The sequence below is a fragment of the Carettochelys insculpta genome, chromosome 9, assembly GCF_033958435.1.
Source record: "Carettochelys insculpta isolate YL-2023 chromosome 9, ASM3395843v1, whole genome shotgun sequence".
Lineage (NCBI taxonomy): Eukaryota > Metazoa > Chordata > Testudines > Carettochelyidae > Carettochelys > Carettochelys insculpta.
This window is the reverse complement of record NC_134145.1, coordinates 17,621,855-17,686,536: the sequence shown is the minus strand read 5'-3', so window position 1 is coordinate 17,686,536 and position 64,682 is coordinate 17,621,855. Positions and strand designations below refer to the sequence as shown.

The 64,682-nt window shown below is 43.6% G+C and overlaps 2 protein-coding genes across 2 annotated transcripts; both read right to left on the bottom strand.

The window, feature by feature from the left end:
- Nucleotides 1–4,420: 4,420 nt before the first annotated feature.
- ALG6 (ALG6 alpha-1,3-glucosyltransferase) lies at nt 4,421–38,144 on the bottom strand. Its single transcript, XM_075002466.1, has 14 exons — nt 37,333–38,144; nt 31,682–31,766; nt 28,197–28,286; nt 25,982–26,070; nt 20,847–20,929; nt 19,981–20,045; nt 17,142–17,327; nt 15,424–15,559; nt 13,155–13,240; nt 12,376–12,460; nt 11,001–11,071; nt 9,595–9,663; nt 9,251–9,449; nt 4,421–4,634 (listed from the first exon to the last, which is right to left on the bottom strand). The coding sequence occupies exons 1-14, from the start codon at nt 37,412–37,414 to the stop codon at nt 4,437–4,439; spliced, it is 1,524 nt and encodes a 507-aa protein (XP_074858567.1). The 5' UTR covers nt 37,415–38,144; the 3' UTR covers nt 4,421–4,436.
- Nucleotides 38,145–60,155: 22,011 nt separating this feature from the next.
- On the bottom strand, nt 60,156–62,597 carry FOXD3 (forkhead box D3). The gene has a single exon (XM_075002618.1). The coding sequence runs from the start codon at nt 61,993–61,995 to the stop codon at nt 60,790–60,792; it is 1,206 nt and encodes a 401-aa protein (XP_074858719.1). The 5' UTR covers nt 61,996–62,597; the 3' UTR covers nt 60,156–60,789.
- Nucleotides 62,598–64,682: the final 2,085 nt, after the last annotated feature.

Below are 64,682 nucleotides of genomic sequence, written 5' to 3'. Positions count from 1 at the left end.
CCTTCAGAGAGACTGAAAATTTTACACTAATTATATGTTCCAGATTAGGAATGGGTGCCAATCTTACCATGAGCATCAGTGACTGGGTGCCAATTTGTAGGGATTTGTTTATGTAATTCTTCAGCCCACCCAAAAGTTAGTGAGATACTCTTTAAGACAAGTTGCAGCAGTGCCATGACATTTTCAGCAAATGCTGACATACAGTAAACTGCCGAAATGTGCGATTTTGTGTTGTACTTAACTTGACAACTCAGCTCCCCCAGCAGCAGCATGGCTTTTCCCCCGTTCCTCCAGCTGGGGGAAGCTGGGGAGAAGCCGCACCTGGCTCCCAGAGTGGCAGGGAGCAGACATGTTCCTACCTGCTCACTTTACTGTGGGAGCCAGGAAACGGACCAGCACTGGTCAGTTTCCTGTCTCCTGTTTACTGTGGGAGCTGGAGCCTGGCTTGCAGGCTCTCCGCTACTCAAAGGAGACAGGAAACTGTCTCCAGTGAGCTGTGGGAGCTGGAACCTGGCTCCCAGCTCCCCCTTTACAGGAGACTGGAAACTGACCAGCACTGCTACACTGGTCAGTTTCATGGCTCTCAAATGCCATGAAAATTCAACTTATGTGGAGGTTGCCAAAAACACAACCGCCGCATAAGTCGGCGGTCTACTGTACTCCAAACTAGGTGTTTGCAAAACATTTTTTGATCGTGATCAAATAAGTTGGGAAATGGCATTATGGTCACAGTTAATTCTGTGGCCTCTACAAAGTCCAATTTGTTTTCAGATAGGTTGCAGCATTCCCCTAAACCAGGCCCAATATTTATACTGCACAAGTGGATTCTGTTGACTTCAGAGTGTTTGTCGAATAAGGCGTTACTGAACATTAGTGAAGGCACCCAAGGCAAGCCCTCACTGTTTTGTGCATGTACTAAGAGAATGATTAAGTGTAGCTACTTGGTAATATAAGGGAACAGGTGGTGTAAAAATGGGTTTGCTATTGTTTTAACCATCCTTTGCATATTTTTGATTGACCTGAAAACTTTCCACTTTCGGCAGACTTCCAAAATTCATAAAGGCAGCTGTGGCGTCTCGTGTACTGGGTCACAAGTACAGGAGATGTACAAAAAAAAAAAGGTGCAGGAGTCTGAATATTATTCCTTGCCACCATTGTAGACTAGTGCTTCTCAACCCAGAAGACAACTAGCATTTTACAATTGAAGTTCTGAGATGGACATAGCTTAAATGAGTCATGTGGAGATGTTGCCAGCTGTATATATGCTACAACTACTCCGTAAATGGAGATATTCTTGACATAGCAGAATCATCCCTTTTTCACTTTCCTAATGAGCTAAAGTCTGGTGCAAAACGGCATGTGTCGTACAAGGAGAACACAGATAAGGGACAGTCAGCAACTAATGTCAAATTAGTAAATGATTTTTACCTTGACCTTATACGGTCAGAACAACAAAAAATAGCAATTTAAGGAAAACAGAAAATGCAGAGTTATACATTTGAAGATCTTGCTCCAGATATTACTATTAACTATGAGTACCTTAATGCTATTAAAACAGTTACTGATTCTTTGACCCCTTGGTATACTAAGCTTTTGCCTTTCAGAAACAGCTGGGTCCTCTAAGAGCCATTTCTCAATTCTACACAAGGTAGATCAAATGATTCTCGCTTTATCACCCTTGGAGGCCATCTGAAGGACAAAAGAAAGAGAGATACACAAAACTAATGTTTTTATATGGTGGGAAACACTTGGCCCTAATCTTATGATGAATACAAGACACGAGATTGACTGACTGAAATGTGGAAACCATTCCACTTTCTGCTGTCTTAGGTAGCTGTTCTACATATTCTTTTATTGAAAGTAGAGGTTCATCACACTGCTTTAACTTCTGGCAGTGTTTCACTAAGTTTATTTGTGCAGAAGTCTGTGGGTGTCATTTCTCAGTCACTGTGGACAATGATTCCTCTTTCTATGCCTTGTAACAGAGAGAGAGAGCCATGCCTTGATACACATTCCATGCCTTCTTAGAAGAAAGAAAATACTTGTGTATGGAAATTTTACATACCTTATACATGGATAATTATGGTAACACTCTCTCAGAAGAATGTTAAATGCTCATGGAAAGATTACAGTTACCCAGCTTGGAATAAACTGTCATATGCTCGGTCAAGTGTTGTCTGTCTGTTTACATATATAATTGCAGTTCAGTAATGCCTTATATGTTAAGTGGGATGTTCTACCTTGCACAAAATAGAATGTCTTGGTAATTGCATGTTGAAAAGATTCAGACAAGCTGTTTCACCAAAAACATCAATGGTCTTTTTTAATTAAAGAACTGTAAACTCATTGGTAGATGCTGAACAGACCTCATTTCATGCATGTGGAAGTAAGCTTATAGAACAAAACACATACATACATGTCTTATGCTACACACTAGAGACAGCTCTAGAATATTTTAATTTCAGTGACAGTTTGGGATTTTGCTCAGAATAATCAGGTTAATATGGAAGCGCCTTAACCAAGGATGGCTTTTGAGTGTGCCCAGTCCAATTTCAGCTTCCAGGCTATAACTATCTCAGGCTCCTTTTGCCTATTCATCCCACTTATACTGGTTTTCAGCTTCTGTACCATCACTGACATTAATTAGTTTGTATACTCTCAGGTGCTACTGTACTACGCAGCGTTACATTGACAAAAAAAAAAGTTAAACTAGTAGCTCAGGCTGGAAATTTTTCCACTTCAACAGGACTTGCTGCAGAATCCTCTCAGCCCTGGCTTCAGAAGTATGCTGTATCATCTCAGCTTGCATTTCAGTTAAATTTCTGCTTATATGAAATTTTTAAAATCCTACAAGTATTGATCGCATGAACAGAAACTTAGTTGACAATTAACAGTGTAAACTTAGGCAGTGTTGTCTTCCTGCATCTGCTGATAGTCTGTAATATTAACTCAGAAGTAAACAAGCTCAGTTTATCTCGGTAGAATATTAAATCTGAAACCTAATAGAATAATCTCAAAATTAGCTTTCACTGTTAAACACTGTAATAAATTGTCAGTTAATGTGGTTATCCAGTACTGCTGGATGCAGTTGTGGCTATTCATCAGGGAGTAAGTGCAGTAGCTGCTGCTGAGAACAGGAAGTCACGTCTGCTTCAGTTCATCAGGGAAAGATGAAAACTGTCAACCTGAGCCCACTGTCTAAAACAGTTGCCCCTCAACTTCTACATTGTACTGAAAATTGTAGAAATGCAAAGTCCTGTGGCTCAGCATGAAGGGACAGCTTAAACGATGCAAGGATTACTATGCTGATTCATCAGTTTCATATTAATTTCAGCAAAAATCTACACTTGAGCTGAAACTACTACAGTACTTCTAGCCTGCTGCATAAGTAGACATTTGTGCAGATACAAAAGTGGTATCTGCATCTGTAGCCCCAAAAATGGGCCATGAATATCCACATCTGTGGATGCAGGTAGCTGCAAATTTGCAAGGTTCTAGATAAAACATTTATATCTGCATCCATATCTGTAGAAACGAGCTACAGCTATCTGCAGCCACATCTATAGATGCAAATGGGGCTCTGCAAAATTTGAGTTCAGTTTATGGCACATGAAACAGGACTGTGGCCTACAAAATACTTTCAACAGTCTAGATTAAAAAAAAACCAACAGATTTTAATTTAAAAATTGACCATTCCATGAAGGTCATAAACTTGACCATTCTCTACAGAGATGTATACTTTGTAAGCTGTATTACCCATTCGAAAAAAAGATAGGTAGGAAAACCAATGAACACAACCACAGCACCCTGTAATTCTTAAAATAAAAATGGATTTTAGCTGGTAAAGAGGCTAATGTCAGAATAAAATAGTCATGGATATTCGTGTAGTGGCCTTGATGATTTTAAGCATATGACAACAGAGTGCAAGGCAGTTTAATTTATATAATCAAAAGAGAACTCCAAGAACCACCACTTAGAAGCACCAGGCAAGAGTGACTGCTTAACCAACCTCATCTTGTCCACATTTCATGATGAAGAATGTATGACTTGTCCCTAGCAAATTATATTTGTGTCTTTGTTGAATTAAACTGGCACTGCTAGTTAAGGGTCCAGACTGCCTGTACTGAATTATTTACCATTTACAAATAGCCCTTTCATCTTTAATACTTCTGATATTGTTCGTAAATTCTTGAGAATATAACAAGCTGTAATAAATTTCAAATATTCTTTGGTAATAGCTACTCTTCTTAAAATAAAAGTCTAACTTATTGTGTTTGAATGTATTGTGTTTGAATTTTGTTTCACAGTTTTCATTAAATCACAGGAAATCTCTCAAATAAGACAGTGATTTAGAGCTGCCTATTGTAATTGATATTTTAATTGAAAACATTCTGGCTCTACAGTTTAGTCTTGCATCTTCACTGTTTAGGATTTATCTAACTGATTTTCTTCTGATTTCTCCCATTTCTGGAGTCCCACAGTACAACAGCATTAAAATACAACAAGAAGAATAAGAAGTGTAAACAGGAAACAACAGACACAGAAATAGGAAATAAATGTGGTAGCCTCTGTGGAGGAGTCAGCGTGGCACTCATTAAAGTGAGGATGCCCATAAGAATTATTGAGACAATAAACTGTAAGATAAAAAAAATGATAAATTAGTTAACAGATTTGCAGTGTCAAATGGATAAGAAGTTACTTTGATTGCTTAGGTGCTTTATGTTTTTCATCTTCTATCAGGGATGTGCAAAGTGGGGGGTGGGCCCCACGGGGGTGGGGACAAGAAATTTTACAAGGGATGGGGTGCAACACAATCAGCTACTGGGTCTCAGGCTCAACCCATCTTATTAAAAATGTTGAAAGATGTTACTGTTTTTACATCTGTGTATTCACGTTTATATACCAGTAAATAATGTTTTTAGATTCCACAGACTTATTTTCTTATGTGTGCCAAAGGGGATTTTTTTCATATGAACATCATGAAAATTTCCATCAGTTTGGATTACGTTAGACAGGTGTGGGGAGAGGGGCCTACTAATTGCAGGGATGAAAAGTGAGGACCAATGTAGAAAGTTTGCTCACCCCTGCTCTATGTGGATGACCCCTTAGAAAATACTTGGTGTATCTTTACTGACCTTTTGTGTGCCAAATACTGGACTGATATAAATACAATCAAGCTAATTACCTCAACAAGCCTTGGAAATGAAACAGTTTCCTATTATATTTTCAAGACATTAAAAAGTATTTTGGAATGGGATCCTTTAACATTTTACTGCCAAATAAGAGTGATCTTATTATAATTAAACCCTAATAGCATATCCAACTCTATGAGGGAAGTGTGAAGATAGTGCCAGCCCCCAAGGCTTGACACTAAAAGCTCCAACAATACTCTCATTAAAGGAGGAGAGGAAGGACCTAGCTGGGATTTCTCACTCTTCTCCTTTAGTCCTAATTTACCTTTGTCAACACAACCAACTTTTGTCATCAAACACTGCCTTTTAGCCACAAAACAGTCAATGTGTACACACTGTGAAGCAATCCACTTGCCCCTCCCCCTTGCAAGCCCCAGGAATTTTGAATGCCATTTCCATAGAGAGCTCAATTCCTGCTGGTCAGCTGCAGCTGGGACTACAGACTTCTTTCACTATATAGCAGTCAGATCCAACAACTCCACCATGGTCTAAGCAGGAGAGTATCTGGCACACTGGCTTGGCATGGGGAAGGGGTCTCACTGTGTTTTTGCAGGTGACCATGGCTGGCTAGTGTACCAAATACTCTCCCACTTAGACCATGGTGGAGTTATTGGATCTGACTGGTATATAGTGAAAGAAGTCTGAAGTCCCAGCTGCAGCTGAACTGTGAGAATTAAGATCTCTATGGTCACATTTCCTCCAGGCTTGCCTGAAAAGGTCTATAAGTAGGACATACTGCAGTGCAAATCGCAGATCAAGGAGCTAAGGCGGGCATACCACAAGGCAAGGGCGGCAAATAGTCATGCTGGTGCTGCACCTAAGACCTCCCATTTTTATAAGTAGCTGGCGAATATCCTCACTGATGACCTCACCTCCACCACCCAGAGTCCTGTGAGTACTGTGGAGGGCACAGAGGCAGTGGAAAGAGGACCAAATCTGGAGGATGACGTTACTGATAAAGATGTGGAACTAGATGAGGAAGTGGAGCTCACAGTAGGGTTGCCAATGGTGCAGACAGCCACAAACTCTTTCCCACTCCTGAGGTGCCTAGCCAGTCTCACCAGTTGCTCTTCAGGGAGTAGGAGGAAGGACATGAGATGTGGGTCAAATGGCTATGGCTTGTATATTGCAGACGTGGAATTAAACTACAGAAAAGTAGGAGACTGGCTGTGTTTCTTGAGCTGGACATTTCCCTGTGTAGCTAAGTGGTAGGGTGGAATAGGATGTTAATGCAATCCTGAAATCTCATGATGGGACTCCTCCAGAGAGATCTCCAGGCAAGTTTCCAGGAGTTACTTGTTAATCCTCTTCTGCACGTTGCATGGCAGTGCCTCTTCGTTCCTTCCCCACTGTAGGATGCTGTGTCATACCATTCTGCAATCATTTGTGCAGGAACAAAAGTGCCATAGGTGAGCTGCATGTTCACCACAGCAGAAACCACAAGCAATGCAGTGGATATATCCTGTTTTCCATCAGCAGTGGGATGTCTGTTAGAATGTTCCCTGCCTATGGGAAAGCGTGGGGTAATTTTAGAATTAGTTCCCTCTAAAGCTTCTCTGCAACGCCTGCAAAACTGTATGTTCTTTTGTTCAGGTGCAGCCACCTCCCCTCCAGCCAACACTCATCATGCTTCAGGTGTTTGCAGAGATGTGTGCCTAGCAAGAGTCAATGAGAAAGTGAGTGCTGGAAAGCAGGACAGAAAAGAGAAACTAGTGTTTGCTAGAGATGCAACTAATTAGAGGATAAAGGTAATGGAGGGACAAATGGAGATGCTCTAGTTTTTAACAGTGCTACAGAGTAAGCAGATCTGGGCTCGACCTCCACTGCAACACATGCACAATCCTTTACCACTACCCCACTCCCACTTGCATGTTCATTTCCACTTCCTGGGATTTCTTCACTCCACCCCCTGGTACAACTTTCATAATGATAGCTGAAAGTACACATAGTTGTGAGGGTCCATCCTTTTCCAGAAAGCATCTACGTTTTGGTGAGTGTCACTGTACTTTTTCTTGCTCAGTAAAGGCAAAGTTCTGTAAAGGTAAGTCAGCTTTATTTTGTTTTCCAAAAATTCACAGTGCAATCACTAAGTACACCTACAAACCTTTTAATCGTTTTCTTACTGGGATATGTGATCCAAATGTCAAAATAACTTGGGAAACATGTCTTAGGGAAAAAAAACCCTGGAATGCACAATGGAAGCCACTTTGGAAAAGACACGTTGTACTGCTTCTCTCGTCAAAGTGACTCCGCACAGCCTCCCTGATTTCAATTGCCACCCTATGGACTCCTCTGGTCAAAGCTTCTCAAACTCAGAAGCCAAGCAATCTGCTTCAGCACTCCAGATCTGAACAAACACTTCACCCTTAGATTCACAGAGACCGCACAAAGTACAGCATGCGATTATGACCATGAAAATATTATCATTAAGGTCTAACCTGCCACATAGGTAATGCTAGTGCACTTTTAATCTGCCAAAGGCATAGTCAACTGTTACCCAGAACATACTCAGCCTGTCACTTCTTACTGCTGTCCAATGTCCAGTGTACGGTTTCATGAGCCAAACCTATAAGGGGTAAGATGGGTCTCCCAGGATCACTATATTCATTTCTATATCCCTACTATAATCTTGTGTTCTGGAAAGAAAGTTTCTGCTTCCAGCTCTCTGTACAGGCCTGTGCCCCTGAAGATGCATGGATCTTTACAGACCACTCCATTTTGATGTATGTGAAACATGCACAGTGATCCACAAGTTTCTGCAACACCATGGATGTACTCTGCTGCAACATCTCTCCAGTGGATGTACTCTGCTGCAAAACAGTCTGGTGCTAAAATACGCCATCTCCCTTCCACAGTTGGAAAAACCCATCTCTGCAAAGCCATCCACTGTTCCATGCACATTTCCCAGAGTCTTGGTCTTTCATAGCAGGATGCAATTTAGTGACCTACACACTTGCATTAATGCAGTACCAACAGTCAACTTCCCCACTGTAAATTGATTTGCAACCGACAGATAGCCATTTGGAGTCACCAGCTTCCAGGCAGTGATTGCTACACTTTCTCTACTGAGAACGGGGTTCTCCTACTGGTGTCCTTGTGCTGTAGGTTTGGGGCCAAATTTAGCACACAATTCCAGGAAGGTGGCTTTACATTTCTGAGAGTTCCGTAGCCACTGCTCTTCATCCCAGGCTTGTATGATTACGTGATCCCAGTGCTGGTTTCCCTAGCCCAAAAGTGCTGATCCACCTTATGCAGCTGCTCTGTGACTGCCAAAACTGATGTAAAGCTGCTGCTATCCACATCATGCAGGATGTCAGGTGCTTGCAAGTCATCTTCTGTTAGTAACTTTACCATTAACTGCACTGTCACGTGCAATGTCCTCATGGCACTTAACAGAATGTAGGAGAGAAATGCATGATCCATCCTTCTCACTACAGATGCAGGGGTGCACAACAATGAATAGCAGTTGAAAAAATGGTGTGAAAGAAAGCGAGAAGCCAGTGGAAATCAGGTACACAAGAAATGTATAATGTGACACTCAGCACAGTCCCCAGGTACACCACAATCCACCCTACTTCCCACCACCTACCCAGAGTGCATTGCTCACACTGTCAATGATTGTGCCCCCAATGCGGATGTGATCTGTTGCCAGATGGGGCTAGTGTGACCAAACCTTTCTGATTTTTATTAAGTCATTTTTTGGGTGTTGATAGTAGTTTAGTTGACAAAAATTGGTAGTATAGACAAAGCCTTACTCATTCTGGGCTTTTAGGAGGAATTTGAATGTGGAGATGGAAGGCTCACATTGGAACTGGGAAAGCATTACATATAGAGAGGCTGTGGAAAAAGACAAATGGGTATTACCATGTTGTTTTCAACATGAAAAGGTGTTCACATGAAACTTCTATTAAGAACAAATGTATAAACGGATATATTCCATAAATAGCGTATAAATCCTCTGGCCAAACAAGTATACATAATTGTGAACATGAAGTTTGATTATCATGTTAAAAAAATAAAAATAAAACACACACTATGAATAGTTAAAAGTTTCTTACCAGACACTTAATAACCTTTGGGAATGCCTTAAATGAAGGAATGTAACCCCTAATACAAAGGGAAAGTGATTTCAGCTGTAGGTCTTCTTCTGAAGTCTTTTCAAATATTGAAAAAAAAGTCACACACACTGTAAGAAATGCCAGTGTTGTCACTACATAGGCCAGAAGCAGGCCATCCTTTAACAGAAGAGGCAGCAAGCTGTCAAAACAGAAGTACATTACTCTATATTCCAACACATTTACATTCTAAGTAATATATTAAAGGATGAAAAAAGCAAGTGCTTAGAAGTACTTGAATCAAGACAAGAAGAATAGTATATTGAAATTAATAGTGTCTGACTCACCTGAAGGTTGAGACCAGCAAAAACCACGTAGACATAAAAGGAATTTCATTTATAATTAAGCAGACTGGTCTATGATAAAAAAGAAAAATAGGTGTACAAACATTTTTATTATACACAAGTATTGCTTATTCTGGGTCAGAGATTGTTGTGATCTGGCTTTTCTTTTGTCATCTGAGCCAGACATCAGCTGCAAATAGTTCTGGAACTCCCTCCCAGGGCAAGAGTGCCAAACAAACTGGGCCCAGTACCTGCCACCCTCTCACTCAGCATAAGAGGCATGGCACAATTCCACTCTGCCCGTTCTCCACTGCCAAAGGATGCATTAGGAATATACCAGGACAAAATACCTCCTGTACAAGAGCTATTATTGATGTGACATCCGGTTATAGCTGCTTTGATTCTTGAGGTCAACCCCTCACTGCCTGAGGACATGTGTACATCAACACATAGTGCACAACAAGCTGAGGTGTATATCTACAGTGCCTTCACATGCCATGCACAAACTGCCCATACGGATTAGTGTGCACTGACACACTGCTGATTAAAACTGTAGCGTGTCCATATGCTCTCAGGATCTAGTTCACAGCAGTAGGTATGCTACAGGTTGGAGCACAGTAAATGTATGCAGCAGGTGCATGCATTGTTTTTGTAGAAAGGCCCGACGGCAGCTATGGGCTGACCCCAAGAACCAAAGAAACTGACCACACCAAGCAGAACTCTGGTGCATAACATATTCTGCCATGTGTTTTGATTTGCTGCACGTGCAAAGGAACAGTTGCAGTTTATGAGCATCTGTGTCTAGTCACATTAGTAAGAATGGTAAAGTTGCATGTTCAGCCAGAAAGCTAGAAACAACAGTTTAGTACATGGGTGGAGAACCCCCAGCCTGTGGTTCAATCTGGACCCCAAGGCTTGGGACTCCCCTCCATGGTATTCAGCCTGCTGCAGGATGGAGGGTGCAGAGCCCTGAGCCTGACAGGCCAACCAGGCAAGCTGCAGTCTAGATCCAGACTGGGGGCTCTGCTGAGGCGGGGTGGGGCCAGGAACCGACTCTAGGCTCCACTACCACGTGCTGCTGTTCTACCAGCCAGGAGGGGCAGCATAGGCCTGGGCAGAGGCTTCCTAATGCTGCTCTGATTGGCCAGAATTCCAACCAATCAGAGCAGTGGAGGGTGGTGCCTGGAAGTAGCAGGGAGGGAGCACAAAGCTGTATGTGTCCAGAGATACTGAAAACGTAAGCTGTACGCCCATCGCCCAGACCCCACTCCCCTAGACAGCTCCCCCAGACAGCTTTTAAAAGTCTGTTTTAACAGATACATTGTTTCTAACTGAGAAAGATGGCTGGTATCAGGCAAATTGGGGAAAAGGGTATCAAAATAGTTTCTGTGTAAAAATAAATTACTTACACTGATGCTAGAAGAATGGATTTTTCATGTACTTGGAAGGAGAACAGGAAAAATGACAGTGCACAACTAGCCTTAAAAGATTCAAGTGGAACGGGGTTAGTATGTATGTTCCCAATGCAAAGTGTAGGTTTCAGTTTTTCAGTTGGCTTAATTTTATGTAAAGTCTGGCATCAGTGTGAAGTATCTGACATCATTAAAGTATCTAACCTGAATTAAATATATTCAACTCCCGGGCAATGTACATGTACATGTTTCACTATAGTTAGAGGGTCAAATACATGTATCTGCACCTGTAACAAATTGTGGCTGCAAAAATGAGCCTCTTCTAAGTTTGACCCAGAGTACTTAGAACATGTCTCATGTGATAAGACCCCTATTTTTTAAACACTTATGCAAGTGCTTAGTTATACTCACAAGTACTTCCATCAAAGTAAATTTAATTACTCACATGTATAAATGACTGCAGCATTTGGGCCCTACTTTATAAAGTCAGAACTACCCCACCTGCGATGGGATGTATTATGCTGAGTCAACTGTACTTGTGAACAACCATCACAGAAGTAACAGCAAAGGGTCTCATTCTTTTTATTGAAGTAAGAATATATTAGTCAGGAATTAAACAACATGAGAATTCTCAGAAAGGATTAATGCTAGTTTTAGGTACAAATTCAAGTAATACTCACTATTACAAATTCAAGTAATACTTATATGTTAATTTCTTTGTAAACCATGTATATTCACTAATGTTTAAATTTTAGTGATATTTGTCTCGGTATAAAATTGTTTTTATTCTAAAAGGAATATTTTACATTCACATTGTGTTAGTATGCCTAAATTTATGTTCAACAACATTAGACTACAGAGAGAAAGCAAACATTTGTAAAAACAAAAACAAACAAAAAGGGTATCATTCTCTTCTCAAACCAGTAATATGTCAGCAAAGACTACTGTGGGAATTTTTATTGAATTTGGCTGCTAGTGCATTTAAAAAAATCACTTTGGAAACAAAAACAAAATAGAAAGGAAATCTCAAAGTCATACAAAGCTTTATTGTGTGGAGAATCTTCCAATGGTTTTTTTAGAGGAAAATAAAATACAGAATTAAGTAAAGAAAATTGAGAGTAAGAGAAACAAAGAAGCATACTCAAGGGGAAAGCCTGAAATTTAAAAGACACTAGTTAGGTCCTCTGATACAACTTTGATATTCTATTCTATTGTTCAAATGCTTTTTAAACAGTCTCTTCAGCAGATAGCAAATGACATTTAACTGTATACATAACTCCACTCAGTGGGACAATTTTAAAGAGAACTGTTGGCCATACTCCAGTGCTCACTGATAGATTTAAAATAAAACACAATTAAAAAATATACTTACCAGAGCAAATTTAAATCTTCGGAGAGAGGGCTGAAGGGTTAGTTTTATACAAGCCGGAAGTAGGCTCAGAAATGTAAAAGCAAAGCTAAAATATTATATGAAAAAAAAAAAAAGATTAAGTTTATCCTTTCGTAACTAAACGACCACTTTGATGTTTTCAAATATTTTCAAATACAATTAGGTGACTTAGGAACTCATGTCCCACTTTTAGAAGCATAAATCACACATTAGCCTATGTCTGTATGTTGTACATTCATAATTGGCCTAAGTATTTTTGAAAATTTTACTCTTCAGTAATTTTTTATCCGTTTGCCACACTGAAAGAGCCTCATCTCAGACAATTTGCTTATATGAAATATTTTGGATTATACAAACTTTTAACATTTAGAATAAAAGTCAAATGCATGTGTTTGTTATTTGTATCTAGTGTCTTAATTTTAATTCAATTATTAGGCTCAAATCAACACACAACACTCATACACAAAAATTTCATAAAATTCTAAACGTTTTAAACACAAACAATCCTGAGGAAAATCTTTATGCTTTCTTTGAATAACTTGTAACTAAATACACTATAAACAAAAGTCTTTTTAAGAACTCTCAAAATTGCATCTGTCAATTCTTCCTAAAAATTAATGGATGAGTTTTCAAAAACATCTTTGTGACTTAGGAGCACAAGTTCTTTTGACTTTCAATAGGATTCATGCTCAGAAATCAGTTGTGTTTGTGAAAAATCTCTGACAATGTGAATAAAAGTTACCTAAAAGCCTTCATCTTACCTGAGTTTAAGCTGGCTTTGAGGTGACAGCACATTCTTTATCTTTATAAGGACACTCAGACTACACCAAATATTAGCTACTTTATCCTGAAAAGAGATATTTTGTGAGTTTTATCAGTTAGTTTGCTGATCATATAATAAGAGGATTATTTAATATTTCACTGAAAAAGACATTTTGATACACAAATGCCATGTGCCATAATGAAAGGCAATACTGGATCAGCATGACCTTGGTTCAAATGTAGAAAATAAAAATCCGAAAGAAACTTAATTAAAACATGTATTGAAATAGTTGAGAAATACTTTCTGGAACACAAGAGACCATCCATCTTAAGTCAAGACCACATACTTTGTGAAAATAAAGCTCTGATACCATTCATCTCAAGGAAAGTTTACAACCAAAGTATAGCACCTGCAAAGTTTTTTTCAAATGTGAAGGCATTCCATATATTGTTACATTTTATTACATACTTGAATGTATTTAGCTCTGTTTACTAGCAATGACAGAGTTAACTGCTAATAAACCAAGAAGTCTAAAGACATTAGCAGTTGTGCTAGGATCACTTTCAAAATTACATTTGTAACCACAGCTATCATGCTCATGAAACTCATCCCTAAACAGCTGCTAGAATCACAGCTGTGTAGACATAACAGCAAGAAAGCTACAAGCTCCAACCCAACTAAGCCATCTTCCTTGTATGCTTACTAGCAACACAGAATATGCTCTTCAAATCTGCTGAGGACTACAAGAGAAGAGAGGGTTTGGCAGCACCAGCAAGCACATAAGATGCCTACTTCATAGCCAATAAGATTTTACAACCATCAGCATTTGTTGCTGTTTCTGTAAATGGGAATCAATTCAAAGAACCTGTTACAGGCAACAGAGTATAAACTTACTGTGCATTGCTTACGTGGACAATTTCTCAGTTTATCCAGATTAGTATCCAAGTTAGTCACAGTATGAAAATATTTGGTCTAAAATTAGACTAAAATCCTTGGGTTCTTTGGGATGCTTTGTTTGCTGGCATTTACAGCTTTTATTTTTAAACTTAGAAAAGGATAAAAAATGCAAAGTGACAAAAGGTATTTTGGTCTGTAAATATCTTCATCTCCCAAGCTTCCATTGTTTTTTAATAAGATGCTGCAGATATTTTCTGAAAATACTCCTATGGCTACATGCAAATTAAATGCCTCCCTCAGGGTCTCCAGAACATTAGTTTTTTAGGACAGATATCACAGGTTGTGGTATCATTTGTACATACTAGAGAACTGCTAACAGAAGCCACATTTAGTAACAAGTATCAGAGAGGTAGATGTGTTAGTCTGTATCTTCGAGAACAAAAAGAAGTCCTGTGGCACCTGATAGACTAACAGATATTTTGGAGCATAAGTTTTCGTGGCCAAAGACCCGCTGTGTCAGATGTAACAAGTTATTTAGGCTCACATTCAGCAAAGCATATAGGTATGTGCTAACGTCCCACTGAAGCAGTATTGAATCAAGCTCATTGTTGGTACTTTGGGGAAGTGTAAGGTTAAGAACTTGCTTTTAAACATGTACAATAAGGGTTCAATCAGTCCCAGAACTATGCACTCTGATCTCTTCTAGTGAAGTGCCTTTTTAAGCGTGTCTATAGTAGACTCCCTTGGCATTAATGAGACTACTTGTGTGCTTCAAGTTAAGGCATGCTTAACTATTTTGCTAGATTGGGGCAACATTGTTCAGCATCTTGCAGGATCGAGCTCCAAGAGCACTGTGGTGAATCAAACTAGTTTAGGAATAGTAAAAGCACAACTGGTCTAAATACTATTCTGTAGAAAGTTGTGGCTGAAAATATCAGCTCGGACACAAAGCCAGCCTTAGGTTACACCAGAAACACTACAACCATTACTAGTTGTATAAATAATTCTTTTCAATAAATCTGAGGATTATGCTAACCAAAGAAGAGACTGAAGCTGTTAACTGCACATTTAAATCTTCTAACACTGTCAATTACTATGGAATCTATGTCAATGGAAAAATGTATGACTGAAGTATGAGCCTGATGATAGGATAAGTGTTGTCTACTCATATAATATCCTGGAAGATGCCAGCTGAGCTAGGGGTTAAACACTGGATTAAATAACTGGCAAGAAATGACTGCCGCAGAAGGCAGCTCAGATTACTAGTTCTGTGGTGTATCTTCCACATGAAATCCCTAAAGGTCATGATGAAGGTTTCTCAAGGGATCTAAGAGTACAGAACATTTTCACAAACATAATAACTCACATACCTCAAACAAGCCTCGATCAATGGGAAAGAGTCTTCTGAGTACTTGCAGGATTTGTTCCACTTCTGTGCAGAACGGGAACCAGCAAATCACAAAAGAAGCAACCACTGTAAATGCTATTTTAGTTAACAACACTAGCCTGTAATAAATAGGAGAGTTGAAGTCAAGATTTACAGAAGCAAAAACTTAGTTGTTTATATAAAAAATATCAAACTCTTACGGTTAAGGTAAGACATAAGGTCTATTTACAGTATACAACTAAATGTGCGTAAGATCACCAAGGCCGTGTCTACACTAGCCAAAAACTTCAAAATGGCCATGCAAATGGCCATTTCGAAGTTTACTAATAAAGCGCTGAAATTCATATTCAGCGCTTCATTAGCATGCGGGCAGCTGCGGCACTTCAAAATTGATGCGGCTCATCCAGATGGGGCTCCTTTTCGAAAGGACCCCACCTACTTCGAAGTCCCCTTATTCCTATGAGCAGATGGGAATAAGGGGACTTCGAAGTAGCCGGGGTCCTTTCGAGAAGGAGCCCCATCGGGACGAGCCATGCTACAGCGAGCCACGTCAATTTCGAAGTGCCGCAGCGGCCCGCATGCTAATGAAGCGCTGAATATGTATTTCAGCGCTTCATTAGTAAACTTCGAAATGGCCATTTGCATGGCCATTTCGAAGTTTTTGGCTAGTGTAGACGTAGCCCAAATGTGACAAAGTTGAGCACAGAGTTATCAGCAGAAAAGGAATGTCATCCTCTCTAGATCAGTCACAGGAAATCCACTAGGACTGTGTTACATCTACTAGAATTGTCTCATTAATCTGAATACCTACTTTTGGCCCATATTTAACTTTGATTCCCTCACGATGAAGGTGTTCTGAAAAAGTATGGTTAATGATAGCTTTATGAATAACAGTGTTTTCAGTTCACTGGCAGTTACAAAAGAATTGTAAAACACTTTCAGGTTAAATTAAAAATTAAATATTTCAAAATCTCTAAAGAGACAGTTGTTTTGAACCAAATAACTGAAATGTTACATTTTGAAAAAGTCAAAACAATTTTTTGCTTTTTATTAGTATTTTTAAAGTTTTTGGGGCGTCCCCTCTTCCCAAAACACAAAATCAGCAATTTGGGAAAACAGACAAATTCGTTAAACATTTCAGTGTCCTCACTGCTGCATTTTTTGCTGAACACCAATTCCGCCTAAAATTTCAACCCGCTCTAAGTTTTAATATATTTTGCTATAGTTTCTACACCCTGAGGCTATGTCTACACTAGAAAGTTTTGTTGACAAACCTCAGGTTTTGTCAACAAAACGTGCAGAGCAAGCAAAATGCATTTTTTCAACAGAAACTGTTGACAAAAAAGCCAGGTAGACGATCCGCAAGGCTCTTTCATCATCAGAGTGGATCAAAAGATAGATCCACTTTTATGTGGAGACACAATCTGTCTACAGATATTTTGTCAGAACATCTCTTCTGACAGTAACTTCTGTATACAGATGCTTCTAGTGTAGACATAGCCTTAGAGATTTAGTGTATTATTTAATGGATAGAAAGAGACTTCTTGTATGAGAACAGAGAAAATTATGATGAGTGCCTTCCCTTGGAGCATAATAGAGAAACAATGGAAATACAAATAGGATGAAACAAATTCCCATGGCAAAGCTGCCTAAGTGCATTCTTGAGCTAGTGTTTGGAGTGTGAGTTTCAAAGATACTCACCCCTTTCCTGTAAGGCCTTTTTGGAAGCATTTTCCAAGTAGATAGCAAAAGAATGGCAGTGAATGGTAGAGTTCCATTTGTTTATAATTTATGGCCAAGCAAAATGCCAGTGATCCTAAAAGATCCCAGTCATAAGAGAGAAAAAGTACACCCCACAAAGCAAAGCCCAGGCTCACACAGTTATATATGTTTTTTATGTTAAGGACATGATATGCAGGACAGGGACCATACTGAACACTGTGGCAAGTTAGCAATGAACTAATCCCACAGGTGCAAAATATATTTAAAACAGAAGTTTTATACTTTAGTCTTACTTAAAAAAATCTAGTGCCAAATAAGCGACCATTTTGTTCACATGCAGAAATATTTTAAATTCTGTTTAAATAGGTTAGCCAACTATAACTTTGTGTTTGAGGACCTGATCAAAAGTCCACAAAGTCAAAAGGAAAGACTTCTTAAAGAAAGTTCTGTGGTTGTACAGACTGTTATTACACTTGTATAGTACCTTCACTTCACCAAGATTAATAAAAAATTACACTGACAAAGCACTCAGCAGGATACAACTACAGACAATTTCACATTTTCTTGTGGTTATTTTTTCTCACGTTATAGATATAGCTTTCAAAAGCCTGGAATCTTTTTTGCAGTACAGAGTAGTACAGGCTAAACTTCTCTAATCCAGTACCCTCAGGACCCGACTGGTGCTGGACGAGAAAATTTGCCAGCTATGGGTTGTCGATACTGTCTAGCAAAATTATCCATTCTTCCACTGCTTGCTTGGCTCTTAGAAGGTATTAAGAGGTAAAGTACAGCTAAATAACAGCACTGAACATGGGGAGCCAGGACTGGTGATTGTAAATAAACGTTATGGGACTGTGGGAAACTTGGCCACACCCAAGATAAGTGGTCGTCCAGCTAACTAAAATCGTGCTGGATTATGGATGTTGCTGGATGAGTGTGTTCTGGATTAGAGAGGTTCAACCTGTACAGAAAATGTAAAGATTCTCATACTTAGACTGGACTCTCTTCTTGTTATGTGTCTGTACAATACCAGGCACAAAGAGAGCCCAATCCAAGATTAGGACCCTTAGACACGACTGCAAAACTAATAAGAGTTACAATCAGAAAAAAAAAATCTGTTATCTACTTTTGACACATCAGGCTTGAGCTCTTCATTGACTTCCATGAGCTATAGTTCAGGCCGTAAAAGGATCAAAAGCAGCAATTAAAGTGTAATAAAAGAAACTGAATGAGAGAGATGACACTGATATCCTAAAAAATATTGAAACAATGTAAGTTTCTCTCCCTGCGCTCCATCTTTGCCAGTACAAATTGCTACATGACAATATGTGTTTTATAAATCATTTCTCAACCTATTTATTCTCTAATCAAAATTCATAATCATAGGTGTCACACTGTCACTTTCCAGCAACCATTATGATGCCAAAAGGCCATGATCCTACAAAAACTTACACAAGCAGTTAACTTTCTGTATGGTAAGTAGGTCCTATGACTTAAATTGAACTAGTCACAATCTATAAAGTTATGCACATGCATAAATCTTTGTAAAATCAATGCCAAAGTTATACCTTCAGAATAAATTGAAGCAGTAAAATATAGCTAAAATCTTTTATGAAAGTAGAGTCTGTTTCTTAGACATTTGGTTTCTAGTGCTGCTTCTCTGAATCTTCATTTGAATTTTCTACCCAAATGTTTTAGGTCCTGCCCCTTTTACCCATAATGTAATCTATCCATGCCCCTCCTCCAGGAACAGGGGTTAGGAGCCTGGGCTGGAAGCCAGGCTGCTGTCAGGAGCCTGGGTCTAAGGCCAGGGTTAAAGGTGAGGCCAGGAGCAGAGCTGGGGCCTGAGAGCAGCAAGCTGGGCTGTAGTTGGGGGCTTGAGCCACAGCCAGGGCCGGATGCTGAGGTCATGGATGTTACTGGGGAAAGTTAGGGTGTTGTTAGAGATGGATTAACAAAATTTGATTTTTCATGTGCCTAGTGTTGACCCAAAACATATTTAAAGTGTCTGCATTACCACAGCCCAAAGACTTCCTCATATCTCTGTGACTAAACAACTACTGCATTTTCTTATGGATATGCACAAATAGCTAATTTTCTAATACAAACTGCAAGCAAGACCTAAATATGTATATTTATTTTTAAACTAATGCTAAAAGAGTGCACATACCTCATGAATTCAAAGGCTCCTATAAACAGGGGACTCAGTGGTTCAAAGACTATCAGAGGACACAAGAAACAGAGTCTACTCTAATTTACTATGATGTTGTATAGCGAGTCAAGTGTACAGATATATCTCATTGTGAAGCCTCACGGCTGCTAGAAAATGGGCAGAATCATCTCAGACACTCAATAAATGTTAATGATCTCCTCCCATTCGCTGCAGCCAGCTAGCAGTGGCAAAAGCTAGTGACAAGGTCACGTTTTATAAAACTGAACAGCATGGTTGTGTCTGACATGCCTCTCTACCTCCCAACAAGAGCGACAATGGTTCTCTCATCCAGGCAGAAATCACAGGAGTAGCCATTCTTTTCAAAGCCAGACTGTCACCACCATTTACTCTAATAAGGTAGAGTAGCATAAAGGTGGAGCTGGGATACAAAGAAAAGCTATTCCACGTTTAATTGATTTGCCCCATAGCAATCTTTTGCTCCAAGTCCGTTTGAGGGTTACTGTTTCCTTTCAAAAGTTTTGCAGACGTCGGGGGCTTGGAGAGGCCCTCAACGTTCAGTTAACAAATCCAACTTCTCCCCAGTAAAAGTGATGTTACTACAGGAGGAACTGAAATTCTTTCCTTTTAGAGAAAATAGAAGGATACTGAAAGTGTCCATAGTCAATGAGGATGAGGCCTGGATAAAGCAGTATACACAGAACACTGGCAATCTGGGAGAAAGAGAGAGAGAGAAAGAAAATCTTTAAAACACAGAACAATAAGACACTTCATAGCAATTCATGCCCCCATCTTCCATCAGAACCAAAACGTGATTTGTTCTCTTTTAGCAAGCCTGGCCCAGTCAAGCTCCTATGGATCTTTTTACTCATTCTTTTGAGGAACACTCTTCTCCTTCAGTTATTCCTCCTACAGTGAAAGCTTGGGGTGTGGGGTGGAACGAAGGGAGCCCCAGTGGGAAAGAATATTAAAAGTAGAATCAGAGTGTCTTCTGCCAGCCAGCTCACAAAAATGACTGCGCTCAGTTTAATCCTGGGAACGGTGCCATGACTTGACAGACCACAGATGCTTGAGAACAGTGAGCACTAAAATCTTTGAGAATGGTGCACTTTCCCAGTGCATTTCAGTTCTGCTATCTAAGAAGTCTGTAAAACCCTCGGCTGTTCATAGATTCACCCATGTCACAGCACAAATTTTGTTTTACTACAAAAGCAATACAACTGACAAGAAGTGAAACTCGGCAGTTTGTGATCACAAAGCCCCAGTGGAACCTGTTATTGTTATTGAAAGGCATTAAAATAATTGCAGTAAAATAATTTTAGTTTTTCCTACTGAAAAGTCTTAAATGAAAGATATATTATCATCCCAGTTATGTAAATAGACAGCATTGTATGGCTTTGTAACATTAATTAACTTTGTTTTCAACCCTTTATATTTACATTTCAGTTAACAGTTATTTATAGTTTTTCTCTCTCTCTCTCTCTCTCACACACACCCCCTATACATATACTTGCCTTTTTCTTAGTTGATGTTTCTTTTAAATAACAACAATACAAGACAACTGCAGGTATGTAAACCAGCAAATCAGCAATCAGAACTGAAAAACAGAAGAATTAACTATGCATAAGAATCTCCTCAAACAAGCATAGCTCATCACAATCAAATGAAATTGCCTATTTGAATTTATACTTTGTCTCTGGAGTGTCAGCATGTGAGTTTACTCTCCATTTGTCCTTCCCAGCGTACATGGCTTACCCCAGTGTTTTGTGGAACCATTTAAGAAAAGGAAGGATTATGACTTACATGAGCCTGCAAAGCACATTGTTTAGCCCACACAGGCTGAGTCAAATTTGAGGATTTTGGGCTGACGGTTCCACGTTGACAAGGATTAGACTTCACCAAGCCACCCCTCTCTCACTCAATCCATGGGGTTTCTGTCACGTCTACTAGGTACAGGCCAAACCTCTCTTGTCCAGCACACTTGGGACCTGACCAGTGCTGGACGAGGAAATTTGCTGGACCACAGGAAATCAATCTTGTCTAGCAGCATTACCAACACTTCCATTGCTTACTGGGCACTTAGAAGACATTTAGGGATAAATAACAGCTAAATAACAGCACAGAACCTGAGAGCCAGGACTGGTGGCTGAAAACAAACTTTATGGGACTACAGGAAACTTGGCCACACCCATGATAAGTGGCTGTCTCGCTGACTAAAATCATGCTGGATTATGGAGTTTGCTGTGTGAGAGTGTGCCGGACTAGAGAGGTTCAAATTGTATTGCAATGTCCTCCACAGCTCCAACATTTGATTATAGAGAGGGCTCAGCTTTAAAAAAGAAATCACATCGTATGTACAGTGTTCCCTCTAATTTTTCCCACCGTCGAGTGGAATGAATTTTATGTGCACCAATGGGGAAGTGATGTGTGACACGGTGGCAATATGCGGCATCACTTTCATATTGGTGCACATAACCAAATTCACATGGCAGCAGCTGGGTCAAGGGGTTCTGGGTGTGGGAAGGGGCTCAGGCCTAGGGCATGGTGTTGAAGTACAGGGGTGAGAGGGCAATGGCTGGGGGTGTGGGCTCTGAGGTGGGGCTGAGGATAAGCATTTAGGGTACAGGAGAGGGCTCCAGGTTGGGGTATGGGGTTAATAGATTTGGAATACAGGAATAGGCTTCAGACTGAAGCAGGGTGTTAGGATGCAGAAGGGAGTGAGGGCTTGGGAGCGACCCACGAGAGGGGGTTGGGATGCAAGAGGAGGCTCCAGGTGTGGGGAGAGGCTTAGCTGGGGATTGGTGCAAGAGAGAGTACAGGCTCTGGCCTGGAGGTGTAGGCCTGGGATGAGGGATTTGGGGTGCAGGAGGTGGCTGCAGGCTTGGAGGGTGGGTTGAGGGTCAGTGGCATTATACCATATTGCCTGGTGTCTTCCTATTCTGGGGCATCATTCTGCACCCCTGTACGTCAGGTTCCTGGGGCAGGGGGAACATGAGGCTCTGTGGCGCATAGAGCCCCACGGTCCCCCCACCTAGGAGTAAGTGAGAATGAGCCAAACACCAACAAAAAAACCTTTTGTTAAATGTAGATTCACCCTTGTTGAGTCAACTCCGGTTTCACCAAATGAAGATGTTCATCCCGAAGATGAACATGAGCTCCCACTTGAGGTAGTTAATATGTCGCAAAGCCTTTTTGGTGTGCCAATTGAGAAGACATACCAGATTGATGAGAACCTTGCAACAACTGAAGAGGTCACAGACTGGTCACAGCCTGCTACAAAACTCCTAGAAAATTTCAAACTATGTGATGACTCACAGAGTGACACAAAAACTAATGATGATGATGGAAAGGATAGCAATGGTGCCTCTGAACTCCCAGGAAGAATCATTTACGTGCCTGAAGCCAAGAATATGATTAAAGACACAAAAGCATTTGCTGATCTAAAGGGTAACAACTGACTTTTTGAGATGTTCAACCATGCAGAAGTAGTAGTGAATATGCTTCTGTTACCTCAGAGGCAGACAAGAATAAGTGACTTTTTCAAATAAATACAGACTACTACAGATTGAAACCAGGAGTTTTTGATAACACAGGTACTGCTAACCATAAAAAATATATTTTGTCTTAAGTCTAGGAAAATAAGTATTAGTATACTGGATTTCCTCTTTTGAGTAACACAAATACTGTAATGCTGTATTAATAAAGCCACCATGAGAGTTTTAAATACAGTATTCTATTGTATGTAATTTTCATTTAAAAGTCAATTAAAATAAAACTTAAAATGCTGGCAATAACAGTAGCCTTTCTGTACATCATTAAAGTGCCCATTTTACAGCAAACCTTTGAAGAGAGACCACCTCCTACAAGCAACAGGAGTGGACCCTCTTGGCAGTTTTTATTGTATCTCTTCCAAAATGAAACATGCTCCTCACATTGCTCTATGCTATTTACAGATAGTATAATATCATAAGCGAAAAAGTTTTAAACATACATCAGAATTTAATTTGTTTGGCATGAAATCCATAGGCACATACACATTGTGATGTGAACAGTAGCCTAAAATAGCAATGCTACAGACAAATGGAGGAGACACAGCCTGTGCAAATCGGCTGTACTAAGTCATAAAGCATTCAAAACTTGAAAGTACAGGTAAGTGCTACCACCTGTAAGTCAGCTCAAACTCCGCATAGATGGGGAAAGGTTGGTGCTTTTGGAAGCACTTATTTATGATTACAACATCTGTAATGTATGATTAAAATGTCTCACTATTTCTTCTCTAATTATGGATACTACTTATTATCACAAAACCTTTCTAAGTCTTTTGTTTTGTAGCCCTATATACAGTTAGATATATTTCTAAAAGTGGCTCATTCTTGAAAATTTTCACATCCCAAAATTTATTTTCATATACATAAGGGAAAATTTACAAATAGTCTAGTGATATCTTGTGTGAGCATTCACCTTACTGATGAGAGGAGGTGATATACAAAGGAAATAAAGATTTAAGAAAAATCCTGACTTTGAAAGGTGGCTTTCATTATTGTAAGGAAAGGCAGTTGTGAGACCAGCAGAAAGAAGATCTCAGTTTTGTGACTTATTTGTTAATAACATGTTAAGGGCTGTTATAAAGGATGGTGGTCAAGTGTTCATTGAAAGTAAGAGGAGGGCTTAATCTGCAACAAGGGACATTTAGGTTAGATAGTAGAGAAAACTTTCTACCTGAAAAGTAGTTAAATTAGGAAACAGGCTTCCAACAGAGGTTGTGGAAACTCATCATGGACTGTTTTAAGAACAGGCTGTACATATCCATTATGAATGGCATAGGTTTGTTTGGTCCTGCCTCAGTACAGGGGGCTGTACTAGACCATCTTTCAAGGTCTCTTTCTGCCCATATTTCTGTGATTCTGTTATTAAAGTAATGGGATTTCAAATTTCAAATACTGGATCTAAAATTTAAAAATTCATTAGTGATTTGGGGTGGTAAATTAGAGAGAATTTGAAGGGATCTAATTTTCCAAGTGCACATCTCAGTACTTTCTGCCAATCATGCCCTTTTTCAGGTATCTCCAGCTGGTACCAAGAAGCTGCAATAACCAAAATAAGTGGTTACTTTTGAAAATCTTGGTCTGTTTGTCACCAAAAACAGAATGACATTGCTGCATTATTTTCAATCTAGAATGAATAAAGGACTGATCCAGCAAAGTGTTTAAATTCGATGGGATTAATCATGTTTAGAGGTTACGAATCTTATAGATGCTTTGCTAGATCAGGGGTCTAGTGCTCAGCACCCTGAAGGAGCAAATCCCTAATAAACAAGTCCACAGAACTCACACACTCTATGAAACAGTATCAATTTGTTGCTTCTTGAAGAAAATATTTTTGAGCGTACATGTTTTAAATTGAAAACAAAAGTATAACACCGATTGTCAAAACTCAACAGAAATGAATTTTGTAATCCTGATGCACTAGCATAATAGTTTTTCTTAAGAACCATCCTTCAATTTTCTTAGTCTGTATATCAGTGCTTTGTCAAAGACGGTGATCTGAACGTTAATACAGACCATTTCAAGGGTAATTTCATCCTAGTGATTTTTTTCTAAATATAATCAATTACTAGAAATCACACTGAAAGGTTTGTGAGCAACACAAGGAAGTGCTATTGATGAGCTTCAGATTCTGCTCAATATAATCAGCAAAATAAGGATGTGCACCCCGCATTGCCATTTTATATGATTCTGTACTGTAATCTGAAGCAAAAGATATAACTATACTTTCAAAAATAATGCGGTGATTTGGCTGTCTTTATGGCTACTGTCACATCACTACTCTTGGTTTTCTTCACTAGCTACAAGCCACTGGCCACATCAGCAGCTGTTCCACTATTATAAAATTAAAATTAAAATTATTTGCTATGTTAATGGAGTCCAAATGTATTGCATTACGTTTTCATTATACAGGCTGTTTGAAGTGCTGATATGATCAGAAAAGTGATCTTGAGATTTTTAATCACACCGTTTAAAACACTTTGATTTTACATGTTTTTGTTAGTATTTTTTTAAAATTCCAGTGGCTGATGAACATTTTGCTAAAAGTTGTCTTTGTTCTAAAGATTAAATACTCACCACTCCAATTAAGGTATGGAAACTCAGAGTAAATATCCCTGAAACCCCTAAGAGTTCCCTCTCCAAATTCAATAAAAGCCAATTTTGATACACCTGATACTTTCAGAATAAAAATCAAGCAAAACATAAAACATAAAAAATAAAAAAAATAAACCTTCAGGCCTTCTTTAGCCATTAAAAAGATGAGAAAGTTGTACATCCGTTCTTAAAAATCCTTTGTGGTCACCTTTAACATTTAAATGTGAGGCCCAAACTAGTAGAAATATCCTTTTAAGGTTGCTACTAAAACGAGTTCTTAAAGATTCTGCCCTGGATTTAACACTATCTGCCACTTTCACAAATAAGAATGGAACTGAAAAGTCATGTAAGATGCTTAGTTAACAATGCCACAGCTGCAATAGTGAACTGTCAAAATCCGTCAGTTTTGCAGGGGAAATTGAACGAAAAAAAAAAGCCAAATTAAACATGCTAAATTAGTGAGCCAGAAAAACGCATAAAATCATGAAAAGGAAATGCAAATTTTCTACCTGTTGCACGCATGAATAACTTATGTGACTGACTCTCATACCCATGGGAAGTGTGGAGAGCAATCCAATCGGGATTTATTAACTTTGCACTGTAAAAAAAAGTATAGATGCATCACAATGTGGACAGTTTTCATTTCCCTTTACATCCTCTTCAGCAGTAAAGATGATATGCACAGGGGCATATTCAGAGGGCTAAGATGAATAATGCAAACTTTATCGAAAAGCAATAGTGACTAGGGAAGAGATTGCCTCAGCACTACATCAGTTTACTTTATCATCAAAACAAAAAATGCACTAGCACGGCTTTCTCTCTATTATTTTATAATGTTTAGCTGCTAATCAGCAATACAAAAAAAATGTAAAATAACGATTTTATGCTGATAAAGATTTACTTCTATTACTACGTTGCACCTACTGTCATTTGGCATTTCTCAAACTGAAAGCTAACATGACTTTTAAGCCGCATCCACACGTGCACGCTACTTCGAAGTAGCGGCGCCAACTTCGAAATAGCGCCCGTCATGGCTACACGTGTTGGGCGCTATTTCGAAGTTAACTTCAACGTGAGGTGGTGAGACGTCGAAGTCGCTAACCCATGAGGGGAGGGGAATAGCGCCCTACTTCGACGTTCAACGTCGAAGTAGGGAACGTGTAGACGATCCGCGTCCCGCAACATCGAAATAGCGGGGTCCTCCATGGCGGCCATCGGCTGAGGGGTTGAGAGACGCTCTCTCTCCAGCCCCTGCGGGGCTCTATGGTCACCGTGTGCAGCAGCCCTTAGCCCAGGGCTTCTGGCTGCTGCTGCTGCAGCTGGGGATCCATGCGGCATGCACAGGGTCTGCAACCAGTTGTCGGCTCTGTGGATCTTGTGCTGTTTAGTGCAAGTGTGTCTGGGAGGGGCCCTTTAAGGGAGCGGCTTGCTGTTGAGTCCGCCCTGTGATCCTGTCTGCAGCTGTTCCTGGCACCCTTATTTTGATGTGTGCTACTTTGGCGTGTAGACGTTCCCTCGCAGCGCCTATTTTGATGTCGTGCTGCCCAACGTCGACGTTGAACATCGATGTTGCCAGCCCTGAAGGATGTGTAGATGCTACTCATCGAAATAGCTTATTTCAATGTCGCTACATCGAAATAAGCTATTTCGATGTAGCGTGCACATGTAGACGTAGCCTTAAAGTGTTAAGCGAAAAGTACGCATGATGCAGACAGATATGAAGCAAACATTCCCCACATACCTCTGCCAGTGCATCTTAACCTGGTCTGCAGCTCCATTTTTCTGTCTCCTCATGAACAGAACAATCCAGTTTTCTAAAAGCTGTTCTAATACTGGTTAAAGGCCACACAACAAAGGTAGGGAACATCTGACCTGCAGGTCATACACAGTTCATAAGGGTTAGCCACTGGTGGGTGGCCAGATGGTTTGTTTACCTGAGTGTCTGCAGGCACAGTGCCCCGCCCTTCCCAGTGGCCACAGTTTGCTATTATCAGCCAGCAGGAACTGCCGGAAGTCCTGGCCCAGTCCATGCTGCTTCCCATAGCTCCCACTGGCAAGGAATGGTGAATGGTGGCCACAGGGAGTTCTGGGGCTCCAGGCCTCCAGACACTCAGATAAATAGAGCACGTCTCACCCTACCAGCAGCTAACGCCAATAAACTCCGCATGGTCAGCATGCCAGACTTTCCCCAGTCCTGCCATATGGGTAGAGCATCCCAATAACAGAATTATATTTATGGAATATCACATGGGATCCACTCATCAAATGCTATTTGGGCTCTCAATACAAGATTAATTTTCAATTTGCTGTAAACAATCTCTTATGTGCCTTACTATGTGCATCACTGACCATAAATGACTTATTCAGAAAGCTATGACCCACTGCCTAGGCTAAAATGTAATCTGCACCTACTGGAGGCGCCGGACTACACAAGGAATTGATCCTGCAGTCTCATGGCTGGCAAAACTCTCTCTTGATTTCAATGTATAACAAATGCTGGATCAGGTTAGAAGTAAGAGGACTGAAGTCATACTGTTCCCATCTATTGTTTCCATGGCTCCATAATCACACACATAATGCTTTCTGATATGTGAACTATGTGAGGGTGTAAATCTCTGCTAGTTTTTCTCTCTCTCCTCTGTGAGGAAGGGGTTAATGTATTTGTGTTCTTTCATTCTCCACAAATAACAAACATTTAAAATAATCTTTAAATGGTTAACTTACACATAAGCACACAAAAGACTGTGATAAGCAGTAAGAGGTGGATAATCAAGGCCCCAGTATTGCAGATTATTGTCACTGGTATTGAAGTACCTGAAAAACAAAAGGAAACTTAAAGTGGATCTAGGACTCCTGCATTATAACTTCATTTCATCCTGAAAAATGTGCACATTAAGCCAAATGTGTGTCTCTATTATACAGTCAAACTTTCATAGAAAATAAATATTGCTCATAGTTTTTTTATTTTGTTTACTAGAAATAATTGCTAACACTAAAACAAAAAATCAACAAAGGATTCATGATATACTTGAGGACAACTGTGATGTGAAAAACTGTAAGAAGCTGCTAGAGGTGTAAAAATTGGCCCTGCATCCAGCTAAGAATATTGTTAGGGAATAAAATTCCTTTGCATGGAGCCAGGCTGGTAGGATTCAAAGCCTACCAAGGCATAGAACACTTGTACAAAATGAGCTCCCCACACCCACCAAAGCCCACAATTCCTGATTTGATAGGATCACTCCCAAATCCATTATAGCCTTCAACTACAGGACCTATTCCAGAAGGCTTAAATAGAAGAGGGCAAATAGAAAATTTGCCCAACCATGAAAAGAGACCACAGACTTAGCAGAGCTCAAAAAAAAGGCAGTTTTAACAGAGTATTATTTTAGCATAATTTGTAGGAAACTTTTCCTTACATTAAGGTTCTCAATTTCTGTTATTTGGTAAATGTAGGGCTGAATAGGCTGAATTTAGATGGCCCACTTAGAGGACTCTTCAGCTCTCCTGACTTGAGACAGGAGAAGCCTCCTATCTCATAGAGCATCTCTCACATGCTTTGTGAATGTTACTGAATTCATATATTGCACAACTGTCATACTGAGATCTGTGAGGGACAAAGTTACAACTCAGTAGAAGGTTTGATAACTTGCAGAACCAAAGCCAGCAAAACATTTGCTGACAAATAGCCACGGAGCTAATTAATTATTACACAAAACCTATAAAGGAAATGTATGTTTTCTTCACTACAATACCCAGTGTTTGCATATACAGACATATGTTCTTGTTTGTTAAAATATACTACCTGAATCTCATTAAATAGTCAGCTGCAGCAGTCTGTTTCACTCCTTTGACTGATAAGCCCCAGTATGACACAGGTGTGAAGTAACCTTTTTGTGATCAAGACTGTTTCTCTTGTCAAATTCATTTTACAATGTCCATTTTTTGTGACATCACAATTAGTTACTTTGGAAGAAAATACTGTGTCCCCAATGCTATCATCACTGAGTGAAACAAGAAGGCAGAAAGCTCATGCAGAACCTCCGAAAGGAAGAGGTCACCTTCTCTGATCCACATGCTGGATCTTGGATATAATTCTGCTTTGCTCTAGACAAGGAACTCTTAGGGACTTCAGTAGGTGCTCCTCACACAGATGCAGAAAGCAATATGTGAGTCTTGAACTGCTGTTAAAAGTCTGAGGGTAAATTCTTGATCTTGATAGTCAATTATAGGAATGATTAAATGACAAATGATGTGGGATTTGGAAAGATATTGCATTTTGTGAAGCATGACAGCAACTATTGGAAAAATCTGAACTTTGTTCCCCATATTGCACTCACTTCTGGGTAATTCTACCAGTATGTAGAATAAATAAAGGCATAAAGGAAATTTAACTGATTTCTCAAAATAATGCCTTCTAAATAGCTAACAAAAGGCCATGAACTTGGATCAAATATGTCGCAAATACCACTTCACCTAGTTCTACCTCAAAAAGAGGATTTTCTCACCTACAATTCTGCTTTGTTGATGTTTCTGTTGAAGGCTGGCAGCTGTTAAAATTTAGCTACATCTTCCAAATGAAAGGAGAATGGCTTTATTCAAGAAAAATAAAAGATACAAAAATAAGACATCAGACTCTTTAAATCTCAGAATGAAAGAGACTGACCAGTCTTTTATAATTGCCAAGGGGCAAGTTCTTGGCTTTTCCAGTCTATCCACTCAAATGCAGCCAATTTTTGACATTTATTACAGTAAATTATAGTTCTTGAATTCCTTATGAGCTGCCTGAAGTATCTTACGAACAACTGATGATAAATCGTATTTCTTTAAGCTGCATCTCTGCTTCTCCTACCACTCAAGATCTCTCATGCCATGACAGCTCAGCTCTTCCACGTGGATTTTAATACTCTGAAATTTACTCGCGAGCTTCCCAGGTATTTTAGGTATTTTACTCTTATCCTTCCCTAAACTTGTAGTTACAATGGGAAAACAGTACACATGTAATCTGATACTTAGCAAGAGAACAACTGCCACATTTTTCTTTAGAAACACATGAAAACAGGCTGCCATTAAAGTGGCCTTTGAAAGATATGCATGGGTTTGAGACAAAGACAGGAAAAAAGAGAAAGATTTAAATTCTAGCCTCTGGCTCAGAGAAATCTTATACAAAGAAACTACATACAAAACATTTTGTAGTTCACTGCAGCAATTTTAATACACATAGTTTCTGAACAAAAGGAATTAGCATGTACCACAGCAAAATTACATGTACATGCATTTCTACTATTAAATTAGAATTCAAGTCTATGAAAATATTAAGAGGCATTTCAAGAGCATGCTCACTTCAGAGGATGTCTCCCTGAACCTATGCAAAACAAACTTATATTGCAACTTAACAGTATTTGTTGCTACACAACAGGTCTATTAGATAGCAAACTTAAATTAAGGCTACCAAAACTACTCAGATTCTTAACTTTCATAATTTAACAATTGTTTTACATGCTGGAGTGCAGCAACCTTCCATACTGGGCATTTCCATCCAATCCAAAACAAAGCTTACTCTTCCAAGACTCAGCCACTGAAAATATTAGTTGAGACAGTTGCCGCCAGATGCCCCAAAGCTGAATACAAGGGGGATGTCTTACCAATGGTACAGATTCCAAAGTAATGTGTTCTTAACTCTCACAACAGTTAATTACTTACTAATAGACACTGCCATAATACATGGAACAATAAGCCAAATACTGTAAAACATACACTTTTTGAAACACTATCCTTACCCAAGGGCCTATATTGTTTAACAGAAGACCCTCATCGAATAGATTCAAGTGACTGCACATTTTACAATGGAAGACTGTGCTCTCCTGTAGTTCCAGTGGCAGTAGCCATATTATTACTTTTACACAGGATGAGCTATAACACAGCACATTCTTTGTATCTTTACTGAATTCTCAGACAATTTCTTGTCAAACTTTTCTGTTCTACATACAAATACATAACAAATCAAATTTAAGTTCTGAATAATTGCATATTTATTGAGTAAAAACAATAGAACCTCAGTCTAAGAACCAGGAGAGGTGGTGTGTTTAGAGTAAGCCAGAGGACAGTAATAATCTTCTGCCTAGATATTAAAATCTCAAATGTTATTCAACTTTGAGGTGCATAGTCTTTTCATTACATATTGTAACCTGAAGTTTAAAAGCAGTACATACCATTGCTTGATGGGTAGATTGTAAGTAACTTCTTGCCAATGCCTCTGAGCTTCATAGTCTCCATACATAGGTGGTTTTCTTGCACCTACAAAAGCACAAGATGGTAAAGAGCACTTAAGTATTTATTTTTTTGTTTCTGACACTGCTTTTTCTCCAAGAATGCATCTTGAAATTATTACCATACTTGTTCTGGGTATATCACTATGACTACTGTCTAAAATTGGGTCAGAATGAATAATGGATGTTTCCTACAAAAAATACTTATGTAACACGGAACAGGTATTCTTATGGTGTTCTGAAATTTCTCAGATAAGCAGTTATCAACTCACAATTTTCAAGAAAGACATGCAGTAGCCTGATCACTTTGAAAAAGTCATTGGTAACATTATCAAGTATACCACAAAAAGGCTCTGACCACACTACCCCCTCCTTTTGGAGGAGGCATGCTAATGAGCCACTTCGGCACATGCTAATGAGGTGCTCCCTGAATATGCAGTGCCTCATTAGCATAATGGCAACCTTGCATTCTTTGAAAGTGCTGGTTATGAAATGCACATGGCCCATGTAGCCGGGGACCTTTTGAAATGACTCCCTGATTTCAAAAGCCCCTTCTTCCCCTTTGGTTTTGGGAAGAAGGGTCTTTTGAAATCAGGGGGGTTGTTTCGAAAGGCCCCTGGCTACATGGGTGGCGTGCGTTTCGAAACCAGAACTTTTGAAGTGTGCATGGCAATCATTATGCTAATGAGGTGCTGCATATTCATGGCATGACTCACTAGCATCCGCCGAAGTGGCTCTTTAGTATGCCCCTTCCAAAAGGAGGAGGTAGTGTGGCCACAGTCAAAGTGTTGCAGTTTCTAAGAAATAACACTACTTAAGGTTACTGCACTTCTATATATTTGTTGTTTTTGAAAATGCACAAGTACTGTTTCTGAAATAAAACAGTAAATGAGTTGTCCTTCCCCCACAATTCTTCACAGCAAATTAACATTGCACGCAGTTCACTTAATTCTAATATGTGATGTAATATAACTCTATTAAAATTGCACCATACATGGAGTGGGTTGAGAGGAAGAATTCATTTTTACAAAGCTTTCTAAATTACTAAGCTGCCTGTGCTCCATTTTTGTTTACCAGAATCTTTTTTTTCCACATTTTTCAATTGAGTTTTTATTACGTACCACTTCTGAATGATGATCAATGTCAAGGGAAGCATGTCTCTCACACACACACACACACACACACACACACACACACACACGGTGCTTAGAACTTCAGTCCAATATGCCATGAAAAATCTCTATCAAGTCTTCATAGGTTTGTTCACAAACAAGTTCTTCAAAGTGCTCTAACTGTGGTAGCCACACACACATTATGCAGATATGGTATACAGACTATTCACTTCCTTTCTCTTATGGGCTACGTCTACACTAGCCAAAAACTTTGAAATGGCCAGGCAAATGGCCATTTCGAAGTTTACTAATGAAGCGCTGAAATACATAAATACATATTAGCATGTGGGCGGCCACGGCACTTCGAAATTGACTCAGCTCGCCACCGTGCGACTAATCCAGATGGGACTCCTTTTCAAAAGGACACCAGCTACTTCGAAGTCCCCTTATTCCCATCTGCTCACAGGAATAAGAGGACTTCAAAGTACCTGGGGTCCTTTCAAAAAGGAGCCCCATCTGGATGAGCCGCACAGCAGCGAGCCGCGTCAATTTTGAAGTGCTGCGGCCGCCCTCATGCTAATGAGGCACTGCATATGTATTTCAGCGCTTCATTAGTAATCTTCGAATGGCCATTTGCATGGCCACTTCGAAGGTTTTGGCTAGTGTAGACACGGCCACGTTTACCTACTGAGAACAAGAAACACAGCTGACAGTTTCTTCCACTGAGCTATTGACTCTAACCTCATGGAGATTGAAGAGTTTCTTTTAGATATAGGAAATCTATCTGTAATTCTTTCACATGATCAATGTTTGCGGGATTCATACAAGCATAGATATATGTGATTTGTTTGTGGTCACACAAAGACAGTACATTATTTCTCTAAAAAGAGATAAAAGGTTCCCAAATAGGTTGAGTCATCTGAGAGTAAAAGCCTCATCAATGTCCACCCTAGAATGATAAATCTATTGGATAGAAAGAATCTGTCACAGAAGTTACTGAATTAAGGAATGGTTGGTATTAACCAGATTTTCCTAGACATTTCAAGAATTATGTGGATGTATAGTAATTTTATTACTGTGTCTTCCCAAAGAGGTGAGGAAAGGAAATCAGATCATTTTAGAACTCACAAACTAGTTCCTAATCCATTGTCTGGCCCAATTTCAATACTCAGGTAGCTGGTGAACTCATTTGCTAACTCAGGAATAGCTATTCACATTTTATTAAATATTAGCATACTCTAAAGCCAGCCCAGAAGAACAAGTCAACTATGTTTAAGCAATCTGTGCTCAAGAAAGGCAAAAAGAATTCTACCACAGTAATTGAAGCACCTTTCTGAACCAGGCTGCAAATATATAGCCAACTTGGATTCAGAATTTAAGGAAAATTTACTGTTGTTCACATGCATTCCAATTTTCCATTCTTAGAAGAAATGCCCCAGATACTAGACACGTTCTTTAAATCAACCCTTGCTTTGTTCAGTTTTGTTGCTGCCTGGAAGTTGGAGATTTCAAAGGCTTAATTCTACCTTCAAGTACATGGCACTTAGTTTCTACCCACTTACTGGTGGCTTTGTAAATGTATCAGAAGACAAAATCTCGCCCTTAAGACTCAAAGGGCTTGTCTACACTACCACCTTCCTTCTAAGGAAGGATGGTAATTAGGGTGTTGGGCTCGTTTACATACTTGGCTTAATCTAATTCTTGACCTTCCCCCGCCTTCAACCTCACTACTCTCTGATTTGCTCACCTTGATCATTTTTTTCTGATTTGTCCTCCTTGATTACTGTTTTTTGTTCTCTGTGCCTTAAATATTGAGTCTGTTCTGGTATGGCTATGGTCTGAAGAAGTGGGTCTGTCCCACGAAAGCTCATCACCTAATAAATTATTTTGTTAGTCTTTAAAGTGCTACTTGACGGCTTTTTTGTTTTGAGGGTGCTGGGAGTTTACTAATGAAGTGCTGCCGTGCATAGACAGCACTTCATTAAGAAAATCCCCCACGGCAACTTCAAAGTTTCAAAATTTTGAGGATAAGGGGACTTTGAAGTTGCCCCAGCACTTCGAAGTACCAGCGGGTGAACCGCAGCTAGACGCTTGCTGGTACTTCGAAGTTTAAAACTTGGAAGCTGCCGCGGGAGGGAATTTGCTTAAGGAAGTGCTGCCTAATGCACGGCAGCACTTCATTAGTAAATTCCCAGCATGCTAATTACCATCCTTCCTTTGAAGGAAGGTGATAGTGTAGACAGGCCCAAAATGTATTATAGACTACTATTTCTGAATAACTGTCTAAAACCAACTAGCCATAACCATGCTACCTCAGTTAGTGACCTTCACAGCCTTGCATTTGTCCTCTCTCAAACATAACCCTAACTCAACAAGGTTAGTGATGCCTCACAAAGGTATTACAGGACAAGCAACAAGATAAATAAAGTGATGTAGCAAGAGTACACTAGAATAGTAAATAGCAGTGAAAATAACCTCTTTGTGTCTGGTCATTCACGCCACACGGTTCTGAATTATGCTGAGTCAGCATTGATACATGAGTCTGCTTCAGAAAGCAGCAAACAATTACTTTTAACCTCTTGAACAAATGTGTGATCTTATTGAGCAATAGTGGCAAAGCAAAGTAAAGGGATTCTATCATCCTTAAAATTATATTCTGTAAAAACATCTATCTTTTTACTATGTACTTTATGCATTTGACAGTACTGGTTTAAAATCAGGTTTACTGTTTCCCCTATATAGTTTGTTCAGCTTTGATCCAACAAAATACACAAACAGGACCAGTAAAATCAATGGCACTACACACATTATTCAAGAAAAGCATAAGCTCTCCTGGATTTAGGCCTTACTCAGTTCCTCCCTTACTGAAAATCTTTATGTAAGGATAAATTGTAAACAACAAACTTCTCATGAAAAAACCAGGAAAATTTTAATACTCAGAACATTATTTAAAGGGTACTCTCTCAGGCAATGTCTACACTAGAGAGTTTTGTTGATAAAATTGATATTTTGCCAACAAAACCAGGGGAGTGTCCAGATTTCCAAGGCATTCTGTTGACAGTAAATCAACAGAACACAACATTTTTGTTGACAGTCTTATCACATCCCCACAAGGCATAACACCTCTGTCAACAGAAAGATGTTCTGGATGTTCCAGGGGGCCCTCTGTTGACAGACAGGGCTTCCGGGACACCAGGCAGCCTGTCTGCTGTGCTTCCAGTTGGCCATTTTGTTGAGAGAACGGTTGGGCAGTCCGGTCAGTCTCTGCCAGCAGAGTGGATTGCTCTTGTGATCTGCTTGGCAATTTAGCCACGATCTGTTGACAGAAGTTCTGTAGACAAATCGCTGTAATTTAGCCATAGCCTCAGTACCTGGCTCATTCTGGAAGTAGTCCATTTAGAAATAACTAATTAATAGTGTTACTTTAACATTGGTGAGTGTGTGCAGCACGGAAATATAATAAGTTAAAACAGTAACAGTATAGAAAAGTTATTACATTTTGTGTGTATGTTTAAATAAATGAATTCTCAAAGACCTAAGCATCCACCAAATAGGGAGGTCTCAAACTTACAACTTTGGAAGGGATGCAAGTCAAGCAACTTTACTAAGAATTATGAAATCAAACAATCATGCCTGAAGATTTTCAGTTTAACTGCAAGTGATCACTCCAAGTAAATGAAACCAAAGAGTTATGCATCAATGCAGACACAAAAAATACTGGACACTTCTTGCAGTTTTAGGGTGAAGCTTTGAGCTACCTTTAGAAAAATTAGGGGTTGATCCCAGGCTTACCCTGGGCTTTTCCTGACTGGCAGGGGTTGGAAGTGTTAGGCATTAAACCACAGGTATAAAACACAAGCTTTGTACAAATGACCGAGGCTTCTAACAGCCAATTTAGAAGAATCACCAAGAGGTCTTTAAAAGACTTATGTTAGTCCATTTTTGTAGACAGCATGAGCTAGGAGGATTGGGAAGAAAGGAATCCAGTAAATGATACAACTGTGATTTATCTCATTACAAATTCTCCCTTCCTTCCTTCACTACTACTAGCACAGCTTTAACTAAATGAACAATTTACTTTTGGTAATGTGTGAAGAGCAAGAGTAACCACCTGTACTATGAGGTTGCATTGCTGTTTGGCAACTACTGTATTATCTGATGTAAGAATGGAAAGCTTCTTTTATTCCTTCTAGCATATTTTAATGGGGATACTGTAAGACAGGATTAAACAGAAATAGGGGAATTAGAATGGAATAGCTTTTTCAGCATTTGGATTGTGGTGGCTGTGATGTGGTTTACTACTACGTCCAGAGAAATAGCAGCTCAAGAATCTCAGAACCTTAGGGAGGCATGGTGGCTGTTATAATATGGCCATATACTGCTTCCTGTTTCTGAGACTTTACAAACGAGTTTTTAACTCTTAACTAAAGCTTTGCAATTCACATTTTTATATTTCTTTTTCAGACTGAAAATATACATTACCTGAATAAGAACCAAATGATACTGCCCAGCGTACAATAAGTCCTAGTAAGACCGTAATTGTCATCAAGCTCCATTTTTCCATAGCTGCTCTTCAAACCAAGCCAAAAGGTACCTGAAAACAAGAAAACAAACTCCATTGTCATTCTGCCTATGTTTCTGTTCCCTTATGCATTTGGAATCTCATCATAGTTTAGTGCTGCTGATGGTAGCCTCACTCTGCCAAACACTACAAGTATCGTGTGGCAATATTGCTTCTTTCTGCACACTGAAATTTTAGTCCTGAATGAGAAAGTTTATTCCAAACACTGAAAAGTTTCTAAGCATAAAACCAAATGCTACACAGAAGTATTGTCTCCTGTTTCTATGCCACAAGCCAATGAAGCTTCTGGCCAAAGAGTGTAAAATTTCTAACTATTGAGAGGAACCAGCTACAGATCTCAAACCAAGATTATGTTGTACAAACATGCACTATTAGTAGACTCACTGTCCTTAGTATGTCAGGGACTGTACATATAACCCATATAGGTGGAAAGTGGTTTATTTACGGATGATGATTGTTATTTGAAAAACTTCCTCTTACAGTGTTTAAATCTGAGGGGAGAAAACACTGAGTCTGCTCATATCCATAAGCTTAAAGCTTACTTATTACTGAAAACGTGCAAAATATTCAAGGATTTCTGTACAGTTCTACAAAGTCTTCAACTATTAATCAATTAACACTAGCAAATATTAATTGATTAGCTCACCTTGATAATATTTTTCTGACTTGTCAACCTTGATTACTACTTTTGATTCTCTATGCCTTAAATACTGAGTCTGTTCTGGTATGGCTATGATCTGAAGAAGTGGGTCTGTCCCACAAAAGCTCATCACCTAATAAATTATTTTGTTAGTCTTTAAAGTGCTACTGGACTGCTTCTTTGTTTTGATAGAATTGATAATGTGACATTTATCTGCATTATCTTTTGTTTACAAGACGACATAGGCTGACAATGCAGGTTTGATTGATGTCACTGCACCGGTACTCAATATATGCCTGACTCTGCAAACACTTGAGGCCAGAAGTAGAGATTACTAAAATAAGTAGTCCCATTTACACCAACAAGACTAAGAGTAGCAAACTCCACACCCTGGAAGTAACAGTTTTCAGAATCAGATCCTAGTCTCTTAAAAAAGTATTGTTAAAACAACTGAAACTTCTCAAAAGTAAATAAATTCCAAGATATTTGTTAAGAGGACCCACATTTTAAAAAAATAACATATATACATATACATACATGTATATATATGGCCTCTGAGGATAGGACAAAGAGCAATGGGCTTAAACTGCAGCAGAGAAGGTTTAGGTTGGACATTAGGAAAAACTTCCTAGCGGTCGGGGTTAAACACTGGAATACATTGCCTAGGGAGGCTGTGGAATCTCCATCGATGGAGATATTTAAGAGCAGGTTAGATAGGCACCTATCAGTAATGGTCTAGATGGTACTTGGTCCTGCTGTGAGGGCAGGGGAATGAACTCGATGTCCTCTTGTGGTCACTCCAGTCTAGTGTTCTATGATTCCATAAGAGTCAGGATTTCAGATACACCTGAAGCCTTGGCTTAAAGTTACAAATAAACATATTTCACAAGTTGAAAGGATTTTTACCTGGTTGCTGATATCACTAATGTCTAAATTTAAGCAAAAGGCTGTACTCCTTGCCCTCTGTTAGGTGCCTGTAACCCAACTCTACCAGAAGAAAATGAACATGTGATCTTACTAAGGATTTGACTACAAAATGTTGAGTTTTCCAATGTATTTATTCATTGGTTCGTGTTTTGATTAATATTTAAGATCACAACAGTTTATTGTTTATTTAAAAACACTTCATCTTTAAATGCAAGCAATGTTCCCTCTCATCCTCTGGAATTAAAATAAAGAAAAATTTGAACAGTGTCTAATGATTTATCTTAAGCACCCTGTTTAGTTCCAAAGTTCTGAGACAAATTATAAAGTTTGCTAAATAAGAAATACTCTTTCTTTCACATTCTCTTTAATAAATTATATGCTTTTCCTTTTACCCAGTTATGAGGAGAAGTCATGTCTTTCTGCTGCCTCCTGAGAGCTAATCTCCACACAGGACAGGAAAGCCATGGCCTTAATTTGGGTTCTTATGTACATTCCTCTGCTATCCCAACAGGCCACAGAGTCAAAAGCTCTTGCCCCAGCTAAGAGAAATTATTCCTTGATGTCCATGCTTTTCATTTCAGTCTAGGATTCTTCACCATTTTATAGCAAACAGAACAAATAAAGCTTTAATAGCCTGGAAACATAGGGTTAAATTAAGTCCTGGCATAGGTGGGTGCTGCTCCTCTAAAGCTAACCTACTTTTAGTTCTGTGATTCAGATACTAATTAGGACTGAACTAGGCCCTTACTCCCTGATGTTCACTTCTATAAACACGGATTACACGTTACCTGCAGAGGGGGAAAATGTAACATAGTTTTACTGGGCCACGCAGAGCGTGAACAGAGATTATAAGAATGATAACAGAGTCACAGCAGGTGAGGTTTACTACTTTTACACTGACTTTAAATGCAAAAAGGAAACAGGGACCCCACCTTTCACTCAAGGTACTCTACACATCACAAACCCCTTTCACAGGATGAAACGTAACAGATACAAAACTTCTTATCCTTCTTTGCTTTTACACAGGGAGACAGAAGGGCTGGCCTGTCCTCAGCTAGCCTACTACACAGCTTGGCTGTCCATCCTAAGAATCTAGTAGCAATGATGGAATGACGCTGGGTCTGATGTGCCTGTGTGCAAAACACAACAGAACACACACACACACATCAAATATATTAAGTCTACTGGAAACTGCGATGCAGCACGACTGTACCACTCACAAATCACTATAAATAGAAGATCCAAAGCTAGGCCCAAAGTGTTTTCTCCTCACTCAGACCTGTAAGAAGTCTGAGTAAGTAACAGCATCAGATATGTTAGTCAGAGACAATATTACATTTAAAACCTGCATCCCAGCCAAAGCCACAGCAGTGGTAACGTCTCCTCCGCAGAAGATGAGTAACAGATACATTTAGATATAGGGGAGGTCTCTAACCCTGGATATGAGCACCAAAGTCTCTGTCCTTTGAGCAGAAAAGAGAGCTCTGACGGTCAGTAATTTTAAAATGTGTGCGCTCCTGTCAAGAAACAGCAGCATGAGCACCCACACCCACTGTGCCAGACAGAGCAGCAACTCCACCAGATACTTTTAGTTTATTGTACTTACCCAGGCTTTATTTACTACAGGTTGAACCTCTCTAGTCCAGCACTCTCTCATCCAGCAGCATCTGTGATCCGGCACGATTTTAGTTAGCTGGACAAACCACTTATTATGGGTGCGGACAAGTTTCCAATGGCCCCATAAAGTTTGTCTACAGCCATGTGTCCTGGCTGTCAGTGTTCTGTGCTGTTATTTAGCAGTAAGTTACCTTTAAATGTCTTCTAAGAGCAGTAGAAGTGTTGGTAGTGCTGTTAGACAATATTGACCTTCTGTGGTTTGGCAATTTCTCTAATTCAGCACCAGTCAGGTCCTGAGGGTGCTGGACAAGAAAGGTTTGACCTACAGTGACTGAATCCGGTGCCACTACTACCACCACATAGAACTGATCTCTCCAGCAGTCCCCTAGGTGCATAAGCAGATATTAACACTGACATTTGTGTGCTTTTTGTATAGTATATGCACATTTCATACATCTAAATAAAAGATGACATTGAGATTCACAAAATGATCAGTAATGTCATTTTAAATGAGTTCTCCCTTCCCCTTGGCTTGTAATATGAGAGTCGTCTTTAACTCCAACACTGCAGACAAGCATTGCGTAAGTCTTGTAGTTTCTTCTTCTAACGTACCAAAATCTGTATACCCAGATAAAACCCATCTTTACATTTCTCGCCTTCTTCTGATAATGGTGACCTTCTCCTCCATAACGTGCCCTCAGTCCAGTCACTGCTAACGCAATTTTCCCCCAACCTACATGTACCCCATCATGAATCCTCTTCCGTTTTCCTCTCTTTTGTCCCATCGAATTTAAGATATTTGTCGAGTCCTAAATAATCTCATCCTTGTCTACATCTAGATTCTAACTTTCTCCTGCTCCTTTCATCTTCTGCTGCCACTTTGTCTTCACAGTCTGTAATACAAGTTCTCTATTACAAGTTGAACCTCTGAAAACTGAGGCTCTCTTGTCCAGCAACATTCATGATCTAGCAGGACAATGGATGTTCCAGGACCAGCGATCCTGGCAGCTGAAGGTCAGGTGGCAGGAGGGCTTGAAACCGGGAGCCCTGCTGAAACCAATGGCAATAGGACCAGATAGCTGGGAGTCCAGAGAGGGCCGGTGGCAGCAGGGTTGTCAGCCGGAGCGGAGCTGGTAACCAGGAGCCCAGCCATGGTGTGCAGCCAGAGCAGGGCCAGTGGCCCATTCAGAGCTTGCAGCAGCAGGGCGGGCAGCCCAGCTAAGGTTGAAAGAAGTGGTCTGGGGGGCCAGCAACTGGAGCCAGTGGGAAGGGTGCAGCGGAGCAGGCAGCTAGGAGTAGAGCTGGGCAGGTAGCCAGTGCATGGGTGGGTGACAGCTGGGCCCAGGAGCAGAGCTGGAAGCAGAGCAAGGTAACAGGACCAGAAATGACCTCCCCTGGTCTGGCAAACTCCCTTGTTTGGGACTAGTCAGATCCCAAGGGTACCAGACCAGGGAAGTTCAACCCGTATTAGAACAATCACCCTCTTCTTGTCTGTCAAGTTCTCTCTTTCTCTCTCCCCCTTAGAACCTAGTTCTTAAGGAATTCCATACTACTTTGTCTTCCTCATTAATAATTGCTTCATATCTTCCTTTACCAGCTGTTGTTCTGTGTTTTGTCTGCATGAGAGTCTAAGCTCCTCAGAGCACAGAATCCATCATACTCTGTTAATGCAGGTGCTACATAGATATGTAATGCAAAACAGTTAGTTCAGGTTGAACCTCTCTAGCACCCTTGGGACCTGACTGGCGCCAAATGAGAGAATTTGTCAGACTACAACAGGTCAGTATTGTCTAGCAGCATCACCAACACTTCCACTGCTAACTGGGCTCTTAGAAGACATTTAAGAGTAACTTACATAAATAAATAACTAAATAACACCACACAACCCTGAGAACCAGGAGTGGTGGCTCTAACCAAACTTTATTGGGCCATGGGAAACTTGGCCACACCTATGGTAAGTGGTTACCCGGCTAACTAAAATCATGCCGGACTCTGGTTGTTACCGTTATTTAGTTACAAAGAGAGTGTGGACTAGAGAGGTTTAACCTGTAACAATAACAATACACAACACCCATGGTGGGAGCTGCAAAGATGCTCAGGCAGCTAAATCCAAATTTTAGGCACCACTGCAATCCACAAAACTCGCGCTCAACTTCTGCCTAATCCTGTAGGTATCTAAATTCACCCAGCACCTAAGTTTTTTCAGTAAACGTTCCCTAGGCACCTACATTCCTGCCTCTGAGCATGTGCACCACCACCGCTTTCCAGATGCCTGGCTGCCTAACTCCCCACAAAGTGATCCTCAACTCAGGCTGAAGATGCATGTTCCTCTCTGTGTGGGCCCAATCCAGTAAGCATGCTCAGAGGCTGCCTAACTTCACAAAATGACTGGAGGGAGTGGAGAAAGGAGGACATCACTTATTATCCTACTGGGCTAAACACTCTCACATGGGATACAGGAGACTCTTGATTTCAGTCCCCATTCTGCCTGATGAGAAGACAGGATTTGAACAGGAAATCTGTTACTTCACTAGGTGCAGATGCATCATGCTGTTGTGATTCAGGGAAAAAAAAATCAATTCCTTTCTGATTAATGGTTCAGATGAGTGCTTAGGAACAGATACTTGTCCTGAAAGCACTCACACTGTCCCATCCCACCCCAGTGTTTCTCTGTTTTGTCAAGCCATGAAATATTAGACCTCAACTTGTTGTTGTCATTAATTTAATGTTTTTAATATTTTGTTATTACTGAATATTAAGTAAATATTTAGCATCATTGGACTACTGAAGCACGTGTCAGACTGTAGAAAAGAAAATACAACATCGGCAGCAGCACCACACCAACAAAGTCTCTAAAACCTTGACCAGAGAAGAAATTGCAGCTGAGGTGCAATAATTGGCCTTTTTCAACATTTTGTAAAACCACTCAAGCACATGCAACACCAACAACAACATAAATATACATTATAAAATAGATGACCCCTCAAGTTATCTAGTCATTCTATCATTTTGCTTACCTTAACACTCATTTCAATACCAACATGATTTTATAGATCCATATTTTATACTCCCTGCTGTCAGGCCACAATTACAAGGTCTTATCCTGTATTCATCCAACCAGAACACTCAAATGACCAGCATCACCCCCTGCCAACTCTGCCCCCTGTGTTTGCCCAGCCAGGGCATTCTCCAGGTCCCCAGGACTGAAGCTGCAGGCTCTCAGTCCCAAGGCTGCTGGGATTCCCCAGCCCAGCCAGGTCCCTGGGGCTGGAGCTGCTGGAAGGGCTACACCCCTAGCCAGCTTCCGGCCCCAGGGCTGTTGCTCCACTCCCCAGCCCCGGCCGCCTCCCCAGCAGAGCTCCCCTCCCCAGCCCTGGCCAACACCCAAGCCCTGGGGCTGCCAGTGGATTTCTGCACCACAGTGGAGTTCCCCCAGCCCTGGCCACCTCCCCAGGGCTGGAACTGCCAGTGGGGTCACCAGCTGTAGGGCTGGTGGGGTCTCTGCCACCTGGCTGCGGTTCCAGTGGCAGGGACTGCCAGCGGAGCTCCGCGCTCCAGCCTGCTCCCAGCCTCGGAGCTAGAGGGTTCATCCACGTCCGGGGATCCTGCTGCTGCTTCCTATTATTCAGCATACTTGAACATCCAGCAACCTCCCGGCCCCAGAGGTTACTGGATATGAAAGAGTTTACTCTAGTATGTTAGTTCTAGATCTCTTGTTCTTGATATTTTGTATTTTGCCAGTTGTTAATTTTTTCTGTGCTATCTTAGGAAATAGTGTTCATTTATAAGTGAACTGGGCAAAGACACAGGTTAAAACAGCAAACCCCTGAAATCTGCCACCTTACTGGTCACCTATTGGCTTGGACGCTTGTAAACAAAAATAGATGGGTTTTGTTCAACTCCAGTTATAATTCTGTATTAGGTATTTCCAATCTTTTGCAATTGTCACAACCTAAATAAAGGACTGATGAGAAAGGAAAGGAAGAAGTGGCTTATCTGCTTGAACACAGATGGCAATTTCAGACTTTTTTTTTTAAATTAAAAGCAAAGGAAGAAAGCCTTGGAGAAGAGCCCTATACTAACTGCCTCTGACTACTGTGTCCCCCTATGCTTGTTCGGGTTAGAGTGTTTTCCGCAGCAGAACACAGTTCTGCCACTTTTTTTTCCCCCAGGGCAGCAGGGCAGCTCTGAGTCGCATGTGGCTCTTTAAGCAGCCACTTGCAGCTCCCACCACTCCACCTCCAGCTCCCTGCCTGCTGACGAAAGAGCAGGACTCAATTTAGTCAGTGTAACAGCCAGCACTGACTCTTAAACCAATTAAATTGAGCCCTGCCTTTGCAGCATGGCAGGTCAGGAAGCTGCCCCTGCCACACTGTATGGGAGCTGGGGGGGGGCATGCAGCAGGAAATATGGCAGCTGGTGAAGAAGCAGCAGCGTGTGGCACTCCTTTTGAAATGTAAGTGAATTCTGGGGTTCGGGTAGGGAGGGCAGTTGTGGGGGCTAAAGGCTGGGGGTGATTAGTGGCTGTGGGGGGATGGTTAAAGTCTGGTGGCAGATTGGGACATGGGGAAGACAGAGGGTTTAAAGCCTGGCCATGGGCTGGGGCCACAGAGGGGTGGGACAGGGGTTAAGCACAGTGGCTTGTTGGAGCTGCAGGGGGCAGAGTTCCAGCACCATTTTTCCTAGAAAAAAAGCACTGGTGGAGGTGTCATCAGGCACTTGAGGAGCTTGACTTGACACCTCTTCCACTCCTACATCTTAGCACATAGGACATTTACCACCATTCGCCCGCATCCCCATCCTGTTTCCGGAGCACCGTCATGAAACCCAAGTGCTGCTCAGTGAGGAGACGGGGAAAGTGTCACCCAGATGTATTTTTCAGTCTGATTTCTCCTCTGAGGATGGGTCGATTTTCTACTGGGTAGGTATGCACAGGACCCCGTCCGGGCCCCCAGCACCAGGGAGATCCACTCCCACATCTCAGCACCATCAGAGACCCCTCTGAACTCAGAGGCAATCGCACCCCCCCGCCCACTCTCACAGGGAAGGCGGCAGAAGCGGGAGCTGGGTGCTCCCCTCCCCCTTCAAGGCGGTGCACTGGGGGGGAAGGGGCTGGCCCCACCTGACAGGATCACACCCTTCCGGCCAACCCTTCGCTCCCTCACACGACGGGGCGCCCCCCATCCTGCCCGTCACACAGCAGAGGGCCCCACGCGCGCCCCCTTCACGTATGTCCGGAGTGACACGCGTGGAGCACGCTCCGCTTCACAGGCGCCCACTGAGGGGCATGGAAGAGCCCCGCGAAGCGCTCGTCCTCCCCCGGCACAGACGCGCGCTCCCGTCCTTCCCTCCCTTCCCCCTCCTGCGCGAGCTCCCGATCCCACTGGACGAACGGACTCACCGTGACGCGCGCGCACGCGCTCGAGTCGAGCTGCTTCCGGGTCTGGCTGGCAGGCGTGCACGCGCCGGAAGCGTCACGGGGCGTGCGCGCGCAATAGTCCGGTGAACGCGGGGCCGTAGGAGGAGATGGAGCGGCCAGAGAGAGAAGGGGGCGTAGCAGTGGGACGGGGCAGCACAGGGGTCAGGAGCGTGGGAGGACAGTAAGGGGCAGCCGGGGGTAAGTACCTGGCCTGCCGGGCAGAGCTCCCACAACCCTCAGCACTGCCGGGCAGCAGAGGGGCATTGCTCTCCTCTGGCCTCCTTTTAACGGGGTGCATCTCCAGGGCTTTCCCTGGACCAGTTTATCACGTGCCCCCCCCGCACAATAGATGCTTGCATGGTATTAGCTCACCGGTGCTAACAAGGCCCCTCTCGCCCTATTCTAAACCTGGCCTGTTACCCCAACATTGCCTCCAGGCAAAACGCCTACATTAATGCGTAGCAGCAGAGACTAAATATACACCTATGATACATGGAGATAGACCTGGAGGTCACTGAGTCCCATCCCCTGCATTCACAGGGAGACCTATCATCACGCCTGCCAAATTTTCTTTTTTTCCAGATCTATTTGTCTCAGATCCCTAAATGGCCCCCTCAAGGATTAAACTCGCAACACTGCATTTAGGAGGCTAATGCTCAAGCCACTGACCTATTTGTCCCTCTGTTCTTCTCCTCCTTTCCTCCCTTTCTTGCCCCCCACCCCTGCCCCGAAGGTGACAAAATTCACACTTAGAATAGCATTAGTGTTGCCTCCATCACTGTACACAGGCCTGATCTACTGCCAAAAACAGGGCCTGTAATTCACTAAATGCTCAGCCCTTCTAGTGGCAACACTAGGGTAGATATGGCTTCAGGCAGCTGCCAGCTATTTGTGCATCTCGTTTTACCATACTCAAGACTGGATCTTTATGACAGTACTTAAAAAAACAATGCCCACCTAAAACCCTGTCTGCTGTAGTTCTACTGCCTGTCATGACTAGTGGGAGACAATTGGCAAAAAAAACTTGGTGGGCATAGGTGCTGGAACTCGGGGTGCGAGGGATGCTGTAACATCCCCTGGCTTGAAGTGGTTTCTGTTATATACTGGATTTATAGTTTAGTTCAGTGGCTCTCAACACACCTACTGTAAAAATTATTCCAGCACCCCTGCTGTTGGGTAGACCCAACTAGAGACTGGAGTGCAGATCCTCAAAGTTATTTAAGCACTTAACGCAGAAGAGCTGACCTTATGCTTCTTCCCCGTGAGCAGCCTGGACTCCTGTCCTTTGCTAAAGGAAGAGAGTGGCTTGAGAACCTGCTGTGCATCAAGGAAAAAGGATGTAGGGATCAGTTTCAGAGAAGAGAAAAGACTTATCATCAACCATCTCTTTCAAATTTTTCATTCTCTTATTGTTTCTTTCCCCTCAGTAACAGTGTTGAGGGTACTGACAACTTACCCTAAAGAACAATACTCAGCAAGTAGTCCTAGACAAGATTCAGATGATCATTACCTATTGCCAACAGTGTAATATGAATAGATCCATTTTCCAAGTTTCTCCATTGATTAATGTTTTGGGTTTTTTTTTTCATTTTTGTGGGGTTATGTGTATACAGTGGACAGTTATTTTAGCAGAACATGGATTTCTTTTAATAATACAAGGCACAAATAGGAAGATTTTCAGGGCCTAGTCCTGCAAGCTTTCAAGGCACAGAACTCACTGAAATGAAGTTCCAAGTAGAGGAATGTTGATATGTCTATTCTTATTTACGGTTTCATGGACCCCATATGCATATTTAGAAACATGTAAGAATATCCAGAGAGGTTAAAATGCTCCCCTGTAGGTTTATGTGTATTCCAGTTCCTGGTGTTGAATGTATGACCATTCATCCTTGGTGAAAAGACTATCCATTTTGTCCAATGTGCATGGCAGAGGGGCACTGCCGGCTCATGATGGCATGTTATCACAGTGAAGACTCATTGAAAGTAGTCATGATGATAAATTAAGCAACTGCTTAAGTCTGCAATATCAGGGCCTAAGATGGTCATGAGGGGTAAGGAGGCAGACTGAAGGATAACCATGCAACCTGAAGGACATTTCCTTACTCTCACTAATCTCTTCATTCTTGCCATTCCTCACCCTACCTCTACCACCAAGTTAAAAAACCATTTAAAAACAACAAAGCTTGTAATTAACGTGTAATGGCAATTCTTCACCCTATTCACTTGTTGTATTCCCAACCTGCAGCCTTGTACAAGTCCTCTGGATCAGGACTTGTATCCTTTGTACAGTGCACAATTCAGTGGAGCTCCACACTCAAATAAGTCCTTTACATGGCACTATAACATACATTAGCAATGAAGGGTCCTGTGGCACTTTATAGACAAACAGAAATGTCTGATCATAAGCTTTTGTGGGCATCTGGTGAAGTGAGCCTTTGCCCACGAAAGCTCATGCTCATACATTTCTGTTTGTCTATAAGGTGCCACAGGACCGCTTGTTGCTTTTGCAGATCCAGACTAACACAGCTACCCTTCTGATACTATAACATAACATTGTTACTATTCTTAATAAGCATCAATTGAGCTGTTGGGAAGCCTTTCCCAAAAATTAGTTGGGGTTTTTTTGTCAAAAAAGCAAAAGTTGGAAATTTTTTGATGTGTGACAATAGTATTTTGTCTTGCCTACAATTTCTGCTCTTTGCTTATCATTGCATTCAGTGTATTGTTAGGTTACGTCCACACTACAGCGACCTTTTGAAAGAAGTTCTTCTAGAAGATCTCTTCTGAACAAACTTCTTTTGAAAAACCACGCCCACACACAAGGGCTGCAGTTACACTGACCCAAACTGTCAGCAGCAGTATGCTAATGGACAATCTCAAAAAAGCAAATGGCCACTTATTTGCATGTTCGTTCGCCAGCAGAGAAAAAAGCAGTGTAAACTTAGTTCTGCAGGTGAAACCCCCTCCTTTGTCAGCAGCCTTTTATGACTGTTTTTTTCCTGGCATCAGAGGCTGCCAACAAAGGGGAGGTTTTGCCAGCAGAACCACATTTACACTGCTTTTTTCAGCTGGCAGCAGACTCTGTGGTGAGTGAATACACTAATGAGCATTGATTTGCATTTTCAAGACCACCCATTTGCATACTGCCGCTGACAATTCAGGTCAGTGTGAACGTAGCCACAAAGTTTGCTAAATAAGAAATACTGTTTCTTTCGTGTTCTCTTTAATAAATTATATGCTTTCCCTTTTACCCAGTTATAAGGAGAAGTCATGTTTTTCTGCAGTCTCCTGAGAGCTAACCTCCTCACAGCACAGGAAAGCCAGGGCCTCCTTTTGTTTCAGGAAGAAGAGTACTTCTAAAAGGGGAGTTTCCTTTTGAAGGAACACCATCCACACAACTGCTTTGGCTTCTGGAAATGACTCTTCCAGAAGCCAGATCACATGGGAGTATGCAAATGAGGCATGAGATATTTAAATCCATGCCTTATTTACATTTCTGGTCTCACTCATTTGCATGCCCCCTCCGAAAGGGAGGGACCATGTTGATGCAGCTTTCCTGATCTGGGAGTAAAAGAGTGCTTCCGGAAGAAGAGACGCAGTCTTTTGATTTCGGATGGAAAGAGCACATTTCGTGTGTACATCCTCTAAGTGTTCTTTTGAAAAAGGGCTGGAAGAACTTGCTAGTGCAGACACAGCCTTAGAGTATTAGAAGCTGGAAAATATAGGATCTTGTACAGATGAAAATATATACCACTTACTAGTCTCTGTCATGAAATCACTGAGTGCCTTCCGATACCTGAATCTTGCTGCAGATAGTAGATCAAGAACATCATTACATCATCATAGCAGCAGATTTCTACACAGAGAGCTAAGGGGATGGAATAGTGTCTCACTGGGTCCTAAACTCATGAACTTCTATCAACTCAATCTCAAAAATATATTGGTTACTAGAGCAAATACATTAGAAGTAGGATGGTATCAGATGTTATAATGTATGAAGACCATTAACAATAATTGCTGTTTAGTCTGTGGTCCCCTTTTAAAATTATTTTAATCCTTTGTGAAGAATTAATCTCCACAGACATAGGTTCTTTAAGATAGTACATAGCAGTTTGAAATCGGTGAGCTAAATAGAACAGTGAATTCAAATCTTTCCAAGATCTCCAGACCCACCACACCCTTGGATTGCTGACCCAGCACGACTGGGCTACTGATTCTGATACAGTATTCAGTTTAGCTCTGGTTGATATGAATGCAAATTTTGTTTTTTGCCTGTTTGAATCCAAATTTAGAAAAGTGGGAGGCACATCTGGCAAATGGTAGACAGGCCAGAGGACTATTTAATCTAGCTAACCAGCCAGCTAGCTCTGTCTCCTTTTGGTGTGTTCTTTTTTCTATTTTCTTCATAGTTTTCTCTCTATAATTAACTGATTGCTATTCCTTATGTAGAATAATAATCAGGGCAATGTTAAACAAATTCAAAAATCGCTAGCTTCCTTCATAGATCTTGAGTTAGTAATTTCCTAATTCAACAGTGAAAGCAATACAGGTACTTCTGTGTCCCGTAGGCTATTAATATTGTTTCCTAACTTGTCATTTTGAGGCACTCTCTCTCCAAATGTACATTTGGCAGAAGATTCTCAGGGCTCAGTATTCCAGTGATAGACTATCTTGCTGCAAGTGCAAGTGTATTAGTTCAATTAGCTTAGCCCCCCCGCCCCTTTGTTGCAGGGTGAAATCATTCACTTCCCCAGGAAAGCTTTCTATTGAATACTTTCTAAATACTTGTATTGGCCAAGTTGCCTGAAATCGAGTCTCTGTCACTAGTATTTCTGCAGTGACTTTGACCAGATCAATGACTGGAAAAGGCGTTAAGGACACCTCCTAACAACGGGGCTGCCGTTAAGCAGGGTTTGATTTTGGTTCTTGCTCGGAGAGAGAAAGGAATAGCGATCAGGAAGGTGGTTTCTATTAACCCTTTTCACACCCTCTTGACTTTCGAATGCGTCGGCTGGCCGTTTTAATTACAGCTATTACAGCGGGAGTCAACTTGCTGTATAATGGAGAGAAAGAGGCTTGGAAGGAGCTGGAGCTATAAAAGTTGCTTTCAAGCTCAAGTCGGATTGAGTTCCTGAAGTGAGCTGGGATGCAGGGGACAGTGGGAAAACACACTTTGGAGGCGTTTTCAGATGGACTTTTAAAGGAGCCCTCAACACTGAAATTAGTGTCTGTCTGTCCTTGTGGCACACGCGTTTGGCAGATTAGAAGAAGTTAGCTGGAGCATTGAACCCCATAACACTGACTGCGTCCTTTCAAAGCGAGTGGTTTAGGCAGGTCTTTTGCGTCTTGACTTTTGTTGTTTCTCTTCTTTAAGTCTTTACCGTGGTCCGGTTGAGAGATGATGGGCACTGTGGTATAACCATCATCTGAACCATAACGCATAAACTGGTTAGAAGGGCAGGGTTGGCCTTAGGACCGACGACTACTGCTTTAGTGAAAAAAACATTCTCAGCTGCCAGAAAAAAACCAGTGCCCGGGTTTTAACCCTTGGTGGTGTGTGAGGGGCAGCAGTGATCCTGGGGTGTGACCAACTGATCAACCCTACAACGCCATGTGCTTCTAGCACCGGAACTTCTCTTGCTGGAGGGATTCCTGGCTTGTGAATGTATTTCTTTTCTTTTCCTACTCTGTTAGGCGGTGCTCACCTTCTTACCTCTCTAACAAAGGGCATGTGTGAGGGCCCGCCGTCCCATTGCTTAACTGAGAGGAGAGGCCGGCTGGTTGTCTTCTGCTCTGGCTTTTCCCATCTCAGGTAAGCAGGGGTTTTATGAACCCTCGCGTCTAAGGACACTCCTTCTCCCATTTGGTGAGCTGAATCAGGTTGCGGAGTGCCTCCTTTCTCAGCTTGCTTACCAAATCCCGAATTAACCAAGTTGACTTAGTTATTTAAATAGATTAAATGTCACATTTTAAATGCACGGGGAAGGCTCTGCCTTCCTGACCTATTTTTCATTTCTGATTTAGAAAAAGGCGAGATTAGCATGGATATTGCATTTTCAAGGACCTCGCCACTATTAAATAGGCTGTTAAGTGCATTTTATGGCTGAAGAGTCTGTTCCCAGTTCAGTCTCAAAGACGTGCTAAGTTCATCTCTACCTGCTACATTGAACATTCACTGCCTAAAATATTCTCTGTGGCTGTAACACCTATGAGCTGTGTCTTTTCAGTGCATAAGGCTCGATGTTTTAGGACTAGAAAAAGTAACTCAATAAAAGTTCTTAGAACGTCAGTGTGGTCCCTCCAGAAGAATAGATTGTTCCTGTTTGGCCACTTAGCTGCTTTCCTTGCTCCATTAACAGGCGCTGGGATCTGGCCCGGTTTGGAAAAGCAACACACAAACTACGGCGAAGTCAGGTTGTCAGTGTGTGACACAGCGACCCAGCGCACGCCTCGGAGGGAAGTCCCCCACTCGCACGTGCGCGCCCCGGGAACCGCAGAGCAGAGATTTCCCCTCGCGAAGTGCTCGAGGCTGGAGTTTGTCGGGTCCGGGGCGGTTTTCAATGGAAGCTCTTTTACAATCAGAGGGGAAAACGAGGCCGGCGTGTGCTCAGCATAACCTGTGCGCGTGTGAATGGCTGGCACGTTAACGGGCCCGGGGGAGCGGGGTAGGGACACTAGTATCTGCGTGTGCCAGAAGCGCTGTTATAGGCTATACGGTGGTGATGCATAATCCGCGTCTCTGCAACCCGCGCACTCGCTCTCTGTTGGAGGAGGAAATTGCCGACTCCAGTTTGCAGGGGCTGCAGGTTCGGGCTGCAGATTTCCCGCCGACATTTTCGGATTTCTGTCCAAATGATTTGAAAATGCGCCCTAGAGGCATTATGTTTGCTCCTGCGTCCGTTGAAGCCGCTGGCTTCCTCTTGACTTCATTGTGGAAGTTGGATTAGGTCCGCTACGTACCACAACTAAACTAGTCCTTGCGGGTGGATGAGATTTTCCATGGGAACAGGGTGCCCGATCCCTCCGCAGGGCTCTAAAAATCCCACTCGCGACCGCTACCCCAGCCTCCCGCTGGGCTCCAGAATAATTCATGTTGAGGCCAATGTCTCTGAGTCGCAGAGACAGGGAGATGCACAAGCTTCCGCCCAAACGACTGGTCAGCACCAGAAATCAGAAGCTGTATCAGTCTCTAGGTAGATCGGCCAGGGTTTGCCCTCTCCCTTAGCTGTTCATGCCACCTGAGGCCTCTCTAACTAGTAACCATCAAAATGACACAAACCAAGGACATCGGCTGCGGAGCTTTTGGTTGATGCCAATGGGATGTGTGTACAGGCTGAAGATAGTGAATTGCTCCAAATACTTCTCAAAATCCTGGGTCAGCCTGTTCAAGCCCAGGGACGTGGTCCTACTCCACCCCAGGAGCAATTCTGAAAATAGCTGGGGGACCTTGACAACTTGTTTCACTGCAGGATGGCTGACAAGCCTCCTTAACTCGGGTGACACTGGTGAGAAACTTCCGTGCTAACTTCTCATCATGAAATGGTGTTTTTGAGGTTGCCTTAAGGTTTATAGGCCAAATCTGGGGAGTCTTATTCCTGCCAGGGGTCCAAATGAAGTCAATGGCCATGTAGGTATCTCTATGGCTTTGCAGAGTAGGAAATCTCTTCACCAGCATGAATCTAGCTCTCCCTGGGCTAGACCTCTGTGGGTAACAGAGCACAGTGACACCAAACGGCTGATTAAAAAATAAATAAATTAAACCACAGGAAACGAGGTAGGCATAATTTAATCACCCAGTCTGCGAAACTGGAAAATACTAGATTAAGGAATTACCCAGGGGCTGATGCCCTGTGTTTGCATCAAGTGTGCTTAGCTATTTAGCAGTCCTGGGCTCTATCCTCAGCCTGAGCCAAGGGAGTTCTGACAGAGCAAGGGGGAGCAGGGCCTGGTTTGAGGTTTCCTCCAAAAATGTCCTGTGTCACAATTTTCCAAAAGGTATCTGAAGAGGGTTCTAGTTTATCAAATGCTTTCAGTTGCAGGAGTGCACCAATGAATTCTGCGGTAAGCAACTGGAATGTGAAGGCTTGGTCTTACTTTTGAGAGCTCTTAATCCAGAATATGGGAGAAAAACAGTGACCCATGGATTATATTAAGAAATATGAGGTGGGGAAGAAAGTTTTTTCCAACTACAGTTTTAAAGGCGTTTAGCATCTTATTGCAGTGGAGATGACTTATTAACAGGAGAGCACATAAAGGCCTGTCAAGAAGACCATGCAGCAGAGTCAATACTTTAAGGAAGCCCTCCTGTCCATCTTCCCTAGGCAAAATTTACACACCAGCCTGGTCTATCAAGTGGTCCTTTCATGAAGTACTCCAGTAAAAATGTCAGGCAAATCGCATGCACAACAGGGTCTACCCCCACCCCATCTCCCCAATGTATTTTGTTGCATAAACAAGGCAGCTTTTAAAAAAGTCTCTATAGCTGCAGCGCTCCCTCAACCCTATGCAAGACACAATCCTTGCTAGGTCTTTCTCAATTTCCTTAGTAAATTATATTCTCCCTTTCTATCACCTCGGGGAAGATTCTTGTGCTCTTACAGCATTGGAAAACCAAAGCCTACCATGAACTATGCTACTACTACTTAACCCTTGTACTCCTGGAGTGTAGGTCATCTACAAGTCTCCACTTCACTCCGTCTTGGGACAAAACTTCTAGCTGGCCCCAGGAGTACCCTAGTTGCTGTCCTTCAGTCTCAGTAGATCTTCTCCATGTTGTCCAAGGTCTCCCTCCTTTGCCTTTTCCTGGTGGGTTCCATCTGAGCCCTTGACAGACTGTGTTGGATGATGGTTTTCTGAGCGTGCGGCCCAGACATCCCCACTTTCTTCTCTTGATGTCAATGTCAATTGGTTCTTGTCCTCCTCTGTTACTAAGCTCCGCATGTGTAACCAAGTCTTGCCATTTGATGTGAAGGATGGACCTCAGGCATCTGTTTATGAATGTCTGTAGCTTGTGATTTGAAGGCTTTTTCCTTCTCCAAGTATGTATTGCAGTATAAATAATATAGATGGTATATAAGCTAGATAGTCTGCCCCCACCCCAATATTCATGGTGAGGGGCTCATAGCTCAGGACTCCTTCAGACCTCTTCATCTGCCCCTGGGCCCTTCTCACCTGCCAGTTCTGATGGACTATGGGCTGATCCCAGGGCAGCAAGGGAGGTCCCTTTTGAAAGTCCTAGCTCCGGGCCTTTTTCAGTGTAACTTCCACTCTGGCCCTGTCTCCCCCTTGTGGGCTCGGATGAAAGAAGGTTTTGCCTTCCCTGATCTTTGCTTCCAGGCAGCTGCGGTTCCTGGCCTCCCACCGCGCCTCCGCCAACCTGCGCAGGCCAGGGAGTCGCAGCGCATATGTGTGGGGCGGGGACCAGCAAGGGGCTACCCTGAGTCAGACAGGTGCTGCCTCTGCTGTCCTCCAGCCAGCGGTGATACTAAGGGGTAGGAGAGAGGAGAGACAGGCGTTAGCTAAGGATGCATGGGCAGGTCTGGAGAGAGCACCAGGAAGCCACACCCCGGCAGGTGCAGGGCACACGTGTGTGTGTGTGTGTGTGTGTGAGTGTGTGTGAGAGAGAGAGAGAGACAAGACTCCCTTGGAAGGGCAGGGCGGCGCTTCCCCCGCCGAGGGAAAGCAGGTAACACATCCTGCCCTTGTGCAAGTAGAGGCTGCACGGGGAGGACGCAGACCAGATCCCACCTAGCTCAGCGCGACCGGGCAAGTGCCACCCTCCTGCCGGGCAGAAGCTGCGGGGTGAGCGTCCCTGGGGAGTGGGAGACGAGTCCTTCCTTCCAACCCGCTCGTGGGCTGGCTCCGCTGAGTGAAATACAGGGGCTAATGGGTTCCCTTGGCCGGCAGCCTCCAGCGGGTCCTCCTCCGGCTGCGCAGCTTGGGCGGCAAGAGCAGGGCCCTTCCTGCCTTGGGGAAGCTCTGCCCGGCGGAGCAGGGGGCGGGTCCTTCTTCTCTCCCCGTTGACTTATTAGCGACCCCCCCCCGAGTCCTGCCAGCTAGTGCGTGTGGGGCCGTTGAAGCTGGCTGCCCCCTCCTTGCCCCTGCACAGCAGCCAGACGGGGGGGAGCCCCCACCCCGCAGTGGGCAACGGCTCCCACCCGCCCCAGACATGCCCAGCCCGAGGGGTTCGCGCTTGCACTGGAGCCCGGCGAGCGCCTCTGGAGCTGGTTCCAGCTCCTGGCCAAGGGACCCCTTAGCTCCGCCAGCAGCCGCCCCGCGGCCCTTCCACACAGGACGTTACCTAACCCCCAGACCGTCTGGCCCTGGAGCCCCAGGCCGCCCCGCCGCCGTGTGCAGCTGCCGGACTTCAGGCCTCAGCCCCTGCGCCCGGGGCCAGGTCAATCACCGTGCGCCCCGAGGCGCGCAGCAGGGCCGGCAAGGGGAGCGCCCCTAAAACCCGCTCAGAGGGCCAGCGCCTCAGCCGGGGCCCGTCGCAGCGCTTGCGGCAGTCGCTGGGGCCACACCGATTTAGAGCCACCGAGGAGAGGGCCCCCGGTAGGGCCGTTGGTTACCCGGTGCGCTCCCCCAGCTCCAGATCCCGGGGGTGTCTCCTGGCCCTGCGGTGAATGAAGAGGGGAACTGCCTTTAACCCACGTGAGAGAAAAACATTGGCTCGGGATAAAGCACAGCAACTGCGGAGCCTGGTCCTTTCCCCAGTGTTTCGGATCTGGTTACTTTTAGTGCACCCCAGAGGCCAGCGGGACATTTCTCCTACTAACAGGCATCTGTCACCAAGCGTGTCAAGTGTGGCCATATGCGCGGGCCGGTTTGCGGAAGGCCCCCAGCACACAGGACAGCGCTTGCTCGGCCACTGGAGCGCTTTGGCCGCCCAGCGTGAAAACTTCCTAACTCCGCGGGGCTAGTTATGGGCAGAGGTCGGGGAGCGGGAGTTTCGCCTGTCTCAGGGCTTCCACCCCCGGACAACAGCGCAACTGGAGAAGGGCGAGAAATCCGGCGAAATCTCCCCGCTTCAAAGCGCCTCAGGCGCATCTTTTGTTTTTGCTGCACAGTTTGGAGGGAATCTGTGGCCGGGGCTGGGACTAGAGCTTCTCCTGCCCTACAAGTCCGGCCCGGGGTGGGGTGGGGGTCGCTCCCACCCTATTGAACGGGCGAATCCCGCTGGGGATTGGACGCCGGGGGGTCGGTTCCCACAAGGCTCCTTTCCGCTCAAGCCCCAGGAAAGGCCCCGTCTGCAAAGGACGGGCCCGATCCCGCCCGGCGGTGATGTCCCCTGAATGCGATGGCTCCTCGCGGAAGCGGGGAAACAAAGGCTCCGGCTCCCTTTCCTCTACCCCTCAGTTCAAGGCCCGCGTGTCTCCGCAGCGGGCCCAGCCCGCTTCTCTGGTCCGGAACTCCGCAGAAAGTTTCGCGCTGGTTTCTCACCGCCGGGCCGCACAGAGGCGGTAGCGACCGCCGGGACCTGCTCCCGCTGCCTGGGAAACTCGTTCCGTACCTGGCGCCCCCTACAGGTTCCACCTGCCGGTACCAAGCTGCGGCCCTCGAAGCCCCCCAGTGGGACTCACGTGCGACCTCTGGGTTTACTGGGCCCCCCTATTCCTCGCGTTCCGTTTCAGTTCAAGAGCCTCTTTCCGCCCTACTTTGAAGCGGCGGGTTCTTTGCCGGGCAATATTCCCGCGCCTCTTGCCCGGGTCCGCAGAAGCCTCTGCAGAAGCCGCGGGAGCAGATCCGAGGTGTGACTTAGCGGCGCGTGCAGCGGATCCCGGGAGCCGAGGATGCAATCACAGCCCCTTCCGTAACCCCCCCGCGTCACGGCTCGCTAGCGGAGCCCCTCCCGGCAAGCAAACCACCTGCGCTTAAAACGCACCCGCTCTTAATTTAATAGAGAGCCGAGGCTGCCAACTGAGCCACTCCGTGTGATGGGCCAACCTATTAATTGAAACGCTCGCCCGCGTCCGAGCGGCGGCGGACAGACCAACTCCTCCGTTCGCAGGCTTTGTTCTTCTAATTCGGTTTGCACGTTTGCTTTGCCGCCTAAAACGTTTCCACTGCAGCCGTAGTTCCGTTTCGCTCTCATGGAAGCAGCTGGGCTCGGGGCTCAGCAGCGTTAGGGAAACGACCGTTCTAGTTGCTACAGATTGGCTGGCTTGGCCTGCAGATCGCCGGGCAAAGGACCGGCTCCCCTCTCCGTGCCAAAGAAAACTAGGGTGGGGGGAAAGAAAGTTGCCGGCTATTTTGCAGGGCTGCCTAATAAATAGTACGAAAAGGCCTATCAGTTTAAAGGCTGCTGCTTGTTCCCAGCACACATGCAGGGCCGGGAGGTATTATTGCTATGTACGGAAATATGAGGGAGTAATTTTATAAGCAACAAAGGATCAGGAATGGAATGAGCCCCCTGTTCTCCAGTGTCAGGGAGAAGCACTGGCTCAGCAGCTTCTTGAGCCTAAAAGTGAATTCAAGAAGAGCCTCCTTTCCCTTTTCCCAGGGGTATCAGCTAAATATAGAAAGAACCCTGCGCGTGTTGCACAAATCACGCACCATTTGCTGTTTGTGTAAAACCGATTAGCTAGACACAACTGTGAAACAACTTGTTACGTTTATAGCCGCAGCACACAAACAAATTTAGATCTGTTTAGTTTCCTTGTAAAAAGAGATTAGAGGAGTGCCCATGTAGGGACCTGCGTGAAGAGCCCCTGATATACAATCTCTTCTTGGTTAAGGTGACTGTTTTTCCTTTCCGTGTCAGATGATTATCAGGTCCTTATTTATAAAGTTTAAACTATCCAGTCACCAGGCAGCTTGGTTTATTTTAGTACATGTAGTCCGAGGTATAAATGTTTACTTAGGATGCAATAATATTTACCGTTTACCAAGAAAACAAATTAGGTATAAAGGCAAGGGCACATTTTACAGCAGATCCTATCAGAGCCTGTACTCGGAACAAGCAACCAAATCAACGCTGTTAACAAGTTGTTAACGCCTTAATACAACGGATTAATTGAACATGCATTTTATGCTCTACATTTTACTAACAAGAGGAGATTCTTGTCTAGGTGGAAAATTAAGTGACATTTTATTTCCGATACCTGAGGTGAAACTCACATTTTTTTGACAGAGGACAGAAAAAAAATATGTAATAAAATATATTCAGTGCACATGAATGAACACTTTTCTGACTGGTCTGCTTCTATTTTTTTCCCAGATTGAAAACAAAATGTGCTTTTAAATTATTTCTATTTGACAGCGAATTATTTTGGGCATAGCTGGTAGTCATCACTTTAATATGGCCCAAATGAGGGACAAAATATATATATTTGCAACTTTTCTCCAAACTTACTTATTAGGAGTCTACAAAATAAAATAACTGTAAATATTAAAATGTATCATGCGAAAAAGTTAATTTCTTTTTCTTTAAACTGTAAGTTCAATTGCATAATAATGTAATATTTGGCTTATCTGAATTTGGAAAGGTTCACACAATTGCATTGATTGGGCGCACATTTTAGTTCTACGGCAAAAGAAATTAGTAAAATTCTTGGCTTCATTTTTAAAGCCGAATTTTTAAAACGGAAAAGAAACGCGCATAACAAGTGATATTGAGAGTAATTACAGGTCTTACAAATGTTGTGCTACCTTCACTGAATGTACAATTAAGTTGCGGTAGTAGAAAAATAATGCGTTTGGAAGAAATATTACCTTCCGTTCTGAAGCCCGAATGAGTCTAATTGCCATCATGTTTTATTTTTACACGGAGGATTTAAATTAGATCTCGCCACGGCAAACCTCCCCGTGTTACATATAACCGGGTGGTTTGCCCGCTCGCAGCGCAGTTGGGCTGACAATTTCGATGAACTCATCTGCAGGCACTAAACAGATCTGGGATGGTAAAATAAGTGATGATCTAGGAAAGCAGTAACTGGCAGGGTATTGAATAACTTACCGAAAGATTATTTGAATGAAAGGGAAAGTTGGCCACAGACAGAGAAAGGTAAGTTTGCTTCTAATGAATGAAACTATCTATTAAATCCCTAAATTGTCGCCCGATCGGACGCCCCCCCTCCACTTCCTCTCTCTAGAATATAATCAGCAGATAACACAAGAAACAGCATTTTAAAAATTTATTTACAAAGGTGTGTACAACACGAAGGAATAACATTTAGAATACATATATTCATTCATATATAAACAGACTTCTGTAATAGAATGACTGGTTCTTGTCCTTTCCCCCCCAATTTTTTTGTTTAATATTTAAAATTTTCCCCGCTTTTTAATACTTCTTTTTTTGTTCGTTCCGATAAAACCGCTTGGAGAGTAAGAACCTTCAAAAAAGTGAAAGCTCAGAGCTCCTAAAACCTACAGTTATTCGCCCTTTTAAAAAAATAAAAACCCCAAAAGTAACGTCAATAATTTTTGATACAAATATGTACAAAGGCGGGGGGGGCCTTTCCTTTGCTTTTTACCTGTACAGAAAAGCATTCCCGGCGCGACTGGGCGCATTTGGCTCTTTAAATGCCGTCCAGAGGTGCGGGGCTTGGGTTTTCCCGTGCTCGGGTTGACTCCTACCCTTTCTGTGCAGCCTTTGAGTTTGATCGGGCCCGAGCGCGGCGTTTTTGTCTGGGGCCGAGAGGGAGGGAGAGGGGCCGGCGCCCCCTTCCCCCAGCCCAGTCTCTGATTTAGAGAGGGATAGAAAAGGTCAAAAGGGAGCGAGCGGGGGGAGCAAAGAGCCAGCCCGAGGGATCACTGGGCCGGCCACTTGGCCTGCACGGCGGCCGCCGAGGCTGCGGGCTGCAGGAATTGGCCGGAGAGAAGGTTCGTAGGCACGCTTAGGATGGGGGCGATGGCCGCCGTGCTGCGGGTGAGGGACAGCGGCTGGTGCGCCACAAGGGCGGACTGGACGGTGACGGGCGGGCGGAGGAAAGTCTGCGCGCTGCTCCCTGAGCTGGTGGCCGCCGCGCCGATGATGTTCTCGATGCTGAAGGAGGGCCGGCTGCTGGGCTCCGACTTGATGAGCGAGCCGGCGGCGCTCAGGCTGTTGAGCTGCAGCTGGAGGCCGGGGCTGAGCTGCGAGTTGAAGGCTTTGCGGCTCAGCTCGCCGGACGGCAGCAGCGGCACGGCCGGCGGCAGCATGGGCCCCACGGGCGGGATGTAGGGGTACTGCAGCGCGGCGGCGGCCGGGTGCGGGTAGGCGCCGGGGGGCAGCCCGTAGGGGCGGCCGTAGGGGCCGGCCAGGCTGTAGGCGCCGAAGCTCTGCATCATGAGCGCCGTCTGCTCGCGCAGGTGCTCCTGCTGGTGGCGCTTGAAGCGCTTCCTGCGGCGCAGGAAGCTGCCGTTGTCGAACATGTCCTCGGACTGCGGGTCCAGCGTCCAGTAGTTGCCCTTGCCCGGGTTGCCCGGCTCGCGGGGGATCTTGACGAAGCAGTCGTTGAGCGAGAGGTTGTGGCGGATGCTGTTCTGCCAGGCGGGGAACTTCTCGCGGTAGTAGGGGAAGCGGTTGCTGATGAACTCGCAGATGCCGCTCAGCGTCAGCTTCTTCTGCGGGCTCTGCAGGATGGCCATGGTGATGAGCGCGATGTAGGAGTAGGGCGGCTTCACCAGGCTGTTCTTGGGCTTGCTCTGCCCAGCCAGGGCCGCCCCCCCGCCGCCGCCGCCGCCTTCCTCCGCCGGCCCGCCGCCGGGCCCCTTGGCCGCCTCCGCCGCCCCGCTAGGGGTAGCCTCCGCCGGGCTGCCGCTGCCGCTGCGCTCCCCTCCTGCCCCCGCCTCCTTGGGCAGCAGCAGCTCTTCCGCCTCCTCCAGGGGCAGCCCGGCCGGGCTGCCGGCCTCGCCGTCGCTGTCCTTCTCCAGCCCCTCGTCCCCTTCCCCCACCACGTCGATGTCCACATCCTCGGCCGTCAGCACGGCCGGGCCGGACATGTCGCTGGTGCTGCTGCTGCCCGACAGGGTCATCCCCGCGCCGGGGCCGGGGCGGGGGCGGGGGGAGAACAGGCGAGGGGAGGGGAAAGAGGTGAGCTGGGCTGGGCGGCTTCTCCAGCGGGCACCTGGGCTCAGCCCCCTCCCTCCCCCCCTCCCCGGCCGCGGGCTGCCTGCCCCCAACAGGTACCTGGGCTCACACCAAAGCCCCCCGGCCGCGGGGCTCGGCGCCTTCTCCACCCGGCATGGGGGGATCAGGTCAGACTCCTCTCCGGGCGGCTGCCGGGCTTCCCGGGGGCCCAGCGCCCGGCATGGGGGCCGGCCCCGCGGCTCGCAGCCGAGCGTCAAACTCCTGCCCCGCCTGCTGGGCGCGGGGACTCGGGCTCAAGCGGCGCTGCCCCCGGCGGGCATAAGGGCTCCGATCTAGCGGCGGGGCGGGCGGCTTCCCCCGGCGAGCAAAACTCCGCGGCTGCTCATCGGGGCGGCGGCGGCGGCGGCGGGCTGGGTCTCTCGCCCCTGTTCTCGGCGAGGGCGGCTGGCTGCAGTCCGGCCCGCGCCGCGCGCGGCTCCAGGCTCTCTCCGGCTGCTCTCCCCGTGGCGGCGGGCGGGGGAGGTATTTCTAGCGGCGGGCGGGCGGGCGGGGGGGGCAGGGCGTTATAGGAACTCACTCGCCACTTTGAAAGTCCCGTTTTGAAGCCCGGCTGATCGATGACTTTCCAGTTCCAGATATACCAGGAGGCGGGGCCACGTGACCGCCTGACGTCAGGCGCCCCGCAGCGAAGCCCTGCAAAACTCAAGTTGTCGCACGGAATTGTCAACAAAGGGACAAGAGGGGCTCTGCTGGGCCCGAGCGCGGCGAGCCGCCCGGCCGCTCCCTGCACCTCAGCTCGGGGCTCCAAGCCGGGAGGCGGCGGGCCTCCGGGTGAGGCGCCTTTCCACCAGCACGGGAGCTGCGTCCAGCCAGGGTCGGGCTGGAAATCTGTGTCCAGGCAAAAGGAAAGGGAAGGGGCGACCGCTCCGCTTCCAGCGTGCGAAAAAAGTTAGCGCTGCTGGTTGTTTTACTCGCGTGCAAGCGCCCTGCGAAATGCCAAAGGGCAGGAGCAGAAGCTGAGCGGGGCAGGGGTTGCCGGGAGGGTTTCTTAGCACCATTGCCTCTGACCAAATACACCCTAAACGGCTGCACCGGCAAGTTAATCCTTAGCCACAACTTCTGGCTCTGAAATCACTTCCCGGTGGGTTTTTTTCCCCCCTCTCTCTCTTTTCCCAACAGCAGCATCAGCTGGAACCTGAAGATCAGAAAATGGCTATTGATTAATCTATTAGATTAGCTGCAGAGAGCAATAATAATAATAAAAAAAGACGTAAAATAACAAAGGGAAACTATAAATAAACGAGCCTTTAGCTGCCTTTTTTTTTCTGGCCGAGGTGCTAACGACATAATCATTGGCAGCGTTAGCATATGAAAAAGTAGGAAATGAGGGAGCGCGTGAACACTCTATTGAGCAGAGTGCAAGGTAAGCCTTGGCTCCGCCGAGGGGAAGGGGGTTTACAAAGGCTGTTCCTTTTGTGCCAGGGGAATCTCTTCCAACTGAGAACAATAACACCTAGGTAGGTCGGAAACGGTTTGCTCAGTGGTTTTCTTTCCTTTACTTCTTCTGCTTTGCTTTTTAAAAAGAAACGCACCAAACCAAACCCCTGGGTATTGTTTGAACGCTCGCACGTGTTTGGGATTAAAAAAATAGATTTAGGTAGAAAACTGCAAAAGGATAAAACAATTTCCGACGAGCCATTACTGCGCTAAAGGGCACATAAACCCTTCTCCTCCGCCCCCTTTAAAATAAATCAGAGGGACTGGGAATGTCCGTATTAACATAGTGGTCTTCCCTTAACATCCCGCCCTGCCGAAAAAGAGCAGGGAACCGTCCGCAAAGGGAAATCAATAACCCTCCCCACCTTGCTCTGAAGAATTAGTGTGTGTGTGCGGGGGGGGGGCAGCGTGTCTATTGCTTTCCGACGTCTGAGAGGTTTATTCGGTTTAAAGCAAAAGCTGAGTGCCTCCTTGCACTGCTAAGGGCAGGTGATATCCCAACTCGCGAGCAGCAATCGCTTTACAGAGATACAAATATCGAGGAGTGAAGAGCTGGTGAAATATTTTGCGGAAGATGTTGGGGAACACTGATTGATTTATCCCCTACCCAGCTGGGAGAAAACCTCAATCCAACTTGCCTACGGGACAGTCCTGACGCTTAACTGATCAGCGCTGGCCACTAAGGCTTGCGCTAAATCGGGTGTTTTTGGAATAGGAGGAAAGCGAAGTAGATCGAGGTAAGACGAGCATCATTGCCAGGGTAGCTCTTCACCCAGAGAAATCTCATGGCTGGGTCTGGCTCAGCAAAAGTTTAACGAATGGGTATTTGTTTATGAACGAAAGTTACAACGCTTCGAATGCACAGGCAAAAATTCTCTTCTAAAATGACCACTGTAAATGTGTTTCCCCCAAAAGCCAAACCCTCCACCGTATTTGTTTGGGGAAAGAGCGAGTGGATGCGATAGCTCCTGGAACTCTGCTGCAATCGCTTTGTGGTTGCTTTAGATTTTAGGAGGATTGTGTCTCTGCACTAAAAAAACCAGCCACCACCCCCGACCCTGCCCGCACACGCCGCCACGGAGGATTTTAAACGAGACAGAAAGCCCCAGCATTTAACTATCCCCGTTTTCTCTTC

Coding starts and splice junctions, on each gene's coding strand:
- ALG6 (XM_075002466.1), bottom strand. CDS start 37,414: ATGGAAAAATGGAGCTTGATGACAATTACGGTCTTACTAGGACTTATT. Junction 20,046..20,846: donor AAACATCAACTAAGAAAAAG/GCAAGTATATGT, acceptor TCTTTCTCCCAG/ATTGCCAGTGTTCTGTGTAT. Junction 9,450..9,594: donor TTGCTGGTCTCAACCTTCAG/GTGAGTCAGACA, acceptor CTGTTTTGACAG/CTTGCTGCCTCTTCTGTTAA.
- FOXD3 (XM_075002618.1), bottom strand. CDS start 61,995: ATGACCCTGTCGGGCAGCAGCAGCACCAGCGACATGTCCGGCCCGGCC.